This window comes from Callorhinus ursinus, unplaced genomic scaffold, assembly GCF_003265705.2.
Source record: "Callorhinus ursinus isolate GAN/ISIS: 27379988/994484 unplaced genomic scaffold, GSC_fseal_2.0 scaffold2, whole genome shotgun sequence".
Lineage (NCBI taxonomy): Eukaryota > Metazoa > Chordata > Mammalia > Carnivora > Otariidae > Callorhinus > Callorhinus ursinus.
The window spans coordinates 54,308,052-54,380,140 of NW_027397064.1; the positions used below are offsets into that span (position 1 = coordinate 54,308,052).

Sequence of the window (72,089 nt, forward strand, 5' to 3'; positions counted from 1 at the left end):
TGGTAACTTACAACACAAAGTCCTTATTGATACAGGTGGTGTGGCCACTATGGAATGTACTATTGGTTTCCTAACTAACTAGCAGTGTTTCCCTTCTTCTTTCAGGCAGAGCTTGGAAATGCTGATCACTTTCCCAATCTCTCTAGTAATTAAGGCACGTATAGGAATATACTCACTCCTGATGAATAGGACCTGAAGGAAACTCTTCATTTGAGGAGTGGGGGTGCAAGGGAGGTGGTTCTGGAAAAACATCACTCCTTGACAAAAAGAAACACACAAAAAGAAACTTCTTCTTTTGCTATTGGCCACTGTGTGTGAGGATGTGATAGCTGGAGCTAGAGCAGCCATGTTGTAACTATGAAGAAACAAAGTCATACAGAACGGCAGAATGAAAGATAGAGCCTGGGGCCTTGATGACATCAATCAATTGCTGAATTTATTAACTTTGCAATTATCCTACTCCCACCTTCTTTTATTCATTCCAAGTTATTACTGAGATGATAAATTACTTCACTGTTTAGATTGTTTTTGCCTGAATGGAAGAAGTTCAGGAGTTGACAAGGATTTAAAGGCATTAGAATTGATAGAGGCTGAAAGAAGAGTAGGGAGGTTTCTATAACAATACAACAATAGTATCTACAATTTACTGAACATCTACGACATGTGAAAGACTTCCTCATTTATATCCTTAATTTTAATCCTCTAATCTCCATAATAATCCCAAAATAAATGTTATTATGTTAATTTTGCAAAGGAGAAAACGGAGCCTCAGAAAAGTTAAGTGAATGTTCCCAAGCTACCCACCTATTATGTGGCAGCACCCAATTCCCATGCATCTGCACTCACTCTGTCATATTGCTACAGCTATGAATTTTAGGTCCAGCAAGTGCAGTGGGCACACCTTTAGAAGCTGAAACAATATTTTCTATACAGGGATCAAACCTAAACTTATGAAGTAGGTGAACACCCAGTGGAACGAATGTGACATGTCACGTTAATGGGTCACCAAGGAGCGAGAGGATCCGTGCTTTTACTTTCCTGCAAGATTCTGTTTCCTCCTAGCCTCCGCTTTGCCATTTATGTGCTGCCTATGTGAGGAAATCATCAACTGGTTCTGTTCAATCTGGGCCCAAACACAGGAGGGGATGGTAAAGAGCTCTTTTTGGCAGTGCATATCATCCCTTCCCCTTTCTTTTGATGACAGTCCCTTGCTTTTCTTAAGGGAGATTACATACTCTGCCTTCAGCATTGTGCACATTCTGGTGGAACCATTACTCAGGCAAGGGGTCAAGCAACCTTCTGGCCAAGGTGACAAGTGAACCAGATAAGCCATAAAGACTTTCCCTTCTAGGACTCTGCATCTTGAGGGGAGTGATGCTAGGATGAGGAAAATGGTTGGTGCCCATATACTCACTTCAGAGGGGATACTAGCCTAGACCACCAAATGGTTCCTACTGTCTGCACCCGACTGCCTAGACCCCTGCCACAGTCCCTTCCTGAGCCCAGTTTCCATCTTTCTATTGATTACCCAATGTTCTTGGACAAATCATTTTCCTGCTTAAGCTGATTTCATTTAAACATAGAAAGTTAACACTGGATTGTCACCTCTGTGTGGGCAGGAGCCATGTCTTTTTAGGCTCATTGTTACATCCCAAGTATCCAGCAGATAGCGAGCACTGAACAAATATTTCAATTTCTTAATTAATTAATGAGGTCCAGAAATGAATGAGTCGTCCCAGTCTATAACCAAGTAGAAGGTTGAAGCTTAAATTTCAGATTCTCTTCAAGGATTTTTGTATGAGAAATAATCTCCTGCTTGTATTGGCTGAACAAAAGCAGAACCTTTGATATTATGAAGAGTGGGTGACAGCTTAATCAGAGACAAAGAGAAAGTGTTTTCTCCTGTGCCACTAAGTCTAGAATGTGCTGTTCGAAAGACAGGCAGAGGAATATATGCTTCCCTGTGTGAGATATCCTCGGTACCACACATCCCAGAGCTTCTGATTCTTAAAGAGGGTGAGTAGGTGGACAGAGAAGGGATAGAAAAACCAAGAATATCTCCAAAGGAAGCCACAGTGTCCCTCTGCTAAGAATTATAAGGCCAGGAGTGGGTGACTTGGCCTGTAGTCTACTTGCTAGATAAAAAATGGGGATGTGGCTAGGGCAGGAAGGAGTCCTCAGCACACTGCTGGCAGCTCTCCCTCAACTTCTTTCAGTTCTCTTCCAGTCTCTCTGTCTCCTTACACCCCCACCAACACCACACATGCATGCTCACATGTGCACACACATGCACACACACATAGAGGCTGTGAGAACCCAGAAACATACAGACATAAAACAATTGGAACTGAAGGAAATTCAACACCACAACCCCCTGGTAACGATAATGATGAAGAAAAGCTGCTGCCAGATGCATCTTGTGATGACGCCAGTGATCTAATTCTCTTACTATCAAATGATGCCGGTAAAGGCAGCCTTGACAGAAGGCTTTAAAAAATCAAAAGAGCGCAGCATCACTGGAACTGTGTTATCTGATTTATGCCTTTTCAAAGACCAGGCTTGTGTCATATGCTGATAATAGACTCTAGCCATCAAAACGTTATTTTATCTGGTATCTTGATTTTAAAGAATTGTGGAAACTAGCAAATGGAACTGGGTTATTTATATGATGTTTGAACTATAGTAGTCCACTAGGGGAAAACGCAACACACACACACACACACAACAAAATCAAAACCCAGGCTAGATAATAATATAATAAAAAGCAACAGCCATCGGGTGCCCGGGTAGCACAGTCGGTTAAGCGTCCGACTCTTGGGTTTCGGCTCAGGTCATGATCTCAGGGTGATGAGATCAAGCCCTGCATTGCATCGGGCTCCATGCTCGTTGTGGAGTCTGCTCAGTTTCTCTCTCCCTCTCCTTCTGCTCCTCCCCCCAGCTTGCTCTCTCTCTTTCTAAAATAAATAAATCTTAAAAAAAAAAAAAGCAATACCCTTGATGTTATAAACGGTCAACAATTCTGATTCTGATTTCTGAATTAGAACATTTCTCTTTATAATTTCATAATGAAAGTATGAATGAATGCTAAGTTGGTATATGGGTGCCCACTGGATGAGACCCTTACCCATAAGTACTTGAGCACTGCCAGAGTTCAGAGCCATCACTGCCAGCAGATGGAGACTCCTGCTAAAGAAGATCCCACATCAGGAAACAGCCTCGTCTATTAAGTTGCACAGAAATAGAAGGGTCTCCTTGGAACACAAATTAAAAAAAAAAAAAAACAGTTTTAAAAAAAAAGTTTAAGTAATTGAATGTGAAAACTCCCCCAGAAGCATGACCTAATCATTCCACGTTTCAGGCAACTTAAGAGATGACATCCTTTTCCTTGAATGACTAGACATTAATCAGACAGACCTCCACACTTGAGAAGATAAATGCCAAGCAAAGAAAAGGAAGCCTTCTCTATATTTACCTTACCGTTTAAAGCACATTAGAAATGAATGAAATGTTTGACCATTTATCATACAGAGAGACCAATTGTCTTGCAGAAATTTTTATGTCAAACCACACCTGGCCATACATGTTTGTCTCTTGATTCACGAGCCCTAAATATCACTTTGCAACGTTGTTGGTCTTAAGCCAAAAGTAATGTGTTTAAAACTTCTTCCTTGCAGTCTTAAATTAGCTGCAATACTGGAAGAAAGAAAAAAGCTGCCTTGATGATCCAAAACTATGAAAAATCTCAGTGTTATTTATTTAGTGTTTTAAACATATTATTTAATGGGGTTTGGGCTGTATATTGACCTTCCTAATGAGGTTTGACTAAAGCCAATATTAAAATTAATGTGCCCTCCCTGAGCACCCAGTGACAGAGTGTAATAGGAACCAGCTCAGAAGAGTCTATGTGGCAGAGAAAAGCCAGCCTGGCAATAAAAACTGGGCTTGGACAATCTATATGCGGATGATCAAGAACTAACTTCATCACTCTTAGGGATTCCAGGAATCATCTTCTCAGACTAGGCTCAGTGCTCAATGATCAGAATATACTGAATAGGAAATATTGATTATAGTGGTTATAGTTTACGAAAACACAAGAAGAAAATATAAAAGATCCTGAGAGTGGTTTTAAGTAGAAAGACCAGTAGCACATGCATTTGAGCTCCATGAGTTGAAAACTACTGCAGGGTAGTAATAATGCCTGGGACTGGCCAGTCCTACAGCACGTCTACTTTCTCTTCTGGATCCTGTATGTTTTCCAGCCTTGCATGCATTCTTCATTATTATTAGGGTGCTCACTTGCTAACTGACCTCCTCAATAAGTCCTCCTTCTCATCCCTAAGCATCACAGACTCATGCCACCCCTCATCCCTGAGAGCACAACCAGTCCAGCTGATAGCGACAGAGGTGGTAAGTTATTTCCACCTCCCAACTTCTCTGTTTTCTTTCCTTCAATCCCCTTTCCCCACCCTGAATTTCCCCCTGAATCTCCTTGAGGTTGAAATGACTAATAATAGCTTATAGCATGACACCTAGCAGATTCAAGGTAGCTTTCAGAGTATGGCTTTTAGTGAGAATAAGCCTGCTTCCTATTTACATATGCCTACGGTCACCTCACAGCTGGGTGACTCTGGGTGAGTTATTTTACCTTTCTCAGACAGTTTCTCAGTTGAAAAAAATTGGGGATGAGGAATGAAAGTATATTCACAACTGTTTGAATACCAAGAGGCACTTCTTTGTATTAGAAAGGATGTAGATGCAATAGGTTTCTCCTCATTATTCTAAGTCTGGAGACTCAAATACTGTATGTTCATTTCTTTAATACAGTCCATATGGATATTTCAAACTCCAAAGAGAATTTGAGAGGCCAGATTACCCAATTCATCCTCAGAGTAACTACATTTACACTGGCTGCCTATTCCACTGCATCCCAAACAGGATAATTCCCGTCTCAAACCCCTTTTAGTGAAATCCCTTGGCCATGTTCTCCAAGCAGATGATTATAGATGTTCTCCTTCCCTTCGTATTTGAATCCTCAGCCTGAGTGGACAAAGCAAGCAGGTCGGGAAAGGCAGAGAGCAGGCCAGGAAAGGACAGGGACTGATTTTCTGTTGAACTTGCCTAACTTCCATTTCATGTTTAAGGCACCAAAATAGTTCTTCAAATGTGCTTGCAAACAGTGGCACTGCCCTTGAATATGTTCCCCCGGCTCCCATCTGAGTCAGTGTAATGAGTCTGCATTTTATAAGAGCTGAGCCTGGTCCAAATGGAACCGTGTAACTGTTAGAAAGATTAATGGACTGTATCATCCCACAGTCGACTATAAACTTCTAATTGTGTGAAACTCAGTGTGGCGTCTAGAGCTAAATGGGAGCCTGCCTCTTCATTCGCTAATATGCACTGATATTGTTCATGATTTTTCTAATGCCAACCCTAGGTACATCAGGCCTGGGCAGACCCCTGAGGAAAACAACAACTTTTGCTGTAGGTACTTGAGAGCAGTCATTATCACTGTTGCCAATTAATTCATCAATCTGTGTTTACCAAGCTGCCACAGAGAATGGGGACCGGCACCGAGCCCTGCTGAGTGAGGGAAGGACAGAGGAATCTACGAAGACTGAGCCTCTGCTCGAGCAGACGTAAATATGAGCCAAGGGATCTCTTTCTGAGTGGGGACTGCGTGACATCAAGCAACTCCCTTACCCCTCTGAGCCTTAAACGGGGAAGCAGCACACCCACCAGGCCATCTACCTGAAGAACAACAGACACAATGTCTGTGTGAACACGCTTTGGAAAACATGAAGCTCTACACAAATTAAAGTATTCATCATGACCTATAATAGAAAACACAGATCCTGTAGAGCTAAGAAGAAATCAGGTTAACTCGGGTGTATCTGCACCATTCTCCTCCTTACAAATTCTTGCCCCTCTCGGGGCGCCTGGGTGGCTCAGTCATTAGGCGTCTGCCTTCGGCTCAGGTCATGATCCCAGGGTCCTGGGATCGAGCCCTGCATCGGGCTCCCTGCTTGGCAGGAAGCCTGCTTCTCCCTCTCCCACTTCCCCTGCTTGTGTTCCCTCTCTCGCTGTGTCTCTCTCTGTCAAATAAATAAATAAAATAAAATAAATAAAAACCAAAACAAATCCTTGCCCCTCTCTTTTCACATTTCAGAACATTTTGAGTGACTTATCCACATCAGCAAACCCCTACTCTTTTTCAGCTTTGAAATCATGTGTGGAGGCTTCTTTAAGTCATACTTGCTTTGTCCCTGACATAACCACATTCTATTAAAAGGACTGTCAAGTATTGGCCCCTGGTTGGGATCAAGAGAAAGCTAGAGAGAACTTCTTTCCTCTACTCCTACACACCTGTTCCTTCCCCTACTCCCTCTTTTTCTGACTTCCTCTGAATGGGAAGCACAGAGCTCTCAGCCCTGTGATGTTCCTCCATCCCACAGGAAACTGGACCATTAAGCGGAAGCCATGTAACCGCTGGGTCTTTCATCCCAGGCACCCAACTGTGTGAGTTGCATTTCATCACTTTGCAGAAATGTCCCCCTCTCCTTCCTTATAGCTACATTAAGTGAACAGATTCCCTTATGTTTGAAAGAGTCTTTTCTTGTCAAGAAATTAAGGAAAGAGGAACATTAGTTATCTATGTTGCTACGGTGTGTTGTGAGACTTGGGATGGCATAATGCTTATCGGCAAATAGGACTGTAAGTCTCCAAAGTTAATCAAGTTGCTGAGGTTTTCAGGATCCGGATGTTGGCAGAATTTTCTTACACTCCTATGCCATTTTAGATGTTTAAATATCTAGGGAACGGTAAATATAGAACATACAACTACAGCATTAAGAAAGAACTGTAGCTGCACTCCTGTCTAACCAGCATGTCCCCTAATTCCTCAAAACTTCCCTTTTGTCTAGATGGAGAATAATAAGATATATACCCTCCCCAGTCCTAGAAAGGGCTGTGCTGCCACTCTCAAAAGGGTTCAGGCATTTTCCTGCCACCTCATTTATAACAATCTAATTTATGCTCTGTAGATCAGAGAAATGGGCTGATTGGGAACAGATTTGTGTAGATTCAAATCTGCACTTTGAGCGATGCAAAACTAAAGCCCATTGCACTCTAGAGTTTAGAAGTAACTCTGATTCCATCAACAGTCTCAAGTTGTTACAGTGGGGTCTATAAAAGGACTATCCCAAAGAAGCCTGAACATAATGAGATGGCAAAAGGTGCAGTATCAGATTGTACCTGCAATCCCCATGAAGTCCTTTATTGGAATATGGGAAGGTTCTGTGTTGGCCAGGGCACATTTATATATCACTAAAGGCAATGACAGCCAAGTTTAGACCTTCAGACTTATCCCCAAATGTTCTCTGTTGCTTTGCCCAAAGACAAGTAATAGGATGAAACCTGGTCCTGGGGAAGAAAGTATGGGGAGGGGAAGTTAAAGCAGGAAAAGGAGGGTGGGTTAGCCCGGTGATGGGTATTAAGGAGGGCACGTTCTGCATGGAGCACTGGGTGTTATACGCAAACAATGAATCATGGATCACTACATCAAAAACTAATGATGTAATGTATGGTGATTAACAACATAATAATAAAAAAAAGTAAAAAAAATAAAATCCTCAGAAACACACACACACACACACACACACACACACAGACAAAATAACAGAAGGAAAAGAAATCCTGCCATTTGCAAATGTAATTTCCTGTCAAATCCGGACTATGTGAACTTAGGTAAGTAAAACACCCTGGATGCTGCAGGGATAAGGGAGGAAAATGGTTCAAGCCCCAAGAGATGCAGAGGAAAGTGGCCTATGTTAGCTGAAGGAGCTGGTGTTTCTCCTCTCATCTTTAAGAGTATAAATTGTGGAGGATATGAACAAACAAAAAGCCCAATGAGACTATTTACGAGGAGAAGCAATAAAACCCACACAGATAATGTATGACAGGGAGGGGGAAATGAACTTTCCAAAACAGAGTCCTAACACCCTCTTCGTGGGTGCAATGCACAAGATTAACGACGCCACCCTCAGACTCCTTGGTGGCATTTCAGGACCTTGCTTTACAGCTCCCTTTCATTTCACTGGGATGTAAATAATTGATAACCTGAAGGGACCCGAGAAACCCACTGCAACTGAACACAGATATTTTTTTATGACATCAATTATAGGGCTAGTGACTTGATGAGAAAAGGAAAATATTTCAAACCGTCCTTTAATGATCTCCACGAAGAACCCCTAGTGTTCCAAATGAAACGTGGGTCTCTAGGCCTTGTTCTTCCTTTTCCTCCATTTTCCTCCTTGTAGGGAACATAAGTTACCGCTGAACGGAAGAGATGGTTAATTATATCTATACTTTGCAGCGGTGGCTCGCAGGCCTCCTCATTTGAATAGTGAAGGAAAGGCTTGGGAGAGCAGAAGGCTTTGAGGGGAGGTCCCCTGTGTGTGCCCCGTCAGGGCCACAGGTTATATGACAAAGGTGTTGTGGAGTTGGGCTTGGCAACTGGGGCTACAACTGTAGTTGAGATTGTCATTTATGACATTATAACACCAGGGCACATTAAAATGATATGGTAAGCGGCACCATTAAGGCTGTTGAAAGGAAGTCAGAGTTCAAGTATTCGTGCATGAGGCACTTTATGTGGTGGTGACTTCTGAATTTATAGTTGTCAGGACGGGAATAGAAAGGTTGATTTGGCCTGAGAAGGGGTCTGTTCATGCTTGTGTCTGGTCGATTGTGGAGTCCAGTTCATTTTTCCTTTTATCTGATAAAACGCTCGCAAGGCTGCTACCGCTTCATCAGAAAGGGCTAGAACCACGTCTGGAAGGTGATCCACAAACCCCGACTATGGGGTGCAGTGGGAGTGTGCTCAGGACTCAGGCACGTGGGTCCTGAGGGAAGGGGGCTTTGAGGTAGTATTGGTGTGGGAGGCAGAGAAGGCCTGGGTATGTCTCTGAAATGAACGGGGAAAGGGTGGGGAGATGTGTCAAAGCGATTCCAAGAACAATAAAATCCTGTTTTTCTGTGACTCATAACATACATTTGAATCCACCAACAAGTCAAAACACATACCTTGAAATATCATTACAGGGTACAGGAAAAGCCTCCTGGAACCAGCTTATAATAGAGGTTTGGGTGTGTTTCTCCACTACCGGCATCGTCACTTTTGGATTGCAGCATTTCTTTCTTTGGAGAGGCCTGAACCACAGAGGAGAGAACTCCTTTGGTCGGTTAGTTTGGAACTCAAGAGATCTGCCAAACTGCTTGTTCTCAAGTTGAAAAAGATACTGGTTGGCTATTAGGCCAGAATTCTGAAGCCCTCCTACTTGAAAGCAATGTAATTTTAAGCTTCCATGTCTTGTAAAGAGCTGTTCACTGGCTTGGCTCCTAAGCAGGAAGAAAGGGGGGGGTGGTGAATGGTGCAATGAAAACAAGAATTCTTTCTCTTCCTTCCAATTTTTTTGATACAAATACGCCCTTGTTTCTCCAGTTGCATTTCCTCGCCGTTCTTCTATACTTTCCTAAAACTCTGCATCATCTGATGATGTCAAATAAGCTATAGGATGTTAAGATCTGCAAAATGTCAGCAGCAAAGGGCTTCTTGCAGCTTTTTCTTCTGGCTTATCTGTAAATGGCACCAGGAAAAATTAATCTATTTTTATGAGTCTTCCAACCCAACTGGGTCTACTTAAGAAAATTCTCCACATGAAATTTATTGAGATGTTCCTAAAACGCCTTCTATTTACGTATCACAAATGAAACGTTATTCAGAATTTGGAAGTGGTTTCTGGAGTATTTGAGTCTTTTCATTTTGAGCCTGAAGGAATAGTTCATAATGAAAACTTATCAACAGAGGCGATATTTTATCACATCTGTGTTAATTTGGGACTGCTGACTTATCATTAATAAAGCATTTGGCTAGAAAACGATGTCCATATTTGATGGTCTGATAACGTCCCCCCCACCACCATTTTATGCCACAATAACTGCTCAGTCTTATTGTTGCCCATAATGAATGTGTCAGGTTTTATAGCCTAAGTAATGTCAAATGACTCAGTGTCAAGAAGATCTGGAGACAGTTGGGAGAGTTTAGATGGAAAAGGGAGTTGTGTGGTCCATGCCAGCCTTTCTTGTAGTTTTACTGGGTATTGATCCCTTTTTACATACTGATTTAGCATCCTGAATTATGATGCAGTATTAAATTAAATGCCACTCGAAAGCCTATACTTCAAAGGTTGCTCTAAGTCACAACCATTTTTGACCCCACTGGTCTCTGCCTCTCTAGAGTGGGTGTTTTATTAGAACTGTCCATAAAAGACTGCATGGTGGTGAGTTTTGCAGTGGAGAGAACATGCAGTGCTTTGTAAGCATCTGGAGTGCCAGGAAGCAATGAGCGGTTTCATATAACAAAAATATTCACAAAATCATAGTCTTGAAAGGAACTTCCAGAGATCATTCAGTCCAGTCTGTTGTCTCTAGGTAGACCCACACTTAACACATTCACTAATACTTCAGAAAAAAGGATCCCACAGACTTCCTTGATAACAAAGTTCACGTTACAATAAGCCTAATCCTAGAAGAAACTTTCCCTACACCTCCTCAAACCCCTGCAATTCACACTCATTCCTATTTCTCCCAAATTGAGGGGTATTGAAATCCCACACAGTCTACCACAGGAGGAAATGGAGTATAATGTATTGGTCAAACTTTTCAAAAATTAGGAGTCCTTAAATTTTTAATTAGGTATAATGCATTACACTCCGGGTATTATTTATATAGCTTCTATTCACCAAGGCTATTTTTTTTTAGTGCAATATGTCTGAACACCGTACTAGAACTTTTTTTTTTTTTTAGTCAGGCAAGCTGGATTGAGTTTTAGAGTCTCTTTTTTAATGGGTGTCAGTTAGTTGCCCATATTGCAAAACACATGCTATATTCCTATAATATTTAGTGTCCAAATTAGAAAAGAAGGGGACAGGGGCTCCTGGGTGTCTCAGTCGGTTAAGCATCTGACTCTTGATTTCAGCTCAGGTGGTGATCTCCGGGTGGTGAGATCCAGCCCCTGCTTCTCTCCCTCTCCCGCTGCTCCTCCCTCTGCTCTCTCTCTCTCAAATAAATAAAAAAAAATCTTAAAAAAAAATTCTCTCTCTCCCTCTGTGCTTCCCCCCATTTGCACATGTTTGCTCTCTCTGAAAAAAAAAGAAGGGGAGAGAGGGAAGGGGGGAAGGATAGAAAGAGACAGCGAGAGGAAGAGAGAAGGGGAAGAGGGAGGGAGGGAGGAAATTATTTGTCCATTGATTTTAGATCTGCATGGAACCCCTACACTTTTTGAGTCTGATGTGAGGTCATCCTGTTTCTCATTGCTCAGCCCTGAGGCAATGCAGGGAAAGGGGAGGAAGCAAACTGCCAGTGGACCACAGATGGCTTTGTGTTCCCTGTAGGACCATGGATAGTTTTGTGTTCCATTGCTGGGTCTAGATTCCAGGAGAGTACGGAAGAACACAGAGAAGATAATTCAAGAACAGAAGGTAATTTATTTATGGCAATCTAAGATGATTCCTTTCTTGCTCCCTTTCCTTCCAATACCTTAAGCAAATCTACTAATTCTTCCCTTACAGTGGTAAAAGAACAAGACCAAAATAAGGTTAAGGTGTAGATTTTCTCTCCTGCAATATGAAAATATATCAGTTTCAGAAATGAAATAGTTTAATTATATCTGGAATCCCCATTAATTGATGGTATTTATTAAAATGCAATACTTCATTGGGTTTTACAAAGAATTAAACTATGGACTTCTAGGGGCTCAGTCATTAAGCGTCTGCTCAGGTCATGATCTTGGGGTCCTGGGATCGAGCCCCACATCGGGCTCCCTGCTCAGCTGGGACCCTACTTCTCCCTCTCCCACTCCCCCTGCTCGTGTTCCCTCTCTCACTATATCTCTCTCTGTCAAATAAATAAATAAAATCTTTAAAAAACAATTAAACTATGGACCTCTAACATATTAAGTATAACTTTTTATTTCAGTCAAATGGCTAGCTCATTTTCACTGTACCATATGTTTTACACAATTATCACACTTATTCACCCAATGGAGTAGGCAGTTGTTCTCAAAGTTTGGTTCCTGGACCAGCAGCATTACTCAGGAACTTGTTAGAAATGTAAATTCACAGGCTTCACCTCAGACCTATTGGATCAGAAACTCTAGGGTTAGGACTAGCCATCCATGTTTTAACAAGCCTTCTGGGTGATTCTGACACACACACACGCTACAGTTGAGAATCACTGGGTTAGGGAGTATTCCCATTCTAGAGTTATGAAAATTAAGTCACAGAGAGTTTAAGCAATTTCCCAGAGACAACACAGCTAGAAGGTAGTCAAGGCTACATGACTCCCAAACCCCTGCTCTCGACTATGAGGTTTTGCTGTATGATGGACTCAGTTTACTTGAGAAACCAGTGTCAAGAATATAGACAAATGATAAATAATACTCCAGAGGAAGAATTTAGATTTTTTTAAAATCAACAACATATGGCTTAAAACATATCTTGCTTGGCTGAATTTCTATCTATAAAACTCTTGAACTGAAAAAGTTATGATTCAAAGTGCTCAAGTCAAACACCAGGTAGGTGATGGGAAAGAATGCCTGGACTCAGATGGCCCAGTAAGCAGACAGCTCCTGTCCGATGTGACAAGGCAGCAGCTGGATTCAGTGCCATGAGAATGATGCTACATCAAAATAATCTTTGAAGAAAAATCAGGAATCCAAATTTGTGAGGGAAACCTTGCAACTTTAAGACATTAACTACTAATTCATGAATTTTGAAAGAATGATGCAGATTAAAAAAAAATCATAGATTTTACTTACAGGATGCCATTTTGCAACCTCTCACTAAGACATCCCCATAACATTTATTGAACACAGATCAAAAGACTGAGAGGATATAAGGTTTATGGAAAATATGTGTGGGGAGAAGTGTGGGAAATTGAACTTCTGGAACTGTGCTGATTACATTATCAAAAGTGGGCCTAAACCTTACGGCTATGTCATAGTGGTCCATTTTATTAATTCACAACTTGGAACCATGTTTCATAATACCACCATATTTGTACAATCTTCACTGAGATCGTGTGACTACAGACCCTGATTTCACAAGCAACTGTTTGAGTGAATGTTGGAAAATAAGCTTTTGAGGCATATGTCAAGTGTTTCTGTGGGTACCATTTTAAATTCTCATTGAGAAAGCCACTCTATGGACTGAAAACATTCAGAGGAAGCAGGTTTGGAAAGGTTACTGCAAAATCCATCTCAACTGCAAACAGAAGTGATTTTAATGCCTGTTATTTTGGAAGCAGTTCAAAGTTGTTTTTTCCATTGTAAATAGCATTAAAGTGCTCTGTGGAGGCAAGTATTACTTTTTTCTTGGCCCACTGCACTTCAGTAATGGCTCTTATACACTGAAGGCACAACAATAAGACTCAGGAAGTCATGCACAGTATATCAGGGACAGCAGAGGAGAAGTGGGAGGGGAGAGGAGGTCATATGGTAAGTATAGAAAAGAAAAATTGGGGGGTGGAGATGCTGTGCATGTGAATACCAGCCAAGACAGGGAACATCTGGAAAACCTGCTCTGTATTATGTGGTCATTCCACAAACTTTTCCAAGGAATCACATAAGGAGAATATTACATTTTAATTAGAGTTGGGATTGATCCAGAGAAAAGGGGGGAAAAGGATGGTTTGGTGAACGAGCTGCATTTTAGTTTGGCTGGGTCCATGAAATACAATTAACCACTTAGTTCCCTCCAGAGGTGCTCAGCCTATTCCAATGGCTCAATAACTTAATGAAACATCACATTGTACTCTTGCCTAGCCCTAACCTGTAAAAGGAGAGCAGAAAAAATGGGTAAGTGTCGATTGAAGAAAAGAGATCAAACCTGGGATCTTTTTGTGGGGATGGCCCCAGAAGACCAATGGGATATCCTTGTCACCCCCTTCCTTTCTTATTTATGTCACATAGCAAGTTTATCAGTTGCTCTCTGAAGGTAAAACGTAATGGGGAAAGAGGAGATATATGAATGTGATGAAGTATATAATTTATTTAAGGTAATATTCTATTTCATTTTATGAGAACATACAAGTACTGTGCCAAGAGATAAAATATTCCACATGTCTGGAATCCTCCTTCATAGAAATTAAATTCATTTTAAATACTAATAATTTATTAATTTTTTAGTTAAGCATCTGAAAATTTAAATTTAATACATCTAATATTATTAGACAGGAGTGAAATAAATATTTCTTAGAACTTTGTTACTGTTGTGTACAAATTTATCATTGTACATTTATTGAGCTCAAACTATATAGTGCGAACTGTCCTAGAGGAACCAATCCCTCCACTCAAGGGACTAATAGTCAAGTAAGACAGACAAGGCAGAGAACCTTGAAATGTTAATAACAATATAAGACAATGATATATATAATGGCAGTCAGTAAGTTGCCAAGCTAACCGTTCGGAAAGAAGTACCATGGACTCTGTGGGGGTAGAGAAGGTAGGGGTGGCTTCCTGAGGGAAGTAGCGTTTGTCTGGTCCTTGAAGGCTTAGTAGAATCTGGATAAGTCGAGAGGAGACAGAAGATCAAGCAGTGAGTGGTCTATGCCCTAAGGAAATGCTCAGGAAAGCATTAGGAGTGTTCAAAAGCAGACCCCAGTGGCTGAGAACAGGCTCCTGGAGACACAGGGAGGGTGATATTTTAAAGAACCAGTGGCCAGAGCGTATAAGGCATTGACAAGTGCCCTAGATAAGGAATTATATAGGGATTGTAGAAGACTCTGTTTGAGGAAGGATCCCTGGTGTAAGGAAGAAAGGCTTATAATTGAAAAGGGCTCAAAATGAGTAACCAGAGATTTCAGGAGTACACATACTAAACATATACCAGAAATCCACAAAAGTGGGATACCTCCAAAAGATTAGGGATGTTTTTTCTTCAATGGTTATCTCTGTGGCACATTACAGTTTGGACATGATGATATTTCCCCTCCTTTATATACCAGGCCCCAAATTATTATGCCATCTGAAATAGTCTAAATTCCTGACCCCTTGCATTATTGACCCCATGCCAATAACATGTCAACTCCTTTTCTTCCCTCTTTAAGCATATCTTATCCAGACAGTATTTGGTCCTTGTACTTGAGCTTCAGACTTTCCAAAAGTTGGAGAAATCTTGCAAAGAAGGAACATGGCATTTGATTCTTGGAATTATTCTCCCTCGATCCTCTTCCAGCTGCTGTGCATATACATACTGCTTGATTTTATTTAATAAGAAAGCTCAAAATGTTTCCCAATTCAGAACATAACCCTGAATGTTGTTCCCTCTAGTCTAACCAGAAATCCCATTCTCCTCCTCCTCTAACTTAATAAACCAAATCTAATTGGAGAATAATTATAAAATACACTGATGTGCAATTTGTTTCACTAACCCAATAATTAATTAATATGCTACTTATGGTTCGGAAGAGCTCTTAAGACACAGCACAAATTCTGCTAGATGAAAGAGAATACCAAAGACATAAACCAGGAGCAGCATCTTTACATAAGACAGGCCAGGAGAAAAAGACAAGATCTACTTGGCCTTTTTGAAACTATGGTGAGATTTGCTTCACCCCATCGAGGATTCTCCTTTTGCCCTTTTTACATGTGAACTAGATTGTGTGTTTTGCAGATGAATTGGTAGCTGAATCCAGCTGGTGAATGGACTTTCTTGTTTAAATTTTCCAACCACCAGATGCTTTCAGGTGAGAGAATAGTCCTAATCAATGGAACCCATCTCCTGGGACGCCTGGGTGATTTGAGTACACAAGCTATGCTCATCCCAGTAATACAAAACTCCCAGTTGCTTTGGCCTTCACACAATTGAAACTTGCAGCAGGAAATGCCTTGGATTTTCCTTTTCATTATTTAAAATGTGCAGTATGCATAAATTACTCTGGAGATTTCATTTTAAATGATTATAAACCTACCTTCTATTTGCCTTTGGAGAGGGAAGAGTTGAAGCTAAATAAAAGTCTTTGTAATTACAGCAATGAACAATTATTAAATGATCACCAAATCTTTTAAAAATTTTTTTTCTTTTTAGACAAATGAACATATTCCTCAGAGCTGGGTGCAAGATTCTGAGTGACACCAGGCAATGGCCCACCAATGCACCTTCATAACCTGAAGGATGTTTTATTTTAATCCTTTCAACTCTGTCTAATAAAATCGGCTTTTATCTCTAGAAGTGTCATGAACTCTTCTTTAGAGTACCCGCCACCTGGGAAGCTACAGTGTTTCTCATCTAAAGGTAAAAGAGCCTGAGATGATCCAGAATGCTTCACCTTTATATCCTCTTCTTCACAAGGCTCCTGGAAGCCTTTCTTTTAATCAGCTTCATTTCCTTTACAAGGCACACTTAAAGCATTTCCCTGGCTCAGTGTGGGTGTGCCTGTGTCAGAACCCTGTTTTCCTGGAGACCTCATGTTTGTGCAGCAACACAGTTCACTTTGGCAGGCCAGCACCATACATGACGAATGAGGACTCAAAACCTACAAGTTCAGCTGATTTCCAATCTAAGGCCCATACGAAGGAAGTAGTAAATCCGCCGCAATGTGGTTCTCTGCCAGGGTCTGCATATGAGTACCGCTTTGTATTTTTATTGCTTTTAACATGAGGTTTGAAATTCAGCTGAGACTTGACTCATTTTATAAAAAAAAAAAAAACAACTGATCAATTGCCTACCTATTGTCTGCAACAAAGGATGTACTACACTAAGTCATTATCTTTTTAATCCACATTTCTTTTACATGGGATGTTATGTGGAAATGGGAGAGGCTTTCTGCTCACACACAGCAGTTAACTATTCAAATCCCTTCCCTTCAGTGTGTCACCTGATTCTTTTTATCGTGCATAGAAATCTCCTGAACCTGGCAAAAAGAGCAATATTTATGTAAGCTTACTTTTTAGGAACATGGACCTATTTCGAGAAATTCTTTTTATCTTTCAAAACAAAAATACCAGTTCATTTTATAGCCATGGGATGTTCCTTAACAGAGAATTAGTCAAGCCAAATACTTTGGACTCGTCCCGTGTCGATTCATGAAAGGAATGCTGGTTAGGAAATTCCATTTATTATATGAAGCCATATTGGACAAAGATAAGACAAACTTGCTTAAATGAATTACTATTTGGAGGAATTTCCAAACTATAGAAAACTGAAAGGAACAACTCCCTTCCTCTCTAACTCTTCAAATCCTGCACTGTCCATCCTCAATGGTACTATCATAGTTCAGACTTTAACTGTCTAGAGTCTATAGGAAAATATTTTTACCTGTTTTTCTCATCCTATAGAAACCTCATCATGGCATAATATGTGCATGGATTTTTTAAAATAAAGATGATTGTGACAGTAAGGCAAAGAGATAGATGCATTCAACGCTGGAAAGCATCAAACAACCTGATAAAGTAGATTAAAATAGATTACAGACTTCTTACAGATCATTTTAATAGAGGCTAAAATATGCAATGAACATAGTGGTTGCTTAATAAATGTTTACTGATGTGATGATAATGTTCACATAATACAGTGCTTCTCAAACTTTTTTGCACAAGAGAATCACCTGGGGTTGTATTAAAGGTGTGGATTCCCGAGCCTGTCCCCAGAAATTCTGATTTGGTAGTTGTGGAGTGGGTCCCAGGAATCTGCAGTTTTGACCAATACCCCAGGTAATCCAGGTGAAGATGGCCCATGGGCCACACTTTGAAAAAATACTGCCATGGGGCATGAATTGTAAAGAAAGCAAGATTTATTTCCCGCAAGTACAGAGCACTTCACAAAGCAATAGGGTGACAAATGCTCTCCGAAGAGCAGAAGGAACATTGCCAACCTGGAAAGATAGGAAATTCTGTTCATTTGTTCATTTACTCATTCCTTCACTCCTCAAATTCCACTGAGCACCTACGACAATGCATTTATTGGCATGTCAGGCCCTGTGGCTTCTCTGTGAAACCTAGGCATAGTCAGGGATGAGCCCACAGAGAAGCCCGTTGTCAGATGAAGAATCATCATGCAGAAGAGCCGCCTTTTTAAAAAATATTTTATTTATTTATTTGACAAAAAGAGGGACAGAGAGAGAGGGAATACAAGCAGGGGGAGCGGAAGAGGGAGAAGCAGGCTTCCTGCGGAGCTGGGAGCCCGATGCAGGGCTCAGTCCCAGGACCCTGGGATCATGACCTGACCCAAAGGCAGAGTCTTAATGACTGAGCCACCCAGGTGCCCCAGCATTCTTTTTCCTACCCAAATTTTCCTTTCTTTGAGGGCACTAGTCATTATTCCACAAATACATTGTCCTTGCTTCCAGAGAGGTCCCACATGAACACCTGCATTCTGCTTCCTCCTTTCAGTGCTCAGAGCACTCTTTGACTCCGGAGGTTGAAGCGGTTGGCTCTGAGCTTGAACTCATATCACTTGACATCAGGCTGGACTATCTGGTTTTGTTTTGTTGGATTCTTTTATTGAGATATAATTGACATGTAACATTGTATTAGTTTCAGGTATACAACATAATTTGATACATGCATATTGTGAAATGACCACCACAAAAAGTCTAGTTAATATTCATCATCACATAGTTTTATCCTTGTGATGAGAACTTTTAAGATCTACTCTCTTAGAATCTTAAAATACATAATACAGTATTGTTAACTATAGTCACCATGTTGTACATTATATCCTTAGCTCAGTTCAGTTTTTGTTTCGTTGTTTTAGATTCCACATATACATGAGATCATATAATATCTGTCTTTCTCTGAATTTTTGTTTTGATGACAGAGGTAGAGCATGGAAGTCAGTTTAACACCGGCTCAGGCAAAGTGGGAAAATTTTGTATTGAGGAAGTTGATATTATTTTTTTCAACGAAGAGTTAGTTTTCTACTGAGGATAAGTTAATGATGTCATATAACTCACTTTCAACATATATTGCTTTTTCCCTTCAATCTAAAGGCCAGGCCAATTAAATTTAGCCTTTAAAATAGACCACATTCCAAATTCCTTAGAACTGTATGAAAATAAATCACATTTAATACCACCATATGTACTACCTGGTATATAGCTCAGATAAATAGTATTCTCAAGAAAGCTCTGATACAGGATATTATTCACATTAAATGGTAGAACATACATTGCCAATCAGTATAGGAGAAGCCAAAAGTGGTCTTGTTCTAAGCCTTGAAGCCCTGACTTAATGTAGTGTCTTGAGGTAGGAATTGTTAACTATCAGATGCCAGAAACTTTCAATTCAGTTTTATATCTAGAAAAGTTCTATTTCCAGAAATGGTAGGATAGGTTTTTTTCAGACCAGATTTCCTACAGAAAACAACCAAAAATATTAATATAAAAAGACTCATAAATGTATCAATAAGCTGATAAGGCCGTAAGGAAATACCAGGCCAAAATCTAAGGGAAAGAAGATACAGAAGACCTGAGCATCACAGATGCTTTTATCCAGAAGGCATTTGCTGAGTTTTGTTGGTCTTACTGAGAGGTAGACAAAAGTCAAGGCTCAGGGTCAATGCAAGAGGGGAGCCTAAGAAAAATCTTTCCCCATATTAAATGGAGCCCAAGGACACACCCTCAGAGAATATCAACCAGAAGTGAACTAGCCTCCACTGTACTCATTTGTGAAGAAGGGAAGAAAAGTGGGGGGAGAGAGGAGGAGAGAGAAAGCCATCTCTGAGATGTCCCAGCAATAGGCCAGCCCTTGTGTGGATTTGTATTCCCTGGAAATTTCAGAGAACCTCAAACTCTGAATTTGATTTAAAGTGGTAGAGGACTGATAATGCCCACAAGTGCCAGGCAGAAGCAAAACCTCTCTGGAGAATGTGCCTTTGTAAAAAGCCTCAAACACTCCCACCAGTAATTTTTCAAAGACAATGACGAGTACACATACAAACGTTACCAAACATACTAAAACGAGACACCATGAGCAAATTTGTTATCTGCTGGGTATCCCAAAATTTTGCTCCAGAGAACAAGGATCACTAGGAGATAAGAAGATACTAGCTCTACTCCCCCAGAGCAGGGGCTCTTTAATCCACTGAATATTTGATGAAAAGTTTCTTTAGCTAGAAAAGATTAAAATACCTGTTTAGGTATTTAGGGGACTATAAACACTGGATTTTCTTTTTTTTTTAAGATTTTATTTATTTATTTGACAGAGACAGAGATAGCAAGAGCAGGAACATAAGCAGCGGGAGTGGGAGAGGGAGAGCACGCTTCCCGCGGAGCAGGGAGCCCGATGTGGGACTCGATCCCAGGACCCTGGGATCATGACCTGAGCCGAAGGCAGACGCTTAATGCCTGAGCCACCCAGGCACCCTAAACACTGGATTTTCTTAATTACATGACTCAGTGTGGCCATCCTTGACAACTAAGAAACCAAACAGTAAAAATCATCAAATTCCTTCAAGTAAGAAACTTATCTACTTGGAAGGAAACTTTGTTATGTGTGAGGAATTCAAAGAGCACATAATCTTCTTTATAATCTTTAAAAAAACACAAGAGGAAAGATTTAGTATCTTTACCCACTTTCAGAGGCAAAAACTGAGGTATGAAACTGAATCCCAGGTGACAAGGAGGTCAGAGGCAGCACAGAGAAGTGGCCTGTGGTCTCCTCCAGATTCTATATGGCATATCACATTAGTCCAACTGCTATAATCTGAATTCATCAGGCCTTTTGATTTTGTTCATGTGTTTTAGATTCAAAAAGTGTATTTTGCCAGAATTCTTTGACCTTAATTTTTAAAACCATGTGTGTTTTAGGGTCAATTTAATCTGCATGTTTCCTATTTTCTTATAATTAAACCATCAAAATATTGTCCTTTAAAAACTATTTGATGTCCACAAAATCATCTGAGCCCTTTCAATAAGCTTCTTAAAAGGGTTTTTATCCCACTTAAAAACAGAAGTTGCACTGTGTTATGGGTGACCTGATGCAGAAACCAAGAATCCCCTTTAAATTCCAAAATCCTTGAAGTCTGAATAATTTCTGAACTTGGAGAAAATGAGTTCACCCATTGCTAAAGTTTCTGTGTTGCTAAAGAAGACATTTGGAGCAAAGATGAGTTCCATAAAAGAGGGGAAATCAGAGCTGCAAAAGAAATTGAAGGTATGTGAATTTTGCTTAGGCCCCTGAGGAATAGCTGGAAGCCTAACTTGTCACATTGCCATCCACAGAGCAAGAAAAAGCTCAAATGCACATCAAATGTTTGACAGGACTAAAAAGAAATGTGATGTCCATATGAAATAATATTTGCTCATAATGCTAAGAAAACAATGGAATATAAATGTATGGATTTCAGCACATCCAATTTGCTCTCTAGCATAATCCTCTGCTGTTGGCAGCCCATGGAAAAGCCTTAATAATATTTACCAACATTGAATAATTAATTATTCATAAAGGATAAATAAGATTTGTTATTCTAACACTAACTCCTATTACATAGAACTGCAGAACTGTGGTGTCAGGGCCAGTGGATGGAGAAGGTCTTTTGCAGAAGGTTATGGACAGCAAGCCAGGAAAGTGAGCTGGGCTCTGTAGGAAAGTCTCTCCCCTGCTCTGCTGGTCTTGACCAGAGCCCAAAAGCTGAGCAGCAGCTAGCATGCCTGTGAGGGGAGAGCTCTCCAGCCAGGCTCCAGGGTGCGTTCAGGAGGCATTTCCAGGGAACCCATAAATACTTCTGTTCTGAGCAGTTCCCAGCTCTTGGAGAGCACAGGCCTGTTATCACCAAGCATCAAATACTGAACAGACAGGATGCAGGGGCTTCCCCACTAGGGGAGCTGGCACACGAGCTCTAAGGAAAAGGGATCTGAGTCCATTTCCTGCAATTGTTAGAGAAGGATGGTGGCCTGGCCCTTGGGTATTTAGAGTCCTGTGTACATTACTGTTCTCATGTGATCATTAGGATCTCAGCATATCCAGGCCTTAACTGTCTACAGAGAAACTCCCTCTGCTTAGGCACCTGAGAGAATTATTAAAAGTTTGATTTATCTATTATAGCTAATAAAATACAGTTTTATGCATAGTTTCAAAGCTCTAGCACATGCATTAAATAACTCCTTTGTTAATGCTGTTGATTTTAACCACAACAGCAACAATAACAATAGCATTAACAAGCATTACTAGAACAAGTGAGTTTAGCAAAGTTGCAGGATACAAGGTAGATACATAAAAATCAAACGTATTTCTATATACTAGCAACAGACTATTGGAACTTTTAAACAGCTTTGTTGAGGTACAATTCACATATAATGTACTGCCTGTATTTAAAGTATATCGTTTGGAAAAAATAAAGTGTGCAATTTGAGAAGTTTTTACATATACGAGTGCATGTCTATACATGTGTGTGTGTTATATACATGAAACCATCACCACAATCAAGAAAATGAATGTATCCATCACTCTCAAAAATTTTGTCCCTTTGTAATCCCTCCCTCTCATCCTTCCATGCCTTTTCTCCACCCACATCTGTGTTCTGTTAATACAAATTAGTCTGTATTTTCTAGATTTATATATATGGAATCATAGACTATGTAATCTTTCTGGGTTGGCTTCTTTCACTCAGCATTATTTTAAGTTTCATCCATGTTGCTTGGGGTGCTTGGAGCTTCTTGGATTTGTAGGTTTATAATTTTGATCAAATTTGAGAATTTGTTCGATCATTATTTCTTCAAATACTTTTATACTCCCCCTTCTCTCCTTCAAAAAATCTGTAACACATACACTGGGACTCAGATCACTGATGCTCTGGGTTTTTTTTTTTTTTGGAGGTTTTTTTTCAGTCTTTTTAATCTCTGAGTTTCAAGTTTCTATTGCTTCAAATTTACTAATTTTTTTTTCCTCTTCAGGGTTCAATCTGCCATTAATTCCATCCAATAAATTTCTCTACCAGGCACTGTTTTCATCACTAGAAGTTCAATTTAGGTATTTTATTTTATATTGTTCATGTCATTTCTTAATATTTTTCATCATTCCTCTAGTTTCTTGAACATATGAAATAGAGTTATAGAAACTTTTGATGTCCTTATCCACTAATGCTAATGTCCGGGTCAATTCTGGGTCAGCTTCAATTGGATAAATTTTCTCCTAATTTCACATTTTTTTCTTCTCCTTTGTATGTCTGGTAAATTTTTATTGGATTCCAGACACTATGAATTTTACCTTCTTGAGTGCTGGATTTTTTTTTTTTTTTTTTTTGCATTCCCAAATATTCTTTAGTAAAGTTCTGGGATGCACTTACCTTACTTGGAAACATTTTGATCCATTTGGGTCTTGTGGTTAAGCTTTACTAGACAGGACCAAGCATAGCATTTTGACTAGGGTTTATGAATTTTATGAGGCTTTTCTATGCTGCCTGGTAGGAACAAAAACTATTTTTGATACTGTGTGAGTTCTAGGTATGTTGACTCTAAACCTTTTGAGTGACTCTTTCCCTGCTCTCTGATAGTTTCCTCTGCGGCATGCACTGATCAATAGTGGATTTAGAGGGGCTCTCTGCAGACCTCTGGGATACTCTCTCAGTGCTGTTCTGTTCTCTCCAGTACACTGACCTACAAACTCTCACCATCTTGGCTTCCTAAACTCCCACTTCTACTTCCTCAACTCAGGAAGACTGCTGGGCCCTGTATGAATTGCTGTCTCCTCTGCCGTGACCTGGAAACACTCTCCAAGTGATGAGCCAGGCAATCACAGGGCTCACCTTATTATTATTTTTTCCATCAGTCAAAAATCACTGTGTTTCATTGCCTGATGTCCCATGGCTTAAGAACCATTGTTTTATATATTTTGTTCAGCTTTTTAGTTGTTCCAGTTGAGAGGACAGATTCAGTCCCTGTCCATCTTGGCTAGAAACAAAAGTTCACAATTGGAAACTGAAATTTAAAATATACTATTTACAATAGCATCAAAAATATAAAAATGTTAGGGAAAAATTAATACAGTGTGTATAAAATCTATATATTGAAGATTATAAAACATTTATGAGAGAAGCTTAAATTGGACCTAAATAAATGGAGAGATAAACTGTGTTTATCTATCATAAGATGCAGTACTGATAAAATGTTAATTCTCCCCAAATTGGCCTATTGACTCGGTGCAATTTCAACCAAATTGCAGATTTTTAAATAGAAATTGGCAAATGATTTTAAAACTTTATATGGAAATGCAAATGAGGATCGAGGAAGTTGAATTATTCTGAAAAGAAGAACAAATTATGCTACCCAATTTCAAGACTTATAAAATTATAGTAGTAAAGTATAGTAGTAAAGATGGTGTGGTATTGGAATGAATACAGACATACAGATCAATGAAATAGAATCCAGAATCCAGAAATAGATCCTCATATCCACAGCCAATTGATTTTCAACAAAGGTGCCAAGATGCCAATTCAGTGGGATAAAGGATAGTCTTTTTCAGTAAAAAGATCCTGGAAGAATTGATCATATGGGGGAAAAAAATTCTAGAACCTACCTCACACCATATACAAAAATCAACTCAAAACGTATCACTTAACTGTAATATCTAAAATGATAAAACTTCTGGGTGCCTGGGTGGCTCAGCCGGTTAAGCATCTGCCTTTGGCTCAGGTCATAATCCCGGGGTCCTGGGATCAAGTCTCGCATCAGGCTCCTTGCTCTGCAGGGAGCCTGCTTCTCCCTCTCCTCCCTACTTGTGCTCTCTCTCACTATCTCTGTCTCTCTCTCTCAAATAAATAAATAAAATCTAAAAAAAATTAAAAAAATAAAATGATAAAACTTCTAAAAGAAAATATAGGAAACAAATTCAATTTGAATTAGGAAAATGTTTCTTAGATAGGACACACAAAAATAAATGAGCCACAGAAGAAAAACTACACCAAACTGGTCTTCATAAAAAATTAAACTGTAATAAAGTGTCAAGGGGTGCCTGGGTGACTCAATCAATGAAGCGTCCGACTCTTGGTTTCAGCTCAGGTCATGATCTCAAGGTCATGAGATCAAGCCCTGCATTCAACTCTGTGCTGCTGGGCATGGAGCCTACTTAAGATTCTCTCTCTCCCTCTGCCCTTTCCCTCCAGCCACCCCCCCCCATAGCCCGCCACCCCAACCCAACCCACTTGTGTGCATGCTCTATCTCTCTCAAAAAGAAAAATCTGACTCCATTTTGATGTTTGATTTTGACAGCTGACAGCTTTCAAACCCCACCATTCCACCTTCCCCTTCTGCCCCACATATGGGCTAGCTTATAGGAGTCCCTGGGCTCCTATCTGTAGGAGCCCAGGAACTCCCACCTTTGTAGCCAAAAGAAAGTTCAAAACATGCAAACCCTGGCTCTCGTGCACAGGAACCCTCACTCCAGCTCCATTCCCCAAACATAGTACAAACAAAACCAGTCTCTTTTCCCTGTCTCTCTCAAGCCACTTTTTCTCCTGCTTAGGAGCCTGCCATGCTCTCTCCAGAAAGTCTCATTATTGAGTAATCTTCCTTTCATACCTTCCTGGTGTGGTCTCAACACCTAAATCAAATTTGGTGGGGAGGAATCCATCCTGTTTCAATAGGATAACCACCCAAAACTTGTACACTTCAAAAGACTTTGTTAAGAAAATGAAAAGGCAAGCCACAGACCAGGAGAAAATATTTGCAAGCACATTTCTATAAGGGGTGTTTATCTAGAACATATAAAAGAACTCTTAGATCTCAAAAGTAAGAAAATAACCCATTTTAAAAATTGGCAAAAGGTTTAAACAGATTCTTCACTGAAGAAAGTACATAAATGACAAATCATCATATGAAAGATGCCGAACATTATTCATCACTAAGGAAATGTAAATTAAAACAGATATCAAGGGGTGCCTGGGTGGTGCAGTTGGTTGGGTGATGACTCTTGGTTTCAGCTCAGGTCCTGACCTCCAGGTTGTGGGATTGAGCCCCATCGGGCTCTGCACTCACCTCGGAGTCTATTTGGGACTCTCTCTCTCCCTCTGCCTTTCCCCCCTGCCCTCTCTCTCTCTAAAATAAATAAATAAAAATCTAAAAAAAAAAAAGAACAGATATCACTCCACAGCTACTAGATTAACTAAAATTACAAGGACCTACAATACTGAATATTGCTGAGGATATGGAACAACTAGAAATTTCATTCATGAATAGTGGAAATGCAAAATGGTGCAGCCACTTTAGAAAGCAGTGTGCCATTTCTTATCAATTTAAACATACACTTATTATACAACCCAGCAATCCCACTTTTTAGGTATTTACCCAATAAAAATGAAAACATACCCACACAAAGACTTGTACTCAAATGATTATAGTAACTTTCTTCATAATAGCCAGAAACTGGACATAAGCCCAATGCCTACCAACCGGTCAATAGACAAAAAAAATGTTATGTATCCACATAGTGAAATATTACTCAGTAATAAAAAGGAACTACCAATATATACAACATTATGAATGAACATTAAAAGCATTATGCCAAGTGAAAAAAGCCAGACACAAAAAACTACACACTGCATGATCCCATTTACATAAAATTGTACAAAAGATTAAAGCAAGGATTTAATGGGAGGGAAGTGATGTCAACAGGGCACAATAGAATTTGGGCAGTTATGGAAATGTTCTATAACATCACTGTAGTGCCAGACATATGATTATATATATTTGTCAAAACACATCAAATCACACCTTGAAATTGGTACATTTTATTATATGCATATTACACCTAAATGAAAATTTTTTAAATTAATATCTCTCTTTTATTGACTGGTGAAGCACTGTATTAGACTCTTTAGATTGTTCTGTTTCATATACATTATCTTACTTAATCCTTGCACATTTTCAATATGTTTGAGCTATGATTCTATCGACAGGGCTCAGGGAGGCCCAGGGACTTCCCCAAGATCATACTATCTGTAGGCAAATTGCAGAGTTGGAATTTTTTTATTCTAAATTCAGTGTTCTTTCACCTACAAAGCCTCTTCTTCATGGAAATCTAGGTTTTAAATCTTTCGTCGATATTTTCAATATATTGCTTTATACTACCTTAAGTAATCAAGAAAAAAGATACAGACCATTTAAATCAATCTTTAAAAAATTCAATTATTTTTATTTTTAGTTCAATTATTTATAGAGGTCTTTATAATTCTGTATGCGACCATCTTATTTAGTACTTATTTTGTATTTTATAATAATTTTTCACCCTAATAGAGTACTCTCTTAGAAATTAGCATCTTCTCACTTTTACTCAGAAACCTTGGAGGGACTGACCATGAAGTTGATAAAGGAAATGTCCCGTTTCAGATTAGCTACAAAGGAGTAAAAGTTTGGTGTTTAGTCCTGAATAAGCACTGCTTTTGTCACAGTTGACCTGGAAAGAGGGAGAATATGCTGCCTCAGCCTTATATTCTCCTGCTTAGCATGATGGCTTAAGAATATCGCCATGATGGATTTTGCCGTATCTGTGAGCCACTTATGCTATTATCTATTTCATTTGTCTTTAAGCTTCCTATTTTTTGTATCTATTGTAACTCTCAACAATAATGTGTACAACATCACAGGTTTGATAAGTTATATGTGCTTTTGACACAGACATAACAAGGTGCAAAGGGGGACATTTTCTGCCACCTCAGAATTTTGGCTGAAGTTTCAAAGCTTTAAAAAACTGATAAGAAGTACCCCAGGGATCTAAAGCAAGGTGTCAATAGGTGGCCAAGCTGATTTTCTAGGACTATCAATCAAAACAAGGTTGAAGATTCATCAACAGGAGATACCTTACTGGAGCAGACAGTACTATGGGGGTCTTCCTTTCTTTCTTCAACGCTCTTCTCCCTCCCTTAAGCAAAGAAATAGGGCCTCAAGAAAAGCATAGTGACTGATGATACTTGTCACACATAGAAGCTGGCCTCTGATCCCTAGCTGGATGCCAGCTTTGGGCGGTTACAAAGCATTAGTGAATTCTCAGGAGAACCCCAAATTGTGTTCTTTGGAACTCGCAGGAACTAAAGAACTCAGAGGGCAAGAGGCTAGTTGGTGTTGCCCCAAGCAGCAGCACCAGGAGAGAGGGTCAAACAGAGCAAGCTGCACTTCTATAAATGACAGACAGAGCAAGGTATGTGAGCACCTGTGAGCCACGTGTATGTTGCCCCAGCAAGTACTTGGGTTGGAGCTATCTTGAAAAGAAGCTGCCCAAGATCTACCTGAGATGAGAGAACCCCAGTGGGAAAAGGTCAATTGGGATAAAATGCCAAAAGATAGGAGCCAAAGGAGTGTCATACAAAGTTGGAGAGATAGTCCATCAGCTTCAGGGAATGGTCTTTAGTAGGGTGGCGGGAGCAACTCCAAAGGTTGCATAAAAATATGCCCGTGGGAGCCAGTTTGGGCCTCTGTCATAGGAAAGGCAATGATCACAAGCTTACAACAGCTCCAGGCAAGCCAGTCTTTCTATTTTCCTCTAACCCTCCTCCTCTTCCTGGCCTTGACTCTGAAAGGCCAGAGCAACATTGTGAACTGGAATCTATGAATCAAGAACAAAATAAAGCATCATTCCTTTTTCCTACTACTGGTCTTCAGGATCAAGGGTCAGATGGTGGAGCATAAAAACTCTGAATTGGAAGAGATTGAAATTTGGATTTTCATGTGATTGGAATTTTTAATACGTGAATGTGAGACTGTTTTCTCCATGAAAAAACTAATCACCTGAAAGTAATTTAAAAAGTTATGAAACTGGTCTAGAATATCATCCAACAGCAGGACAAAGATTGGACAGAACAAGCGCGAAGGCACTAAGGGAATTAAAACAATGCTATTTCCTAATTGTATATTATGGTGTTCAGCCCAATAAATTCAATAAAGTTATTCAGCTCAATGAATTCCATTTATCATTTTTTTTTTAAGAGAGAGAGAGAGTGTGAGCGGAGGGGCCTGGAGCGGGGGTTTGAGGGAAGGGCAGAGGGAGAGGAAGAGAGATAATCTTAAGCAGGCTCCACATCCAGCACGAGCGCTTGACACCGGCTCAATCTTGTGATCCTGAGATCATGACCTGAGCCAAATCAAGAGTGAGAGTTTTATTTTTTTTTAATTTTTTTAAAGATTTTATTTATTTATTTGAGCGAGAGAGAATGAGAGATAGAGAGCACGAGAGGGAAGAGGGTCAGAGGGAGAAGCAGACTCCCTGCTGAGCAGGGAGCCCGATGTGGGACTCGATCCCGGGACTCCAGGATCATGACCTGAGCCGAAGGCAGTCGCTTAACCAACTGAGCCACCCAGGCACCCAAGAGTGAGAGTTTTAACTGACTAAGCCACCCAGGTGCCCCTCAATTAACAACTGTTAAAATTAATAATATTCATTCATGCACCCCTAAAATCATGTTACACACCCCCAGTGGTCCTTATTCCATATTCCACACTTAGGAAAAGATTGAGTCACATCGCATTAGAATAAGGAGACCATGACAGCATTTCGGTCCCTGACCATCGCTTAATCATCAAACAGAATCATTTGGCGATAAGGACAGGATCTCAGAGATAGCAAATGACTTGCTCCAAATCACACAGCTACTTACTTTACTTAACCAGACTCAAGTATTCCAAATCCTAGATCAGAGTGCTTTCCTGAACACTACATTGCATCCCTGGTTTACCATTGGTAAATTGTAATATTGTGTTGAAAATTTAATTATTGAATATATATAATTTGTCTGCTTGATTGTTTTATAACAACAATAACAACAATTCTGAATTTCTACAATTTAATTAATCCAATATTGAAACTCTGGGAAAATAAATTGTCTTCAGATTTCTACTCTATCTCCTGTATGTCTGCCAGGCCACCCATTTACCTCAGAGGCTGGGCTTAAAAAACTTTGGGTAGGAATTTTTTGTAGAGTTTTCACGAATTCAACAAATTTTTATTAAACTCCTCATGTGCCAGGCCTTGTGCCAGGCACTGGGCGCTTAACAAAAAATTTAGGGTTCTTGACCTCCAGTTGTTCAGCTCAACAGATGAGAAAACAGGTAAATACAGTAAAGCATGATGAGTGCTCTGATGGTGGGGTACTGACTGGGCGATATGAGAACAAAGAGACCAGTCTCAGGAGGCCCAGGGGGTTTAGGAGAGGCTTTGCCTAAAGACACAAATATAAATTTATAAATGCATATATATATATTTGGTTCACATCAGAGGTCATGACTAAAGTGGCATGGAGATTTCCACTGGTTTGCATGATTGGATGGACAGGAAAAGATCTCCTGACAGACCCCATGCCTCACCTGGTGAGGCTCTAAGTGTAAGCTCCTCTCCCTCCCCTTACATGATTTGAAAGAAACATTGCACTCTGAGCAAACAGAATAGGAGAAATGGGTCTCCTGCTGGGGAAGAAATTGCATCTCTTCCCGTGATTTTACAAATGAAGAGGTCAGAATGCACACATAAACTGGTCAGAAACTGTGGTAGGCAGAAAAATGGCCCCCCCAAGGATATTCACATCCTAAACCCCAGAACCTGTGAATATGGAACCTCCCATGGCAAAAGGGACTTTGCAGATATGATTAAGGTTAAGGACCTTGAGATGGGGAAAGTATCCTAGATTATCCAGGTGGGCCCAGTCTCCTTAAAAGTAAAAGAGGAAATCAGAGAGTCAGAGGCAGATGTGATTAGGGAAGAGAAGTCAGAGAGAATCAGCCTTTCTGTCTTCAAAGAAGGAGAAAGAGGAGGATGAGCCAAGAATCGTTGGTAACCAATAAAAGCTGGAAAAGGCAAGGATGCTCCCCTAACCCTACTGTCACTTTGATTTTAGCACAGTGAGACTTGCTTTGGACCTACAAAATTGTAAGGGAATAAATCTGTGTTGTTTAAGCTGCTAAATTTGTGGTAATTTGTTATAGCAATGATAGAAAACTGATATAGAGTCCACAGCTCTTCACTAGAGTGAGCCGAAAGTATGGTGAAGAAATGGTTTCCGGAAGAGTTAATGACACACAAATAAGCAAATGTCAAAGATAAACATCCAAACTGATTGTGTGTGTGTGTGTGTGTGTGTGTGTGTGTGTGTGTGTGTGTGTGTGTGTGTGTGTGTTTAAAGCTAGATATAGTGGGCTCTTTTAGTTATTAAAGAAATACATTTTCATTGAGGGGTGGTAAGTGTTCCTTGAGGAAGATGTATAATTTTCTGCAGATGAGGGTAGATGACCTCAAAAGTCTAATGAGAAGTTCACTGTGAATACCATGTACATCTTCTCCCAGTGGTAAAACAAAGGTGCTGATCATCAGTGGACCATTGGCCATAAGAAGCCATAGGGAGGAATGGCCCGGATGCAGGCCTGCACACTAGAACACAGTAAGCTTTTATTCTCTTTCCAGTACTCTGTGCTGCTGAAAACATACCTAAGGAGACAAATGGATTATTGGGGCAATAAAAGCCAGAGATCTGTGGTGTGAGACTCATTACTTGTTTTTACTGTCCAAATAATCAGAAAGAGTAATCTGTAAGTATTCTTTCATAGTGATATTGGAAAGGAATTCTTCTTCCCCCTTCTCAGCCATAAAAGGGTACCCATGAGGATACATGGATTGCATCATGAATTTTTCCTTTGTCCTCAGCAGGATCCTGCTTTTGTGTTTGCTTAAAGTGGGATTTATGTGAAATAGACTCTTATTCTCTCTAAAAGTTCATCTACAGGTACAGATCAAACAATAACGGTGGGGTGATAAAGTACCTCTCCCCTCATGATGCAATGAAACTGCCCCAAATGAAAATGCTTCAAAGTTCTTTTCCATTTTTGCTTTCCATGAAATACAAATCATTTGCTGTTTTTATTTTCCTGCAGCCTTGCTCTTTTTGCCCCTTCTTTATTCGTGTTCCTGGTAATGAGGTGTTGGTTTTGAGGAGCTTTATACAATATTGCAAATTCCCAGAATTGGCAAGGGCTTCAAGAGTTCATCTAATCCTCCTCTTTGTTCATCTAATCTGGGGCTTTGCCCAAGCCAGCCAAAGAATACCATGTTCTCCATACTCCCCAAGATCCCCCAGTGTGGAGACTGTTAAGGGCTGAACTGTGTTCCCCCAAATTCATATGCTAAAGTCCCAACCCCAGTATCTAGAATGTAACTGTATTTGGAGATAAGATCTTTAAAAAGGCAATTAAGTTAGGGGTGAGCCCTAATCTAATCTCATCTGACTAGTGTTCTTACAAGAAAGGGAGATTAGAATAGTCACAAAGAAAGGGAAGACCAGGTGAAGATAGAGTCAGAAGACAGACATCTACAAGCCAAGGAGAGAGGTGTCAGAAGAAACCCATCCCACTAATACCTTGATCTTAGACTCCTAGCCTCCAGAATTATGAGAAAATAAATTTCTATTGTTTAAACCACCCAGTCTATGGTATTTTGTTATGCAGCTCTAGCAAATTAATACAGAGAGCAAACCCATTAGTCCACTTACTGTTAGAAGAAATCTCCTCATGTCCAGTGTTCAAAATAGTGGCCTTTTTATTCTGTCTTTCATGCAAAGGGTAGGAAGTTCTTTCAAATTACCCTGAATATATTAGGGGAAGCTAGAGTGCTAGATGTAGAAGGAGTGTGGAGATTATTATTTCAACCACTTTTTACAGATGAGGAAACCAAAACCCAAAGAGGTTGAGTGAGTCTTCCAAAGTCACACTGCAAGGGGCCAGTCAAGCCCAGGAGATGGGCACAGGGCCTGGACCCCTGGCCCACTGCTTCCTAACTCATGCCAGAAAAGCTAGAAATTTTTTTAGAGAAACAATGTTGGAAGACATAATATGAATCAAGTGAATTAGGAGCAGAGGATGGGAGCACAGATCACCTGTATATGGCACTTATTTCCCGGGATAATAAAAATTATTTCCCAGGATAATAAAAATTTTGCAGCATTTTAAATGGTTACAAAACAAACAGTTCTGGACTCATACTTCATAATCAACTCAGGGGATCCCCTGTATATTTGACAATCGTATTACATTATCTGCTATGACAATTTTCTTCTTTTGGGAGTTGGAGGGCATTACCATGACCTCCCCTGCCCTGGTTAACCTCACAAGAGGACACACCATGTTGAGGAAACCCGGGCATGCTTTCTTGCCTCTTATGGTTCATCCGCAACTCTTCTGCCCTCCATCTCTCTCAATCTCTCTCTCTCTCTTTTTTTAACCCAGGACATTTTATCACACATCCATCTTTTTCTAGAAGCTCTTTGAAGGACAGAAAGCTCTATATAAATCATAAAATAAGGAAAGATACAATTACATTATCTTACCCTTCTTTCTCTCTTTTTTTCTCACCAATCCTTCAACTTCTCCCCGGTAGTGGCAGGCATCACACATAAAACTCAAAACACTAAATTTCTTCCCTTTGGGTCCAGTTCTCTCCCCTGGAGCACAGTGAATCTGTCGAGTTCCCTGCACACTGCTGAGCACCAATGCCGCTGGCAGCCAAGGCAGGGCCTGCATCAGCGGATGGTGTCGATGCCTAGGGTCGCTGCCCTGCAGAAGCTAGGAAGCAGCAAGCGCAGGCAAAACCTGCCAGTCTGGGGTGAGATTAAGACCATTTAATAGAGAACAGAAGCAGGGGTCAGAGCTGAGCTGGATTATGATTTGTCTGGCTATCAACCAAGAAGATTTGCCCTCTGTGAACCTTCTGACTCTTTAGGTTGGGGTTCTCAAAATGAAGTCTGTAGACCACCTGGGTCAGAATCACCTAAGGCCATGTTAAAAACTCAGATTGCTGAGCCTCACTCTAGACTTAACAATTTTAGCAGCTTGCCAAAATCAGGAGTGATTGCCTTTAGGACACCAGCTTGCTGTGTTTGTCTTTAAAAAGCAATAGGATGGACATTCTAGAATATCCAAGCTGTTTTAGTTCAGGGGATTACTTTTACTTTTGACAAGTGTTAAAAACATTTATGAAATCAGAATCTCAGGGCTGTGGCCTTGGGGTTTTACATGTTCATTAAGTTCCCCAGTGATTCTTTGGCTCACTGAAATTGGAAAACTCTTTCCTGTAGTTTTCTTTCATAATCCTTTCAGTTGATCATTTGGGGAGAATAAAAAAAAGGAAGGAAGAAGGGAGGGAGGGAGGGAGAAAGGAAAAAACCTCTGTCATCATTTTGGTCTGCCCTTTTCAATTTGGTCTGTACTTGCCCTCTTGGGCAGGTGTACTATTACTCCATATTGCTCTATCCAGAATCCAACCTTCTCTCTTGTGTGGGACAAACCATGCCCTGTGTATTGTATTAACGGGACACAGGGCCTGCATCTTGAGGGCAGCTCAAGCATAGAAAGCTCTTCTGGCCCCACCCCAGTAGCCAGGCTTGAGCACGTGACCACACTTCACCATGTGATACTTCCCCCACTGGGATGAGGGAGGAAGGTGAGCAATGGGTTTGTAGCGGCAGCAACAGCATCCTTGCAGGAGCAATGATATCTTGGCCAGATCCCGTTGCCCAAATATCATCCATTTGATAATGGTAGTTGATAGTTAGGCAATTGAAAATGACAGAGAGCACTAAGCAAGTCACTGCAAAATTCTATACTAACCCTGGTTACACTCCTGGTGAGCTGCCTGACTTCAGGCAAGTCTTCTTCCTTTGAGGCCTCATCTGTATCACTTATAACAAGGAAAATCATTGTCCCTAAGCTGCTTAGTAGAATTGCAGTAAAACCCAAATTTTAAGTATGTGTGTGCTTTGTAAACTGCAAAATACAATGGAAATTATTAGTGGAAAGTGAATTTTTAATAATTTATACCTGTTCTCACAGAAGAAAAAGAATTTCCACTCAGCAAGAAGTATTTTTAGAAAAGATTCTTGGTTTTCATGTGTGACTTTTAAATTTAACATCCAACTTGCTGATTTTTAACATCATGAATTTTTATATTTTGCTAAATCCCTGTTGTTTCATCTGCTATCAGGCAGGCAAATTCCCCAAAGGAATGAAAGCATTAAATAAAATGCTATACACACTACAGTAAAAACTTCCATCCATTTCCCAACAGCTGTTGCTTTTTAGAGAAACCAAATATTTTTGGAAAGGGCCACAAACATTCTGGATTCAAACCATTTATTAGCTTTGGAAACATAACATGCAGTCATCTTGCCAGTCTTAATCTTGCAGTTCCATTAAACACACCACAACTGCATCATAAAACAGAAAAGGGAAGAATTTATAAACAAATAAAGCAGTTAATTGGGGCAATAAAATAGCAGTTCCCTCCCAAGTGTGGAATTGCTGTGTTTCAACCTACAGAACCCTGAAATCTGCTTGTCAGGAGTCTAGTGACTAGCAGAGCCAAACATGGATCAAAGATTTCAGGACTGCTCCTGGGTCGGCAATGCTTACCTCTGCCACCATACCCTCAGTACCTCCTTGTCCCTCACCTGGCATTACTGCAAGTCTTTCCAAGGAGCGGAGCAACTCCAAGCACAGTACTCTCCCAATCTCTGTTCCATAGCTCGGGTTCCAGTTGAAGAAGGAATCACTGGGAGATCCACAGCTATGGCTGCATCTGCAACACAACACTCAGGTGGAGGGATGGAGACATCTTCTCAGATGTGCTTCTGTTTCCTGGGCAGTGCAGTGACCTAATTGTGCTGTCTCTCTTGTGCACTGCCAAGACAAAAGCAAGCTTTGGAGCCATATGAACTGGGCCAGAATCCTACCATTGCCTCTTGCCTACCTTATGGCCATGAGCAAAAGCAAGATTTTTAACCTGAGTTTCATTCATTTATTCATTCAACACAGATTTACTGAGCACCTACTACATACCATGCTCTGATCTTTAGATTTTTTAGCAGTTACATGGCAATGCTAAATCCTTACTTCAGAGAGTTGTTGTAAGAATCAAATGAGAAAAAAATATATGTATGTGCATATATATATATATATATATATATATATATGAGATATGTATGTATATACCCTTGCAGATAGTATGTGCTCACAAATATTCACTCCATCCAAGTAGCATATGAGAATTATATTGTGTGCGCAATTAAAATTATATCTTGCATAGTATTGCTTTTATTCAAGAAAGAGACAGAAAAGAGTTAGGGTCCCCGCCCCCCTCCATACATGAGGCCTGGCTTCACTCATGTGAACTGCAGAATAGTCAGAGGGATCGCAGCTCCCACTCGGAGAGGCCCTCTGCGGCAGTGGGATGGAGCAGAGCCAAGTGGTCCATGTGGGGAGTGCACTCATGACCTCTGCCTTGTTAACACCCAGGACCTGCACTCTTTCCCACCCCTGGAAATGTTTACAGTCCATTTATGTAATCAGATGCGTGCACACACACACACAAACACACACAATCTAGCAGGAAATTATGCCTCTTTGTAGAGGTCTGGCTTTTAGCATGTTTTGTTTAAACTCTCTAGAGATAAACTGCCCTTTACTGTTGTTTAATAGCCCCCATAATGCATAGGCGAAAGCTATGCCCAAAAGATGCTCTATTAATGACTTATAATGCTTATGAACGGTTATTTTCCTGACTTAAAAAGAATGAGATTAGTATATGGTACTCTTATAAACTCTTTCCCAGGTCCTAAGTCAGCCTAAGAGAAGGGAAATACATGGCAGTCAAAATCTGTGTGAAACCTATGTAAATGCTTGCTACTGCTTGAAATCTTTCTTAGACACAGCAACTGCATGTGGGCCTGCATTAGAAAAGGTCACCTAGGACACTATCGATTGGAGTTAGAACCCAATATTAGCCCTAAAAAGGAGGCAGGGGGCCGGGGGGGCAGGGGGGATGGGGGAAAGGAAAAGGACTTAATCTCTTCTCCAGGTTAGTATCTTAAATACTTGTAATTCAAAGATTTCCAGGCTGTGCAGGCAACATGTTGGGTTAACTGGTTTCCAAATATACTGGGATTGCTCAAACCTAAATGAACCTTTTATTTTTGGAATCATATGTGGCTGAAGAGATTGAACCCATGTGTCTCATTCATTTGTACACTGGCTGTAAAAACATCTTTAAGTAATACTCTGGAAAAGATCCGTAAGCCTTAAGCAAGCATACCATCTCCTTCCCCTTCAGACCTACCGAGGCACTGTGTGGGTGACAGTGCCTTCTTGTTTCTAAGCTTTGCCTGCTCCTCCTGTCTCCTCCTACATGTAAACAAAACTCCAGGGAACCGGGAGTCATTTGGAAGGCAGTCGGAGTGCTGTCCTTTCATCAGCTCACCTGGTGCTCTAATAAAACATCCAAGAAGCCCACATCTGGTAGGTAATAAAATCCAGAGCAGAATGAAGATGCCTGGCTGCTAACGTGCTCTAGCCACCAGACAAAGCCCTCGCGACATTTTTTTTCAACCAGTGCTGATGCCAGTATTTTAATGGGGCAAAGCTGAGGGCCCTCTATGTATTTTTCCTGCATTGGGTTCACTGGCTATGCTGCTCCCATGCCACTAAGGGTTTCCTCCACAGCACCATCAAACCGGCTCACAGCCCAAACAAGGAAAATGTGTCTTACCATGACCGAATCAAACACAATAACACTTATCTCATACTCCCATTTCCCCGGGGTGGTGGCACTAAAGGGTGGATCTTCTTTTTTCTCCACCTCTTTTTAGTCTCCCAAATAAAAATGAGTGTTAGATCTCTTTGCAGGAAAAGACAGCTATGCCAACCACAGAGGACATGTTCTGACTGTCAACAGTGATGGATGAGATTCTGTACATTTAATAAATATAAATGTCATAATCCAACCATCAAATTTAATAAACAAAAATACCACAAACCATCTTTCCTCTCTGCTGCATGTGCTCCTTTAAAGCTGATAACATTAGAACACATTTTGCCCAAGCTATAACCTCACCATCTGCCTGGCTCAACTTCTGAGGACTTGGTACGGGCTAGAAAGAAAAGCAAATGACTTCACACTGAGAAAAAAACGAGGGACGGGGGCCTGGATGGTTTTTTTCACTCCTCCTTTTCCTTCTGACCTATTTGTTAACTATAGAACCAGATGTAACTATCTGAGCATAAGTTCAACCCTCAAGAATTATTAGAGAGGCAGATCGTGGAGAACATTTTTTTGCATGAGTTACACGAACAAAACTCAAAAGGCTGCTTCCCCAGCAAGCTGCGTTGTGCGTTTCAGGGCTTTGATTTGAAAATGTGGAGATGAGATGCAGACTGACTCATTAAGGATGCACTTTCTTTTGATGGCAAATTAATAATAATCATAACCACAACAATAAACACATACCAAAAAAACAGTTTCATTCCTTGGCCAGATTCAAAGCTGTAACTGGAAGGGGTTCTTTATGTTGAGCTCAGGAGACCTCACTGGCTCAGAGAGTGATGTAAAGGGGGAAACCAAGTCCAAAGAACCTTAGAAAATGTCTAACATGAAGAGAGAGAGAAAGATATACCAGATCTAATTTTTTTCAATTCCCTTTATTGAGAGCCTGCTATGTCTTAAGAACTTTAGATATGTTTTTACAACTTAATCTCATTGAGTCCTTTCAAGAACACACACCAAAAGGTACTATTAACCCTATGTAGTGGCCGGCGTGCATAGAGGCTCTATAACGTGCTCAAGTTTACAACAATAGAATGGGGAGAGCTGGTTTGACCTACTCTGGAACTGCTACTTCTTCCTCTCTGGGGTACCTCAGTTTTTCTTTGGGGAGCTGCTCCTCCCTCCCTCATGTAGTTTGACCCCACCTCCCAGTTGCAGGATTCACATTTATCACATCTGGCTCCAAGCCCACATTCACAACCACTATGCCCTGGTGCCTGGGAAGTAGATTCAGATGCTCCAGCAACACTGGTAGTTGGGGTCGTTGTCTGCCATAGAAAGCACATTTCTTCATTCCTAAAAATCCCCAAGGTATTCAAGCTAAATGCAAAGGGACCGTGGGTTTCAGGACGTGTCTATTGGTTGTTGCTACTCTCATGCCTTCAGAGATGTCCAGGCAGCATCTTGTGCAAATATCTGCACAAGAGAAATCATCTGACTGCTTCAGAGAATGGTGTAGTTTTCTTCTCTTTAGTAACCAGCCCACACCCTTCAGTTCTTCAAGCCTCACATCGTACACAGCATGTTTCCTAATGAAGCCAGGGAAGCTGAGTGGCCGTCTTGCCCCCTGCTGATTCCATGTGTCCAAAAGTAGGCTTGGGTTGTCCAGGGCCTAGCACATGTCTTGGTGACTAGCAGAGTAACTAGTTCTGCCCTAAGACAGAACTAACCCAGCAGGGAGGAGGAAGAGAGGGGCAGTCTGCGCACATTTATCCATCTAGGCAACCTCGCTGGAAACCCTGAGCTCCTGGGTTCTTTAATATATAAAACCCAGAAACCTGCAGTACTGGGCAAGACAAGAGGCAAGAGGATGGAGCCTGAGCAGAGGAGTTCTTTTGCTTGAGTTGAAATTTCTCTACATTCCCTTGGTAGACAATGGGAAAAAAATGCAATGGAAAAATCTCGAGATTTTGCTACCAAATTACTACTGGGACATCACATTGCAATTGAAAAATTTTATTTGGAGCTGGGTAGGATCTCAGATTGTAAAGGGTCTCTTTCCCTTCTTAGTTTTGATTATAAGGCAAGTCATTTTAGCTAGTGTCACAAAAATGCAATTAACTTCAGTGTAACAATTATTGTTTTTCCTCTTGACAGAACTCTCAGGCAGTGGGAAGCAGCAGTACTTGGAACAAATATTGCTGCTTACCAGAGATGATGACAAGGGTGGGCAAAACTCTGCAAGAAACGTCCCTGCCCTGAAAGCAAGGAATCGAATTTACACAAAGGCCATGGTCAATGCTGTAGTTTGGAGACTTCTACAAATTTCACAGCATGATTTCATACCTTGAAGGCCAACGTTTACTATTGCAAATTTCTGCCTTCCAGAGTCTTCTATGATTAAAAGAAGAAGAAGAGGAAGAGGAAGAGGAGGAGGAGGAGGAGGAAGAGCTGGGGGAGGAAGCTCAGAAACCAAATTTTCCATCCCTAGTGCTCTCCTCCCCAAAATGCATAAAACATTTGCAGAAGTTGGAAAGTAAGGAGGGAAAAAGATAGAATGCCTCCCTTCTGTTCAGATCTGTCCTTTCTTACTTGCCAATACCTTTAAAAAGAAGTAAGAGATGCAAGGGATCCTGTGGTCTGCTGGAGGAAGGCTACCTCTCCTCGGGGCCATATTCCTGTTAGCACCTAAGTCAACAGAAGAATCTGGCATCTGTTCTTAATTATCCTTTTTAATTCAGAATACTAAACAATGAGTTCAATACTCTGCCTTCTTAATTGAACCTTAAAATACCCATGTTGTTTTAACTGTCTTCCTTGGGCTGTGGAATCCAGAAAAGTCAAGTGTGCTCCCCAAAGATGCATAGCAAGGGCTTAGAAATTAATCCTGGACATCTGATTTGTTTCTAACTCTACATGAGTTAACAATGGCTGACTAATAGCAAACTTGTTTTGAAAATGCTTGCTAGCTATTTTTCCATCACTAGATATTACCTGGTAGTTTGCCTCATAAATATTGTATCATTATGATTCCTAATATCTCTGTCAGAGTTCTTAACTTTTATGATAATAGGCAACTTGGAAACACTTTGCCAGACATTAGGCCATAATGTACAAAATAAGTGACTTACAAATGGGTTGTAGCTATCTAAAGCATGTCTGGTAAACAAATAACTGATACTGGACAACAGTGAAAATCAAAGCTTAAGTGCTGTCTTTGTGAAATGAAATCAGGACTGCTTTCTGGTTCTCTGTCTCACCATGAACTGCTAGAGCAGCTGCTCTCCTTTTCATTAAAAACAACCCCTTGAACAATAAACCAAGGAGGAAGCTATGGGAGGCAAAAATACAAATATGGCCATTCTCTAACAACACCCACTACCCTATCTGCTGAGTGGCTCTGCTAGTGTAAATAGAATATCAAAGTCCCTAAATTTTAATATCTTTAAATTCCAAAAGCAAAGTACTCCCATGAAGAATTAAGGCCATTCATTGAGGGTGGAGACCCAGGAATAAATTACTGTTTGGGACACTACCACCCAAGTTCCAATTGAGAACAGTTTTACACAGATGAAACCAGATTAAAATAAATCTCAAGCATAACTTTGAAGAGAAAAGGACGTAAAATTTTAAACATTCAAATGGTGGAAAAATTGCAAGTAGAAGGATGAAAGGGGTTTTGCTTGGATGGTGGTGAGGGATTTAGGCTTTTTTTTTTTTTTTCTTTTAATCCTCTGCCTCATTCTACCAAAGATTGGAGACAGCTTAAAGAAATGGAATAGGAAACTATTCTTAAAACTTGAGGGAACCTAAATAAAATTTTTAGATGAGAAAATACTAACTCCAAGAGTGATATTAGCAGAGAGGAATGTACACCATATGTTAATATAGAGTTGCTCCCAAGCTTCCTCGGAGCCAAAATAAAGAGGGAAACAGAGTCATTTATAAGATTCAGCATGTCAACAAGACAAAAACAAACCAAATGTTCAGGAGAATCACATTTCCTGAAACTGAGACCTGGAAGCATTTTTCCTGTGGCATCTCCTGAAGAGGATGCAGACTGATGCCCAACAGCATGGCTGCAGCAGATGCAACCAGAGTTGCTGCAGGGAGGTTCATCCGGCACTGTTTGCTATGGCATCGGGCCAAGGTCTGACTGAGCGAGCACAACTCTAAGGAAGGTGGGGTACTGTGTTTCAGAACAATATAACAAAGTGAGCTCCAACCCCGGCTATGCCTCAGAATCTTAACTGGGGAGTTTGTGGGGAGCCACATCCTAGGTCAATTAAATCAGAATCTCTGGGGATGGGTTCCAGGAGTCCGTATTTTTTAAAAAACAGTTTCCCAAGTGATTCCAGTATGCAGCCACGGTCAAGGGGCCTTTGCGATGGATGCTCTCCCGTCGTTCTCCCACAGGGACCTCCCCATTCTACTCCCCCACTGTGAGGCCGAGGGCAGTATACAAGACTCACTGCAGCTCAGAGCTTTCATGTCACTCCTGCCTTTGTAAACAGTGGTTTTGACTGTAGCCATCTTCCTGGAAGGACCCCCTCCCAACTATCTGTGCCTTGGCTATGACAGCTTCTGCTGTCAATCTTCATTGACATCATTTAATTCAAACATGACACCAACTGTAAGCTTTGGGTAGGCATTTGTCTCTTTAGTCATAGTCACATATTGACACAAATGATTTTTCTTTTTTTCTTTTTCCAAATAATGTAGGACAAGTCATGCATTTTGACAGGTGCTATAGAATGGCTCACTCAGTACCCACTCCATCCCTTCACCTCTCCCTCAATTTCCCCTGCCCTCTGCTAGAAGGGCTGGAAAATTAACATATCTACTCAGCTTCCCATATAACCAGGGTTCATGGTTCTGATCACAGATACAAGGAAGATCCTTTGGAAAGACTCCTATTCCTAAGTAAAAAGACAAAGCTTCATGAAGAGAGGGTTTGCTTGACTCACTTCTTCCTGCCTAGAAGCAGCCAACTTTAAATCATATAGATGAAAGGAGCACACGAAGGCTAGGAAGAGAGAACACGAGTGATGACAGGGAGCAATGGCACCAGCCCTAAACTGCCTATCCTGGGAATTTTTAATACATAAAGAACATAAACCCCTGTTTGGTATTAAGCCACTGTAGTCAAGTTTCTGCTGCATACAATCACATGCAAACCCAGGCAACACAGGTATGGTACCACTGAAGAAGGTGAACTAGAAGAGTGTTTGTCAAACAGCAAGTTAGAGTTCAAAACTGGATCAACCTAAGATAGATATGGAGATGTAGACATGGAGGTAGATGGTAGACAGATAGATGGATGGGTAGATAGATACATACAGATAGATTTATTTCAGTAGAAATGAAGAGTGTCACTAATCTACCCAATCTCTCCTCATCCACTACGAGTTAAGATGGTTGTGTCTTTCTCTGCTGTAAAAATTAAGAAAAAATAGGGAGGCTTTTCTTGTCTAAGGATCATAGAGAAGATGAGGAAGGGGAAGGACCCCAAGCGTTAGAGGAGGTTGATGTGCCCCACTCCCGCAGGGAGACCAAGTAGTGGACAGATGGTAAGGACCATGACCTACGGTGCCCCATGGCTGGACTGAGGTGCCCCTGGGGCAGCCAGGGTGCCCCATGGCTGGACTGAGGTGGGTGAGGGAAAGCTGTGAGGGCAGCTCTGTGGGCTGCCTTGACCAGTACTGCCTGACAATGGTGAATAGCACCCCATTTAGCAGAAGGCTCACTGGAAAGATTAAGGCCACCGTGAGCCAGGACCATGGTGTTTCAAGGTTTCCTGGCACCACTTAAATTCTTAGATGCTTGTTAATTCATTAGAGGTGGAGGGAGTCCTCCAAAATAATGGATGCCGGACTCATTTTGATAAGAGAGGAAGAATTAATTTGACTGGAAGAACAAAGAGTTGTGAGAGCTGATGGTTCTTGGATCTTCACATTGGAGAATTCATTCTTATTGCCCAGCCCATTATTTAAAGAGGTATTCATTCTGCAGTATAATCTTTGGGAGCAGTCCAGTCATTGAGGATTATATTTATCAGAAGATAATTAAACCTCGGAGAAAAAGTTCATATTTATTTTCGACCAAACTAGAGAAAAGGAGTGAGGAAGCCAGTTGCCCCTTCTGGTAAGGCTTTAGTATCACGCAACTGGGGAGTAGAAGGGACTCTAAAGACCATCTGGTCCCACTACTCACGTGATGCGAAAATCTCCTCCCCAGCATCCCGGCATTGCACCTGCAACTCTGACCTGAGCATGCCTTCAGCACACAAGACACTGTGGGCACAGTGGCACAAACAATAAGGGCACAGACTTTGCCCTCCAGACACTCAAAATGAAAAAGTGAGAAATGAGTGCATAAAGATTTGTAACAACACTTGGTTTTGGTGGGAAGTGGGGTTGAGATGGGGCAAAGTCTGGACAAGGGTGTGCAGTGAGGGTCTGTTGGGGGTGGGAGTCAACGAGAAACTGTTCAAAGGAAACTCAGGGAAAATCTTAGTACAGTGGGGACAGACTCCACCAGTTGTACAACTTTGCTGTGAACTCAAATGGAGGGAAGGTAATAGGGAGGTCTAACTCAGGTAAGAACAGGGAAAGGAAAAAGAGGTGTATATATTACATATATATGAATGTATGAAATACTCTGAGGAATGCTCTATTCACAATTAAAATCCTACTTCCTACTCTGCTCTGTGATATTCATTTTCCCCAGGAAGATTACTGCATTTCATCTGGAGTTTTGAAGTCATTAAGAATGCACTCAAGTTCTTCCACCACCTTTGTCCAGCAATAAACATTACTGAGCCCAGCAGCAGTCAGCTCTTCTAGCAGTATGTGAGGGACTATTGGGGGAATTTGAAAATTTTATGGTCTGAAAAGTGGGCCTTAGCACTTTAGCTTTTATTCTCTCAGAGAGCTTATAAATCCCTCTTCATTTTGCAGTTTTCATGAAAGTGACAGCTTTTGTTAGTCAGGCTAAAGAGAGATTAGAAATAAAAATTTTAACCATTAATCCCCTCTGATTAAAGTGAGACCAGAAATCAAATTGTTACCAACTGTGTGCTAATTTCAGCTTAATTCTTTGGCAAGAGGCGTTGGAAATTTTCAACTCACTACACTAATTCACAATGCCTTACTACTGATGGCAGAAAGTCAAGGTCTCCTTTCCTCCTGGGTCCAGGGTGTGAACAATGACTATTTCAAAATCAGTCCAATAAAATATAAACATTAAATTCTTAGCTATGTTGTTTCTCAGCCATCACTTTCCACACCACTCTCTCCTCCTACTCACCACCAGCCTTCCCCCACTCCACCAACAGCCATGAAAAAATATCTCCCCAGAGACTAGAGAATCACAGCTGAATGGCTGGCCTTTCCGCATCAAACAGAGTGTCTGCAGCATCAAAGCAGGTGTCACCCCCACACAAGCCGTTTCTATTACATACAGTGCTGGGAGGGAAGGAAAATCTTCATGCCAATAAGCCACATCAATTCATCAATCAAAATGAATTCATGCACTAATTAAACTAGCAAAAATTTAAAAAGGCATTTGTGTTACAGACGGGAGAGTAGAGTGGGGAGGGAGATGGGAGTTAAAATTCCAGGGAAGTGAAAACTTGACAGACACAGCACCAAATCGAAAAGGCAGTAAATACATGACTGGAATTAATAGCAAACCTCTCCTTAACTTAAAAATAATAAAGAAAGAAAGAAAGAAAGGAAGGAAGGAAGGAAGGAAGGAAGGAAGGAAGGAAGGAAGGAAGGAAGGAGGGAAGAAAGAAAGAAAGAAAGAAAGAAAGAAAGAAAGAAAGAAAGAAAGAAAGAAAGAAAGGAAGGAAGGAAGGAAGAAAGAAAGAAAGAAAGAAAGAAAGAGAAAGAAAGAAAGAAAGAAAGAAAGAAAGAAAGAAAGAAAGAAAGAAAGAAGAAAGAAAGAAATGGCACTCACACATGCCAAAAAAAGGTGGGGGGAGGGGCAAATATTTTCCTGGCTGGGCCAAAATTGACAGTAACAGGAGTGCCCTCTGTACTGTGCACATTCATTGGGGAAGCCGGTGAGTAAAGTAAAACTCTATCCCTTTCTTCATATCCACTTGTCCCTTAACACTTAACATTTCTCCTACTCCCTTTGATGACTTTCCAAGGCTACTAAGTACTGTTGCATGGTTAGCACACTGCACAAAAGCTTGGAGCTGAGGGAAGAATGGAGGCTGAAACCTCATCCGTGCTCTGACAACAAAGTCACATGTTCTGGCATGGGGTTGCTATCATTAGGAAGTAGTGCCTTTTTCTTCATAAAAGGTGCCCTCTGCTTGTGCACCCAGAAGGCTGTGACCCCACAGAGGCCAGTGGAGGTCCTGGTCCTTGCTTTTATTTACCTCCCTTGTCTCCTGTTTCTCTGTTTCCTCCCTCTGAACTTTGAACTGAATACTTCTTCAGCTGTTTCAGTATATCATAAATACCTGAACAAAGAGGAAAAAACTCAATTATCCATCCAAGTGTTTCATCTATATGACACCAAGTACCGACAGATAGGGAAATACCTTAATGCTTAGTATTGTGTAGACAAAACATCTGGTTGATCAACTTAGTTCATGTTTCTTTCAGATGCTTCACTACCATAGAAATGCTTTCATACCCACTATCAGGCTGGATTCTCCTGTGTAGAGTGCAAACTAAGTAGTCGTTTTTCTAGGCTCAAAGAGACTAATTCAGTATAGTAGGGGCCTGAGAGATAATAAAGGGACAAGGGGGCTCTTTTCCTCTTAACACTAAATAAAGAGCATGTAGCCCATATGCTAAATATTATGGGGAGAGAACTTTTCATCTTTACTCCAATTGTTCTGATGCTTCATTTGACAAGGTTCTTTCCCTGTCTCTTGTCTGTGTTGTATTTAGAGGAGAAACACTTCAATATTTCCCTCAATAACCCAATTTTATACAGCCTTTCAGGTTCACCTGTTTCTTTGAAAGCTTGCTCTTCAAAAACAGGAGTCCAGTGGAATGAACTTCCTCAAGTTAGTATTAGGGCAAACAAGTGGCCCAATCTCAGCTATCTTTGTTTGAAATGATGGAGGAAAAGGATTATATTAAGCATGTCATCTGAATCTAGCCTTGTGGCCAGGGCACTCTGTAACATCCCCATGGCAAACGTCATTCCCCCCATTTCCCACAAAGAGAAGCAGTTGACTGCAATGCTAGGTCCATGGTCAGACAGTGAGTGAACAGCATAACGTGAACTTTCCAGATCTTCCCAGAATTGGCCCCCCGACTTGGTGCACAAGGGGTGAAAACTAAAACTCCTTTTCTTCTCCCCAAGGCAGACCGTGAAACTGTAAAGATGAGCGGGCATTTTGTTTTATTTTGTGTAATAAACTGTTCTTTTCACAGCAGCTGGCCCTGGGGGAGTTTCAAATAGCACTGCTTGGCTACAGCTGTGGGTGTGGCCCGACTCAATCCCAAGGCAACTTGGAGACCACAGCTGTGTCGGGCAGGACGGATCTTAAACCTTCCATCTGGGCTGCACACTTTCAAGTTCACCCCCAAACAAGTTGAGTCGTTTTCACAAGCCAGAACCCCTCAGATGGTGGTTCTGCTCTTCCTCTGCCGGTGGTTACTTGGGGGCACATCCGCTATCCCGAGACTGACCTCCCCCCGCCCCCCATGTGGCTCAGGACAATGTCTGAACCGTCCCTTTGCTAGCCACGGGAAGACCCCGCACTGGGGTTGATAACAGCGGTCAGCATTTTCATGGAGGCTACTGGGCGGTAGGGTTTTGTGTGTGTTTTGTGTTTTGATTGTTTTCATTGTGGTTTCTTGGGCTCTCAGTCCGCTCTGACAAGCGGAATACGTCCCCCCATCCCGTAGATCCGTACACACTTCCAGAAAAATTTTCAAGGGTTTTCTTTGAGCCCCCCGAGCCCCCGCTTCCAGCTGGAGCAAATAAATGGCGACGTAAGCCTCCATCAGCGGCGCCCAAACCCGAGGACGGAAGTGCGCCCCCTGAACCGCTCCTCACCCTCCGAGTGAGGGGAATCACTTACTCCTTTGTCTCACTGAGGAAAATATGTGGGCTTGTGAACGGCTTCTTTTCTGACTGGATGACAAGGACGTCAAAATGGGCACCGTCCGGGAGGGCCAGAGAGAGAGAGCGCAGCGCCAGACACACGTCTGGGCGGCGGGGTGGCGAGGGCGTTCTCGCGCGGCCGAGGCAGCCCTGAAGGCCGCGCCGCGGCCACCGCGGGAGGAGCCGCCGCTAGGGGGAGCGCCGCGAGCCCGCCGGCCTTTGTTCGCGCGGCGGCTGCCGGAGAGGGCGGGGTGGCGCTCTCGGGCCCTCTACGGTGGGAATAACCCGCGGGAGTCGGCGGGGACTCTCACTGTGTGGGGCCGTGCGCCTCCGTCTCGCCCCGTCCCACACATCCGGCCGTCGGCGCGGTCCAGTTCCCCCCCCCCCAGGCCTGCGGCGCCGCGATGTCCCCCTGCGCGCCCAGGGGCTGGGGACCGGGACGCCCTGGGGGTGCAGGCGGAGCGGGCGGGAGCCGCCAAACAAAGCCTGGGGAGAGCGCGAGCGTGACGGGGAGGTCGCGGGGGTGGGGCTGTGCGCGCGCGCGCGTGCGCGCTTGTAAAAGAGAGGGAGGGGGGCAGAATAGAACCAGAGAGCCAGACGGGAGAGAAGAGGACAGCTCCACCCAAGTCAAAGCTGAACGCCGTCCCCTGGGAGAGGCACTGTCCTTCACAGGGGCCCTGCCTTTGGGTGCTTGCGAACTGGTAGAGAAGAGTGAGCTGCTCATTTCAGTACAAGACAGATGGGTCTGTAGGTATAGCTAACAGGACAAATATGCACGGGTCTGCTCAGGGATCCTCCTTCCTAGAAAAAGGAGTCAGAACTTCCCTCAGAGAGTTGCCATAGCTTTTCTGTGGAGTGTCAGGCTGTCATCCCCAGAAGAGATTCCATGATGGAAGGCTCTGGAAAAGTGGTAAGAACATAAAGGTTTTTTTCGCAGCTAGCAACACTGAACAAGTTCTTGGGACCGTGGCCACTTTCTTCTCTTGTCATGCTTTCTTCCTCTCCATTTCAACCAGACTGCCCGGTATCCCTCTAGAATTGTAAAGCCTCCCTCTTTCTGCAGCCAGGGCCAATTCTGGACAGAGTGACCCATCTGCTGATGACACCAAGAGGGAAAGACTGAATGTGATCCTGGGAATGAAGGTCATTAAGAACATTTTCAGATCGACTTCCCTTAGCCTGGAAGTGGGGGAGAAGCGATAGAAGTGTGGTCACTCAGGTTTAAACACTAGCTTCGAATTTTAAACTCCACTCGGGGTACAACAGGAAATGGAGCAGGTGCTTGGTTAGCTCATTTCATTTACGTTGAGCCCCTTAACTCCTAAAATAAACCATTTCTTTCAGATGAGCACGGGCGAGTCACTTGATCTTCTTTTCCTCATTCGTGAAATTGAAGGATTGGATCAAGGTCTCTTCAGCTCCAAAATTAGAAGAGTTATCTCTGCTCAGGAATTTGCAGAGGAACATTCCTTATTTAAATGTCTGATGCAATCATGGAATGAAGAACCTGGAGTACAAATATTTAAAAGAAGAAAATGCAGTGGCATAGCATTTTCTCCAGCTGAATCTCCCTTTCCAAATTTTTTATGTCTAATGTTGATAATTCATTGTTACATGAGGTCACATCTAAAATGGTTAATGCTCCTTAAGTGAGAAGGCAATGTTACCTCTGAGACCCAGTGCGGAAATCAACCAGGGAGACCTATGGGTGAGATGATTTGCTGTTCAAGAGGAAACCATTTTCCTGCACTCAGGAAAGACCCGTAGACTTTATTTTTTTAAAAAAGATTTATTTATTTTAGAGAGAGAGAGAGCGTGAGTGGAGGGAGGAGCAGAGGGAGAGAGAGAATCCTCATGCAGACTCCCCTCTGAGTGTGGAGCCTGAGTAGGGGGCGGTGCTCAATCCCAGGACCCTGAGATCATAACCTGAGCCAAAATCCAGAGCTGGCCACTTAACCAACTGAGCTACCTAGGTGCCCCAGCCTCCTAGACTTTAGAATCCTTGGGTTCTTAGTACCAAACCCAGCAGGATGTAGCTGATTTTTCAAAGCACCCGATTCTTTTGTTCGTATTTTGTCCTCTTATCACTGTTGTATAAGTTTTGGGGTTTGAGGACAACAGAGAGACACAAACCCAACTTTGTGCCGAGAACATTTCTCAGTGTGCATGTCAAATATTAACAGTTGTGAGAATGTCCCTGATTAAGGCTGTTTCACCTAACATTCGGCTAAGTTGAGGAAGTTCCAACGGTGAAATTTAAAGTCTGTGGCTAGGGCCACCTGGGTGGTTCAGTCGGTTAAGTGGCTGACTTCGGCTCAGGTCATGATCCCAGGATCCTGGGATCGAGCCCCACGTTGGGCTCCCTGCTCAGCGCGAAGCCTGCTTCTCCCTCTCCCACTCCCCCTGCTTGTGTTCCATCTCTCTCTCTCTCTCTCTCTCTGTCAGATAAATAAATAAAATCTTTAAAATAAATAAAGTCTGTGGCTAATGAGGAACACAAGTTTTTTTTAACCTCATGTTTAGAGGGCAGTTCTTTAGCCTCTCTATTGGAACTATGACAATGTGGGTCTGATAAAATTTGACTTGGTCTCAAACTATCAAATAGCATTATAAAAATGTTGGGACTAGATTTAGTTCTCCTAAAGGGTGGCAGATTGATAGAGCATGGATAAAGCAAGTCAGCTTCCAGGAATGATTGCTTCGTGAGAAACGGGGCCCTTCTTTCTCCAGAGTGACATGAACATTCCCAGACAGCCTCTTAACTTGCAGAGTTCTCAAAGCGTGACTCCCAGCTTCCTTCCCTGCTGAGGCCTCTGGCAAGAGTGGAAATTCCTCCAGGAGTTCTGTAATGGAATGGTACCTTGCTGAAACTAGGGGTCACCGGGTCATTGCATTCTAATCAGCCAGAAGCCAGCAAGGCTATCACCATAGCTAAACCCTCCAGAACAAGCCTGTGAAATATGTTCTCTGAGCCCTCTGATCTCCTTGGTCGGCCACCTCCCTAAGTGGTTTCCCTCCCCCTCCCGCCATGTTCTCCCACTGACCACAGCCCCACCCTGCTGGCAGGGCTCCTGGTCCCACTCTTTGTCTCTTCCCCTTTCCTTCTTCATCCCCTTACCTCACTGCTCTTCTAGGTACACTTCACCTCATCTGTGTGACTGGTGCACCTAAGGCTCGTGGCTCTGTAAAGCAGGAATGGATCTGTCATCATTCCATAAGAGCAGCTAATAAAACTGGACAAAGTATTTTGACTGTAAGGGTTGACTGACTCCAAATCATTTAGGTATCGCTTCTTCAAAATACCATAAGTTGCTTTTAACTCAAGACCTTTTATGGTTAAGAAAATGAATAAAGGTTTAGTGGAGACAAATAACCCTGCACTCTGGCAGAAATAATCTGTAGCTCTCTAAATCATCTACGTGGATATGCATGTGTTCATAAATGCATATAAAGCTCCAAATAATACCAGCTAGTTTTCCCCCATGGTTGGTCTCTTAACTACGTCCGTATCTGTTTTGAACCTTAGCACAGACTGGTCAAAGGAAATGTGTCTGCCCCGTTCACCTTCTTCCTCATTAGGGGACAGTTCCCTTCGGCGTTTTATTGCTGATCCGCTAATTACGAGAAGTTCTGTCTGTGCCCACATGTTCAGAGCTCATACTTTACAGAGTGGTCACTCTCTCTTCTCTCCCTGCCACCACCCCCGCCCTTCCCCTCCTGTCTCCCTTCTGTAGTGACGGGATGGATTTTGCCAATTATTTTGGCTTTTTACTAGATAGAATGATTTATGGACTAAGCACCTTGCCCACCCCTCAGAAGTCACTCCCCCATGGTCAGTTCCCGGTTTGACTATTAAATGTTCCTTCTCTCCCTTGCTCCCGTGGTTGCTGCTGTGGTTTCAGCTGTCCAACAGACATCTCACTGGGAAATTGTTGGTTCCTCACGCCACGCTGGTTTCTGAAAAGCTCCTTGAGTATCTTTCCAGAACCGGCCCAAAGTCAGGAGCCCGAATCATCAGCCAGACCGTGTGACCGCCCCTTCAAGATGGCCCCAATCACTTTTCTTTCCACAAGGAAGCAAAACCATCAGCCCCACCATCTGACTGGCCAATAAGTATCCCACATTTGTATAAAAATGAAATCGGCCCACATATATCGACTGCAAGCATTCTTAGCAAAGCACTCTGCTAGGCACTAAGTAACCAGGTACAGGATCAGGTGAGGTTTGCTAAGAACACTGCAGAATTTCTGAAAATAGCTACAGGAAGGGAAGAGAGCTCCCCGAGGCCAGGCTGCGGCGAATCCTCGAAAGCAGCGTGTGACCCCAGAGGGCCAGACGGCCAACCGGCTTCAGCGGAGTGGCGTATTTTTACAGAGTTCATTTAAACCATTACGTCGTGTACGTTCTCTCTCTCTTTTTTTAAATGATACATCACTGCTGACAGTTGGCATGTACTGTTTTCATAGCTTAGCCTTTATAAATATTACGAGCACATATCACAGCAGTATTGTTATAACGAGTTACAATGATGTGTTCTTTGAGAGAGTGCCAATGACTGGTTTATATCCTTGGTGATGTTGCTGCATCATAATAAATGTGGTATAAATCTTTTCCAAAGTTCAGCAGTTCCTTTAAGCCAAGAACACTACATGTGGGTTGTTGGGTTCCCTGTGTCGCCCCCAACCTTTGAAACCCCTGCTTCCTCAATGCTTTGATATATAGTCCCCAGTTTTGAGGATGTTAATATGGTCAGTGATCTAACCACACTCCTTTAATAGAGGGCAGCCTTTATTATAATCTGGAAATAATTTTCATCTCAACATCACCAACAGCCAAACATAATAAAATATGTATAAGTCAAGTAACATTACACAAGGGCCGCCTCGGCTCCAGCACACAGCCGCCACACAGCCGTGGGTCTCAGGGAGGCAGGGAGGGAGGGGACATCTCCGTTTGCTGTCACAGGGGCACTGTCATTGTTGGGGACACATGGGAGAAAGCAGTCACCCTCTACTAAGATGGCTCTGTTACTGCAGAGGAAGGGCAGCGGGTTTCCTCTGTGAATATCAGGAGCCGGAAGAAGGGGTGGAGGCAGTGAAATAAGCAAATATGTCAGATGCAGAAGGCTGACAGCCTTCACCTCTTCTGGCCGCAGCTCACTTGCTTGGTTTGGACAGGTGGTCTTGATGCCCTTCTTTCTACCATATGGGACCAGCGTAAGGACAGAAATACAGACCTTTCAGAATGGCGCCAAGTCCACGCTATTTCAGGGCAATTCTGGGTAGGAGTAACACAGCCACAGCCCTGCCTGCCCTCTTTCCCTGAGTCACTCCCTGTGGGATGACACTAGCTCCGGCCCTCGAGCACCTGATTTGTGTCCACAAAAACAGGTCCCAGACGCAATGATCCCTTCCAAGTAGGGTGCGTTAGAGTGATTAGTTGGGAACTGTAGGTATACTGAAAACCGAACAACTGAATCCTGAGTCATTAAATCTTCATTTTTAACCCTGCTAATTGTATACATAGGCCAAGAGCTGCCTTCAGATAATCACGCTCAACAGAAACTGGCTGTGGAAGTAGAATTGATGTATAGTCAGTGTCCCAAGCTTGAGGTGGTAATTCTTTTGCAAAACATTAATCTATTCTATATCATCAGTGAAACTACACTTGAGTCAGAACGAACGCAGGAGAGGGTTTTGGAGGGATGCATAACAAGGCCAGGGTGAAAACTCCCTGTAAGTTACGTCCTTCGTTCAGGCTCTAAATCACCTCCATTCCTAAGCTGGGGTGACTTCATTACCTTTTCCTGTGAATTATTAATACCAGAAACACTGAGCCTTGAGGCAACTGTTGGAGAAAACTCTACGCATGGAGGAAATGAACCTCACCTATTTTCAAGTGCTTCTCCTTTTCTTTCCCTGGAATTTCCTCAGTCCACCACCACCGCCACCCCCCCCAGCTTCTTAATTGTTTGTGTGTTTGAAATAGCTGGCATTGGGCTCATTAGTGGATCTAGTGCTATTGCTTGAGTTTGCTTATTCTTTTAGAGATACCTTTTTGAAAGGAAAACCTAGTTCCTATAACTTTTTTGCAGCGCATGTCCCAAGTCCCAAGTGACCTGAAGATGTGAGTTCTGAGTAAATTCTCTGCCTGCTTTTTGCTTTGCTGGGAAAATAAACTGGTAGGTGAAAAATGACCTCCACCAATGGACCCTTCCTATTGCCACCATAACCTGTAATCTTAAAAGACAGATGCTCAGATTTGGGGTGCCAGGTCTCCCGCTCTCACTGCACAGCTCTCAGGTTTGATCCCTGATGCGGTCCTTCCCCACCCTTGGTGCCCCCAGCACTCTTCTTTTGGACTCCTCCTCTCTCTGTCTCCGATCCCCTGGAGCACACTTGGTCTCAGGACTTCTCACTTGGCCTCTTGTCCTCACACCTGTTCTCTAGCCACAAACACCCTCCCTTGACTGTCCAGACATAGTGAAAGCATCTTGCTCAAATTTAATTTTATTATACTCCACATTCCCCTGGCCCTGTCTCAGCTCTCAACCTACAGGAGAAACTAAATAAAATCCAAAAGACTAAGTCAAAAGAAAATCTTGCATGCGTGTGCAGTTCTTAATGCCCTAAATACATAGACCAAAGAAAACTTGGAAAATTGGAGACTGGAAGAAAACTGTGGACGTTTTTTAGACCATAATTTCCGAAGTAGACCTATTTCAGAAGAAAACTGACAATTAAGTCACTGACCCTTGGTTCGAAGTGGGCTTCTAAGCCTGAGAAAGATGTGTTTGACTGAGTAGGGGGAAAAGGTTCGTGAGGCTTCTGGAACCTCAACCGTGTCTCAACCTCTTGAGGAATTAGGGAAAAATGAAATCAGAAACATGTGGAATATATTTCCCTTTAAATACATGTGAGGCTAGAAATTAAGGGGAAAGTGTTCAGCTAAAGTTATTTAGGGTTTGGCTTTCCCCACAACATCTGAAAAATAGTTCAAGATGTCAGATGAACCCAAAGTGCAACCATGTTCACCTTCTACTGAAAATAGAGTGTGTGTAGCAGCTGAGGGTAGACATGTTTAATGTCAAGTTAATAAAAGGAGAAAAAGGTATGTTGGAGCTGAAAGGAGGAGGGAACGTTCAATATGCACAGGAAATAAAATTGTTAAAGCTAGAGGAGATTTGGCTAGAGAGAAGGGGCAGAGGAATCTGGAGCCTTGGTACTATTTCTGAGACATGTACCTCCCTGGAACCTAGGGTTCACTTAGCCAACAATGCTTTCCATGAGACTCTTTGGTCACCTGATTTTCCCTCAAAAGTTTAAGCTATTGCACTTTGATTATAACAGAGGTATCTTATAGGCACAAAAGATAGGCTTGAAATGGGACTGGCATTTAACTAGATGTCTTCAAAGAACCGGTAGCTGTTTATGCCTAAGTGGTTGAACTCTTAGATGCCCAGACACTCAATAAGTCGGGACCACACTGGGCTGCCCTGTAAGAGAGAGAGCCTGAGACTTCTCTAGGACTGCCTATAGCAATGAGAGAGGCTCTTGGTCTACGGGTCTGCTGTTGTCTCTGCTGGGACCCAGAGGATGGTAGAGCCGTCCCTCCGCTGGACACAGAAGGACCGGCTTTCTTTAAAGCCCGCAGTCTACACTTTATGACCATTTATGCTGTGCCCGTGCTGTCTGGATTGATGGAATCCGTGGCCCCAAACTCCCCCAACTCCTCAGGATAAGCTGGCGATCATCCTCTTTCTTTTCACACTGGACCTCAAAACATGAGACAGCAATAAGATTCCCTTGTGCCCTATTAACACTTGTGGAGTCTGGGACTCTCCATATAGGGGACAAACCTGCGTCTTGATCCACCTGTAAAAAAAAAACAGAAAAGAAGCCTTAAATCAGACTAAAACACTTGATAAAACTTAGAGGTGGAAGAACAGGATCAAATGATTATGTCCCGTAGGATGCCCTTGGAACGTGGGGACATGAACTTGGCTAAATCTCTGAACATCTTTTTATTTCCATTTTCCCATCTATGAAATATGGGATAACGGTGTCTGCTCTGCCAGTTTCCTAAAGGGATTTTTATATGAGTAAATGAGATAAAATGTGTATAGGTGCTTTGAAAGACATAAAGGGTCCTCCAGCACTCCACACCTCTCTTCTGAGCTCTGAGTGGTCTATTTGACATTTTTACCTGAATGTTCTACTAGTATCTCACACTTAGCATGTCCAAAACAGATCTCTTGATCTTCTCCTACAAATTTTTACCTACTCCAACTTTCTCATTTCTGCAAATGACTCTACCACCCAACCAGAGGTTTAAGCCAGAAATTTAGGGATTTTCCTCGATACCTCCCTCTGCTTCCTACTGCCAATTCAGTAGGAATTGTCCTATCGATTGTCCTATCCATGCACCATGTCCTATCGATTCAACTCCATTTTTCTGGAATCTGGACACTTCTCTAGCCCAGGTTCTATCCCCCTCATCTGAACTACTGCAAAAGCCAACTATTAGGCTCCCTGCTTCCTCTCCACCCTCACCCTCCTCCTCCTTCCCGCATCTCTCCCTACCCACTACCCCCACCCCCACCCCCACAATGTCCATTCTCTTCACTGCAGCCAGAGAACAGTCTTTCATATTTGATCATGTCACTCTCCTGCTCAAAATGATTCAGGCTTTTCTGCCTCCCAGGAACTTGAAGAAAAATTCAAGAACTTAGGAATTGAAAGAAGGCTCCACTATGTTGGGACTTAGGATGTGTGACTTACCAAGGTCTTGCTGTGAAACACACATGCAGGGCTAATATAACTTCAACCCTTCCCTCTCCACAACAGCTCTGACCGAGACCTGACAACTGGGTCCTCCTCAGCCAGAAATCTTCACTGGACACCCCAACAACAGGTCTCCCCATTAAGAGGATGTATGTGTGTGGGTTTGCATGTGTGTCTGCTTGTTTGTGCAACTTTTGTGCCTACCATCTGTTTACCAGCTGTACTTGCAAGAAGGAAAGAAGGGAGGGAATGAAGTATAAGGAGAGAAATAACAAGATGAGTTCTTTTCTATTTGTATTTTTTATTGATAATAAGTATTTTTAGTGGTCTGAAAATTACCTCTCTAAATTTTGAGTATTTTACTGATGTCCTAAAAATGCTCAATTTGGAAAAGCCTCAAAGTATTTTACTAAGCACCTGAAAAGTCTCTGGAAAACAAATGGGTTTAGAATTTGGAATACAAATAACTCTGTAACATCCATATGCAAAGTCTTGGCTCCGTGGATTATCTAAGACAAATTTTAATTTAAAACTGACTTCCTCAATCACCCATTATTAGTGTTTTGTACTCAGGAAAGATAAACTAATTTTAACATTTTCCAGAATGGAATATATTTAGAAAAGATAAATTCACGGGCGCCTGGGTGGCTCAGTTGGTTAAGCGACTGCCTTCGGCTCAGGTCATGATCCCGGAGTCCCGGGATCGAGTCCCACATCGGGCTCCCTGCTCGGCAGGGAGTCTGCTTCTCCCTCTGACCCTCCCCCCTCTCATGTGCTCTCTCTCTCATTCTCACTCTCTCAAATAAATAAATAAAATCTTTAAAAAAAAAAAGATAAATTCCCTACCTGAAATATTTTGTAAAGTTTTACAAAGCTGAACATAAATGCTTTCTGAGCTATCTGTTGTTTCAAATTATTGGGTCAGAATTTTAATGCTTTTGGCCAAAAGCCATCTCAAAACTTTCCGAGTAAAAAATAAGTATAATGTAATTTTGAGAATAAGTCATATATTATAAAATAGAACAGAGCTAAAAATATTTCTAAAGCATTCAAAGTTTTTATTTGCAATTATCTGCACTTTCATTCGAATCCAGGAACCCAAATGATCAAGTGTTAAGTAACTATATTTAAATTCTTGATGGCACCTTTCCTCAGTGATCTTCAAAAACTTCCCAGACATGACCTGGTGTCGAGTACGATTAATCTCAGATGCAGAGGAGCTGGGTGGTTTGGACAAAGTGGCACAAACATAGCAAAGGGAGAACGGCGTGGGCCTCATGCGTCTTAGAACCTTGTCCTTCCTTTCTGCCTGCCATGCCCCTAACAGTCAGCTGTGTCATCCAATTTCTTAGATGTTCAACTGCCAAGTGAGAATACAAAGGCAGATTGTTTCTCGAAAATGCTTCCCACGTTCCAAAACACCTGATCCATGATTCTACGATTTAACACACCGAATCATCTGTAATGGGGAAAATCTTTAAGTGAGTCCATTTAAAGCAGCAACTAAAAAATACAGAGTAAAGAGTCAGAGCCTGGGTAAGGTTGGAATGAGACTTGACTTTGAAAAACCAAACTAAAAATTATTAAAAGAGGTTAAGTTTATCATATTTTAAACTGGGGGTTATGATTGCATAAATTACTTTTTAGAACCAGGAATGAGACAAATGGGAGATTTTCCTCACATGATTTTTCTACCAAATTTATGATAGTATAATACCGCATTATGATATCCATTACTATGATAAAATTAGTAAAATATTTTGGAACTTCATTATTTTCTCAAGGGCCCTTTGAGAATGAGGTCTTCCCCTGATTTTCAAATATTTCTGAGGAATTACTATTCCATCATCATTCCTCTTGATTTTTTTTCCCTCTTACTTATTGCTAATTTTTATGTTTTTCCCATTCCCATCTGTCAGTAGCTTTGTGTGTGATTCAAACAATTGTCAACATCGCTTTATCAACTTCACAAAATCCCATATCTTTTACAAAATTTGCAACTTCATTTTGCAATAGATTTATATTATTTTGTCAAAGTAATTGGCAAGTCTAGCATGAAGTAGGGGAGACATCTTTAAGTGAGGGCTAATTTTATGAATAAATGAATAACATTAGTGAACATTTTCATGTTATGGCTACTTTTGCCCCTGTGCTCATTTTGTAATGAAAGGGACTTACTCAGATAATAAAGCAGCCTTTTATTTGTGAGTTCTGGAATCGACCTCTCTTTTTGTTTACACAAAGCCAACCTACACAAAAATAAAAGATGTTTTCCTGATTCCTGATCCCTAGGAAAATTCCTATGAGAAAATACTACATTTTAGAAACATAATACTAATATTATTGGAACTCTCCTCATTTGAAAATTAATAAATTAAAGACTTGACAAAATAATGCTGTCTTAACTCTAAAACAATTGTCTGCTATAACAGCTCATAGCAAAATTGTGATAACTGCCTTCACAGGATATTTCACAGTGAGATTTAAAATCTTCTTGGTGGCAGAATCCACAATATCTTTATGAGGAAGGCCGTTTATCAGGTAATAAGGCAGCAGATCACCTTACAAGGTTGAGGTCATTTGTTTCTGAGAAAAGGCGGTCTCAGTGGGGCCTGTGTCCATATTATGGAAAAAAGAAATGGATAGACCTATTGATGCTGGAAGGTACGTTTTAGAATATCTAGCGCAAACAAATCCTGTTACAGATGGTGCTTCAGCAGTCATTCTGATGATTTTGCTTTCTCTGCACTGCTGCTTTTCTTAATTTTGTCTACAGATGTGTCATTTGGCTCCAAGATGGAGCCCTAATGGCCAGATGACTGAATAGTACTAAGCATGAGTTTCTGAGCCAGGATTCCGCATCAACCCTTTACCCCAAACTGCCACTTCCAAGCAGAGGCTAGGACAGTGGGTCGTTTTTGGTTGGAGACACAAACCCAGGAAACAGGAGTGAGACCCTGTAGACAACAAAACAGGAGGGAAACCTGAGGGAAGGGCATGTTGTCTAGCTGGTCAACACCGTGGGTGACTGGAGCTCAACCTCACCAGGACCTTCGGAGAAACTACAAGAATTTACCTAAGAATTGTCCGCCTGGGAACAGAAGGGGAGGCATTTCTCCCCCAGCTCCCATAACCATCCATCAGGAGTTGCCTGTGAGCCCTTACCCTCCTGCACTTCCAGGTTGCATGGGTGAATAAGTTTTCACAGGCATCTCTCTCACCGAGGTTGTCAGAGGGGCCTCGGGGCAGGAAGCAAGATGTCTGTGGTGTAGCTGAGGTGAGGCACTGTCCAATTTGGCCAGCAAGAAGCTGATTCTAGCAGCAGCAGCTAGAGAAAAATATTCATGAGAGGACGAGGCAATGCAGACAAGCGTTGGACACAGAGATACAATCACTGAGGTGAAGACTAACATGTTGCATTCCTGTCAGGGCGCTCAGCAGTCAGTCTACCCCCTGCTGGGGATGCCAAGAAGACGGGGTGGCTTTGTCCTACTTGCATAGGGTGACACCCGAAACACAGGCAAAGGGCCCCCATCTCTTTGCACCATGTTACACATTCTTTCTCAAATGCCATCTTCACCATGTTCGTCGCCTCTGTCTGTTCAGGAGGATGGGGGAGTGCTTGGAAGCTTATTGTTTCAAAACACTCTTAACTGTCTTCCCAGGGTCCCGTAAGTCTCCACTCTAATCTCTGATTCTTCATCTAAGATGCTAGTAGAGGGTATGACTCAGAGTAGGCACCTTATAAATAGTTACTCTTTCTATTTTTGTTCCATAACTTTTTTTAAAGATTTTATTTATTTATTTGACAGAGAGAGACACACAGAGAGAGGGAACACAAGCAGGGGGAGTGGGAGAGGGAGAAGCAGACTCCCCGCCGAGCAGGGAGCCCGATGCGGGGCTCGATCCCAGGACCCTGGGATCATGACCTGAGCCGAAGGCAGACGCTTAACGATTGAGCCACCCAGGCGCCCCTGCTCCATAACTTTTAACCAACGTTTTACTCCTTTTGCCTATACTGCTAATTTTTAGAAACTTATTTGTTTAAACCCTGTCTTACTCCAAAAACTACCTGAAGTGGCAGGTTCTAAAGTTAAACCTCCACTGCTTTTGTCCATGTAGGTCCCTACACAGGAGGAGCCTTCTCTAGGGCTATTGCTTGGAGAATTAGAAGTTCAAAGTCAAACCCAGTTAATGAAGGTACTCACCTATGACACAATATTTACTGGGTACCTCTTACATGCCAAGCACTTGTTTAGAAAGGGGGCGGGGGGACACCATTCTTCCTTCCCTCAATACACTCACAGTGCACTGTGGGGAAGGAAAACAGATCAGTAAAGAAACAGTTGTGATGCAGAGGGATGGAGACAAGCACAGGGAGCTGAGAACATAGCCAACCTAGATTTGGAGGAAGAAGGGGAGTTATGGGGGGCTCACTTGGTTGCACCTTGAAGAAGGGTGGCTCCAGGCACACAGAGGAACCTGTATAAAGCCCCCAGGGCACCTGAGGGATACAAGGCAGGCAGATCATGAAGGCCCTTGTGTAACATGCTGAACGGGGGCATTTGATCTTGAAGGATACAGAGAACCGTGCAAAAGATATCTAGAATCTGCCTACTTCTCACTGTCTGCTCTAAGCCACTATCATCTCTTGCCTGGACCATTGCGGTGGTCTCTTAATTGGTTCTGCTTCCACCTGTGCTCCACTAAAATCTCCTCAACACATCACCTAGAGTGACCTTGCTAGCGGTAATTCAGATCATATCACTCCTCTGCTCACAACCCTCCCCCAGCTGCCCAGACCACTCAAAGTAAAAACCAAAGTAGCCCCAGTGGCCCAAAGACCCTCAGTGATGTCACACCAACACCATTCTGTTACTCCAGGCCCCCATCTCACTGGGCGACCCTATTCTACCCTCCCTGCTGTTTCCCACTTCCTTCCTTCCCAATGTTTCCTCACCTAGAATGCTCTTCTGCATATCCATGGCCTGCCGTCCTCACTTCATTCAAATCCCTGCTCAGATTTTTTTTTATCAGTGAGGGCTTCCCCAACCAGACTGTGTATAAAATAGCAAACTCCCTTTCCCCTGCCCCTCGTTCTTCCTACCTCCCTTACTGTGCTGATTGTTCTCCCTAGCATTTATCACTCTCTGGCATATATATTTTTGTCTTTATTTTATATTCACACACATATATTAACTTCCTTATGTTGTGTAGTGTCTCCCCCCTGCCCCCACTAGAACGTGAGCTCTGTGAGGCAGGAACTTTGCTCTGCTCTCTGCTCATCCTCATTGCCTAGGTCAAAGTAGCATCTCATAAGGATGCGTTAGACAGCTGAATGGATGATTTGGACAGTTTTAAACAGGAGAGTAACAGGAGCAGATTAATGTTCAGATGGCAGAACAGTTGAGAACAGATTAAAGAAAAATAAGACCAAGGCGGCCAGGCAGAGTGAGGACATGAGCTGATGATGGAACGGAGGGGGAGGGAGGAGAGACAGGGGTGAGAGGTGTTGGGAGCTGAATTCTGCAAGTCTTGGGGCTGATTGACAGAGGGGAGTGAGTGGTGGAGTCAGGAGGACCCTTAGCTTGTGGGAGGGTAGCAGAGGGATGTCCTTCGCTGAGATCAGGGGCCCGGGGGACAGGAAGAAGGGCGCAGAGGGAGGGGAAGGGTTAGGGAAATTCCCACCAGACGGCTGCTACTTGCCACGTGAAGTAAAAGAGAACCACCACAAAATGTTTGCTGAGAATGAGGGGAGAGATCACGGTTAGGGAAAATCTGCTGTGAGGGCTATAAGAGAAAGCTCGGAGGGGATGTGTGAGAGACAGACATCAAAGGCAGCCTTGAGTAAGGAAAGAAGTCACATTGGAGCATGAAAGGGGTGCGAATCCAGGCCTGAACTTACCAGCTCACCTTATGAAAGCGATTTAACCTCTTTGAGGTTCAGTTTGCTCATTAGGGAAAGGGATGAGTAGGTTCTATTATGCCCAGCTACGGTGCAGCTTCAGTAGGATTAATGTGATTGCTAAGTGTCACATAGCCAGGGCCTGGTGGGTCCATATTTTGTGGGGACTGGAATTCTTACAGTTGGGAAAACACTCTCTTTAAAGACTAGAATACCAGTGGGGCGCCTGGGTGGCTCAGTCTGTTAAGCGTCTGCCTTCGGCTCAGGTCGTGATCCCAGGGTCCTGGGATCGAGTCCCGCCTCGGGCTCCCTGCTCCGCGGGGAAGCTGCTTCTCCTTGTCCCCTGCCTCTTCCCCCACTCTTGCTCTCTCTCTCTGTCAAATGAATAAATAAAATCTTTAAAATAATAATAATAGTAAAGACTAGAATACCAGTGCTCTGTGTATCCATCCAGAATTTGCCTATGTAAATACAAACATATATGTCTCCTTCTCTTCCTTAGAAACAGCACACCATAAGGGTTTGTTCTGCTCCTTGCATTCTTCACTTAACACTCAAACATGGAAATTGTTCCATGTAGTACCTTTAAGAGCTACCATGTTCTTGGGGCACTTGAGGGTCTCTGTTGGTTAAGCGACTGAATCGTGATTTCAGCTCAGATCAGGGTTATGAGATCAAGCCCCAAGTCAGGCTCCAGGATCAGCTCAGAGTCTGCTTGAGAATCTCTCTCTCCCTCTACCCCTCGGCCTGTTTGCACTCTCTAAATAAATAAATAAATAAATAAAATCTTAAAAAAAAACCTATCATGTTCTTTTTCATGGCTGTATGCAATCCTGTAGTATACATGTGTCATACTTTATTTGGCAAACAAAGGACCATGTCTTTCCCTGCCCACTTCCCTGCACAATGCAAGGAATCAGTAAACATTCGATGCTTGCTCACAAATTAATTACATTCAAGATAAAAATGAATTTGTACATAGAATGAGAAAAGAAATCACAAATTACATATTTTTAACCTGCCAAGGGCCACATGCATCATAAAATCCAGAAAAATAACACAATATTTTTGTTAATTAATTGCCTGGAATGCCTCTGTAATATTTTTCCCATATTGTTTGGCTGCAGTCTTGATCACTTCTTCATATGATAATGATTTTGTATTATAATTTTTATAGAAAGGATAAAAAGACATTTCAGTCATTGTTCTAGCTTGGTTGAACTAAATTTGTTTTTTATTATTGAGAGCTGGGATGCAATAAGCATGACACTGAGTGTATTCCTGACAGAAAAGAGCTTCCACTTTCCTTAGTCATTGATGAAACTAGTTTATGGATTTCCAACCTCTTGTCTCCTTCATCACTCACCTATTTCTGATGCCTTGCCCTGTAAACCATGTTGATACTGTGATATGGCTTCTGGGCTCTGCATCTTTGTGTCCTGATGCTGAGTGAATCAGCACAGTGGGCAGCAGAAGTATTCTGGGACAGCTTCTACACTAGGGTAGTTTGCAATAACTGAACCGAACATGGAAGTGACTGAAGAACACATAAGTATATCTCAGGAAACCCAAACTAGATGTTGTTCCAACCCAATTTCCCTCAACTAGATCTCAAAATCCTGGTGACCATTCCAAACACACTGGCTCCCAACTGGGGAAGTATTAAGGGGAAGGTGGAGTGGACAAAGACAGTGGTCTTAACCAATTGCATTTAAATATCTTACTTTTCCAAACTTTACAAAACATGTGGCTATGTGAACATATGACCTGGGCCCTACCCAGGGTCTTGGAAGGGACTCGTACAAATGAGGGACTCTAAAGCTTAAAGTTCATTAGCCCATCATGGTAAACTTGCATCTAGTTGGAATGATAACAAGTACTCAACAAATTGTTGGTCTAGCTGCATTTGCAAGGTGTGCTCAACCAACACCTGACAAACACTACCCTTTATTTCCCATCCTCACTCACCTTGACTTAGCTCTACTTTGGCTGGGTTTCTATTTGAAGTAGGTCCAATTTTTTAAAACAGAAAATATAGATTTGATATTTGCGATACTCTTATTTGACAGGATTTCTTAAAATCTAGTCTATACTTCCAAGAAAAAAAAGAGCTGGAGGTTGATTTGAAACCCAGATAAATTACATAGGAACAATGCCCTCTTAATAAATTCAACTAACGCTTCCTTTACATCACTATTGTATAGATGGACACAAAGAAATTTATTATGAATCTTGGCCCCGATCCACACTCTTCACTAAATCGTGTTGAGTTTGGATTATTTTGTTCCTCCGCCAAATAAAAAAGAAAAGAATAAAACAAAACAAACAAAAATCCCACCTCCAATAATTTATTATTTTTACTTTTTACACAATTTTTTCCCAAGAGATAAAATATGTTTCCATAGCCTCTTCTATACAGAGAGCAGAAGTAGAAGGCAGTCTTTCCAGAGGCTTGGATACTCCTTGTTCTAAGCAAGATTCTAATAAATGCACACAATTTATAAGTGATACTTGGAGGACTATCTCACAGAATTTAAAGCAATCCAGGATTTAATAGCAATCAACAGAATCAAGGCAAAGTGAAACTATTATGGCTGAACACACTGGAAAAGTGGAGTTTGGATTGATACCGCATATTATTCATTTTGACAAGTGCAAACTCACATTGAAGATAGCAGGAGAAGAGACGGGGACTGCAAGGAAGGGTAATACAAATGTATTATTAACACAGAAACAAATCTGCCTGTAAACCTGGCGTGTCTCCTGGTTAGCAAGAATAATAATAAGGCCTTGAATTCTCATTGTATTTTGCATCGAAAGTAATCAAAGAAGTCCCAAATTTTCATGGGAGATAGGGTGGTCAGCCTACATTCATTATCTCTTAAAAGGAAACCTATTACCAAATTAAATGTCTGCATTTTGGGGATGGATGCAGATAGGGAGCGTCGAAAATGCACTTAGACATGGAAAGTAGAATTGCAGGGCTCTCCCCACAAAGGCCAGCCAGGCAGCTCATCAGAGACTGACCTGCCAAAGGCCACATGCATCGTAAAATCCACTGATTCACATAGTGCAATGAGGCACTGAGGAAGGACACTCACCGTGCAGTGAACTCCAGCAAGGCTCTCAGCTCCTCCTTTGAACTAACTGGGGGAAGTCCTGACAAAACATCTCAAAAAATAGCCTGTGACAGGTGGGGTCCAACGGACTTTCACAGCTACTCCAGTGAGACCAAGAAGAACGCAAAGATGCAATCAGGATTCCAATTGCACATGGCGAACGCCAAGCCCAAGGACATGTGTTGAGCCCACCTACCACATGCATATCCTGTGCATAGGGTACTACATTTGTCTCACTGGCTGTCAGAGAAATCTTATGGGGCAAGTCCTATTATTCTTCGCATTTTACTTGGAAACAGAAGCTAGCACAAAGAGGTTGAGGAATTTGAGAGGGCCAGTCCCATCTAGGGGATGCCAACACATTGGCAGAAAAGAATCTTAGTTTAGCGGGCATGAAATCTGTCTTTAAAAATGTTTGTATCTTCTTTGTTTGCTCACTGGATCCATGGACTTTTCCAAGACTTGCAGGAACGGTCAAGCATTCTGGGTTCTGATTTCCCACAGAGCTCGATCTCTGTCTCTCTTCACTCTGTTCCAGTGACTCCTTAGTAAGACATTTATAAATACTTTATACATTTATAAATACCTTAGGCTAACCTAATGCCCCAAACTAACTAACTAATGCCAAACAAAAAACAGAGAGTATGGTCAGAATGCACCTACCAGAGAAACTGCGCCTGACGGGGAGTCCCTACCATGTCTGGGCTACGCGGGAACATCCGGAGCCCAATAAAGAGTTAAAAGAGCTGTTCGGGAACACCCCGGCCTGTCACAGGTAGCCATTATTCTAATACCACTGCTCCTCCTGAATTAGTGTCAAGTATGTAAACCCAAATTTATATTAGCATAAATATTGAGGAATGTTTAATGCCGTGTTGTATTCTTGATTTATAGGAAAACAAAACAAAACAGATAAATCATTTTCCGTAAGTGCCATGGCAATACATCTTTAAATAACCAGCCCCTCAACTCCAAAGGCGCTGGTTTCTCCTTAAGCTGCATTTGTAATTCTCATTAGCATCCAATGAGAGCTGTACCCACCAGGGAGAAATAAACCTGAATGGATCCTTTGCACTTCAGATTTTCAGAGCAACGTGAATGAAGCAGATCTTTGGACTTAATCATGGTAAAGTAGTCCAGGAAGGCAAGGAATACCAGAAAGTCAGACACCCAGAATTAGACATTCATTAACACTGAGTTACATTAAATTCAGCCAAGGTAGCGATCTCAAGTGGATTAGTTCTATATAGAAATGTTGCAGGTTATGAGGAAAGGAAGAACATTTCATGAAAGCACGTCTTTCTTATCGGCCCTAGAAGTCTGATTTTCAGATCCACGAGGAGCGCATTGTTCTTTAAGAATTAAAAAGGAGAAGTAATTATCAATAATGTAGTCAGCTTGTGTATGTCAGACAGATAAAGTCAAGCCACTTTTAAAAAATCAATGAGATACAGAATATGAATTTGTATCCTAATGGACAGGCACAAATAAAGAAAGGAAAGCATAACCACAGTACTGGACTCAAGGCTTTCAAGTCAGGTCCAGAATTTTCTCTCAAGATGCTTCTTAGCTCCAAAAACAAGAGTGGAAACGATGGAAGAGACCACTATCAAGAGCGGGCTAGCTTCTTACCAGCTAAGAGCCTTTTGTTAAATATTCAGGAATCTCCCAAACTAGACCTTAAACTGTTGGTAGCTTAAAAATGGCTATGGTGGGGGTAGTTACATGTAGGAAAGCTGCAAATGCTATACAGTGGGTCCCCACCCAGCCATCCACCTCCCACCCTCCACCCTTGGCCCAGGAGCCAGCTTACTCGCACACCACTGGGCAACTCCTAGGATGTATCTGACTGTGTCTTTATCCCAGTTCCAAAGGCATAGACTCCTACTCTCACACTTGTTAATACTGAGTCAAAATAGTGCATTAGTTGTCAATTCAGTGACTAGGAAACGTGCCACTTTGTTAAAAATGCATTGGGTAATGAAGATACTGCCGAGTAAAATGTGACTGTGTAAAGAATGATTGTCTGGCAAAAAGTACACTGGCCTGGGAAATTGGTGGGACTCCCAGCTCTACCACTCAGCAGCTGGACGGCCTTAGGCAATTCACTTCACTTTTCTGAGCCTTCCTTCCCTTCCTCATCTGCATAAAGGGCGTAAAAATAACCTCCCTGCCTACTTCACAGGATTGCTGTGAAGACACCCATGAAACCAAGTTCTAAACTGTGAGGTACAGGAAAAAGGTCAGGAAGTCCACAAAATGAACCATGTATTTCCTACACGTTCTATGATTTACTTTCTATCATGGCAGTGACTATTGGCTCGTGCTGTGGGCCTGTACGTATCGAGGCTCCTAACCATCCTGTTAGCTCCATGGGCAGAGACGACAGTATGTGTTTCCTGAAAGCACCACAATGCCCAGCACAGCCTTGCACACACTGCACTGCCCAAAAGGATGACTTCTCTGAAGGCTTCCTACTATAAGTAATGAAAAACCGGGGGCTCTGTGGAATGATGAAGAAATTAAAATTCCACAGAGAAGTTATATTTTATCACTTCAGCCTTGACATCTTTTTTGATTCCTCTGATTACGGCTTCCTCAGATTTGATCTTTGAACCAGCTACAACCTCTGTTTCAAATCACTCCTCTAAACGCACTGTTCCTTAACGTTCCTATGGCCCAAGTGCATGGATTCTTCCCAGCCTACACTGAATTAGATGGGTCTTGTTCTAATACGCAGCAGAATAGCAGATGCCACTGGTCACAAAGTCATCAACCAATCCCTAATGTCCACTAATCCCTATTCACTTTAGTTTCTGACTGTTCTCCTTGGTGGTTTTCTTATTTTTTATTTAGATTTTTACAACCCACAAATGGACCTTCTATTTTCTCACTGTAGAATAGTGAGAAAATAGGAAGAAATAGAGAAGGTCACCTTTCTGACCTTCAGTTTCCTCATCTTTGAAGTGGGGACAATAAATTGAGACAAGGTATGTGAAAGTACCTAACGTGGTGCTGAGCACAAAGCTCCCTTATACTCACCTCCCCTCCCTCTGGAAATGCTTGCAACCCTTACTGCGATCTGCCAGAATACCCTGAGAGAGGCTTAAACACACTTGCCTTTTGCCCTTGGTTGACAAGTAAGAATGAAGCTTTTAATAGGCTGAATCAGTTGTAAACCATTGGCCATTGTTGTTTGGGAATGGTTTAAGAAAGCTGCCTCTGACTGATCAAGGTTGAATTTGATCCTCCCAGCTGCCATTGGTTTTTCTGATTTGAGTTTTCACCCTTCCTTCCTTCTTTTTCTTTTTCCTTTTTTTAATTTTTTTTCTCATTAGGTCAATAAATATTCATTGCATGCTTACAGGGAGGCAGATGAAGGTTGTGTGGGGCTTGAAGTCTAATAGTTGGGAGACCTTGTGATGAAAAAGAATATACAACTGCAAATACAAAGCTAGGTGTAAAAGTGAATCTTTCTTAGAATGCAAATGGAAGGGACCCTGAAGCTTAAGGTTTATTTGCTTTACAGTAAATCTGCCTCCGATGCTTACCACATGTCAGGCATGATGTGAGGTTCTGGGGAAACAGACATGAATGCAGTAGACACGCTCCCACTCACATGGATCCTGCAGCCTAGTAATTTTCAGACAATGCTGAGCCTTTTCTTACCTCCTCAGCGAGCTACATGGTCCAGGCCTTTCTCACAGTTAGAGGTCCTTGAACACCAGCACTCTTTCCTGTTTCTCCTTACTCTGTGCTAGAAATAACCCAGACTCTTCTACACCCAGTGGCTCTCTCAAATTTCCTCCAGCTTGAAAGAGAAGACTGCCTTCCCCGTGCTTGTCAGTGGAGAGATTTCTGGAATTTTCCCAGAACTTGAAACCTCATTTACACATGAAGTCATGGGATCCAAAAAGCGAAGCAATGTTCTTAAGGTAGAAAAGTAGTTATCACCCAGCCCAAGGTAAAGCCCAGTGCCCTGCTTTGGGCTTTAATGGCATTTCTGTTATGCCATATCATGTCCTCCAGACTTGCTCTCCAAATGGAGAATAGGAAAAGGCAAATACACTTTATCCCTCTCCAGAGAGGAATTTTAGCCAGCCAGCCCTCAATGCACATCATGGATAGTTAGTTGTCTTTATTGCCTTCTTGGCACCATAATCAATCAGCCTTTAAAATTCTACAGTTGTCATTGTTGGTTGGGATGGTTGTGTTTATCAGCTTTATCCAAAAAATACACTGAGGTCTAGGAAAGACTTGCATCTTTATAAGTATTAAAGATAAATAAAAATTAGAACATAACTCCTGTGTTCTTTTTATTTTAATGTTTATTTTCTCTTTCTCCCTGAAGAACATGGTAATATATACCTAAAGAGCTGAATTCAATCTTACCAAATTATCATCTTTTTCTGGTCTAGGTATAAGAGTTTGGGTGTGAGTAACTGCTAATTTTTTTTTTTTATCTTAAAGACAAGGATTAGCCACTAGATGCTCCTTGAAATATTCATCAGAGTCTAATGCACATGGAATATTGCTTAACATTCAGGACAATATAATCTTGCCTTTTTTGAATTTCGTCTTTTGATTAAATGACACTGGTATCAGAGAAACAGAAACAATGATCCCTGAAAAGCCACATATATAAGATAGATATTGATTCCATTTTGGAGAAATAGCAAACCACAACACTCTGTGAAATTATCAGATTTGGGTTAGAAATCCTGGGGAATTTAGTGTATGATCAACATATTGCATCTTTGCAATAGCAGAGAAAAAGCATGTAGCAATCGCGGCTGAAAACATCAATGTAAATGTTATTATGCCTTCCCAGTTCTCAGTCATATTGGCTGCCGACATCGCTCAGTGTCGGTTGATTGTCAGTGGCAATCTGTTGTCTGTTGTCTATTGGCTCACCCGCATCATATGATCCCACTGCCTGCACCCACGTAAATCACCGAGTGAACTGTTGTGTGAAATCATTCCTACGCCCTTTGGTACATTTGCAGTGTGACAGCTCACCCCCGAAATAGACCACATTTGCACTTCCGACAATCCATCCTGGAACCTGAGGCTCCCGTGAAGCTCAGGACTCACATCTTATTGTTTCCCATTCACCGGCGAGTTTGCGTGGGCTTTGCTCCCTCACAGGCACACCGCCTGCACCTTTATTTGCTGAGGCTCTCTTTGCGTTTGTGCGACGTCTCTTCACAAGACTCCATGATGAACGTTCTGCAGCCACGCAAACTGCCTTGCCAGTTTTACTTCCCCAAATATGATAAAGTGCTTAGCAGTGCATTTCAGTCTTTGTGTTTGGATAATTTATGTGGTGAACATATAACAAAATCAGAGTTGGAAGGATATTGAGACATCCCAAATCTCAATGTGAACATTTGGCTTCAAAGATTTCTTATTCTCTCAATACGCAGTAATATTTTCACATGCTGATAGTGAGGTTGGAAGCCAGTCGAACATTTTCTGGAGGACAATCGGGAGCTCTCCTTGATGAGTAATCTGAGATGTGTGCAAAAATAGAGATATAAGAATGTTAAACCAGAGGGGTTTATAATCACAAAATAGCTACGTATAATTATATGCATTTATAATTGTTATATATACTTATGTGTTTATAATGATAATTGTAATTATAAACAAATAGATAAAGGATAGATATGAAAATAACCTCAATATCTGTCCAAACATGACTCTGCCATAATTATTAAAATTTTTTGAGATTATGTTTATAATTTTAGAGTACCTTAGCAAGCAAGACATAAAACCCAGAGAACATGAATGATTTTTATTGCCTGCAAATTTGCAAAGAAACACAAAGTCAAATGCTTGCAACACATATTTTGAAAAAAGTACGCAAAGAGCTCTTATGATTTAATTTCGATTTGATCGATTTAAGAAGGAAGAGGAAGAAGAGAATGCTACTAGAACAGGCAAGGAGCATAGATAATTCATAGAAACCCAATGGCTGATAAACAAAAGAAAAGATGCCTGGCTTTACCAATAATCAATGAAAAGCAAACGAATGCCACAATTAGATATTTTTCAGCAATTACACTGGGAAGAAGACCAATAATATTCACTCGTGGCAAAGGAGTGAGGAAACTGGTAGCGAGAGCATAAATTGGTATAACGCTTTTAGAGAACATCTGGAAACACCTAAAATAATACATATGTTATAATCACATAATACAATAATTGCTTGCATTTCATGATTGCTTGGTATGCACTCGGGCTAAGTGCTTGCACAGTTGCAAGTATTAACCATTTACTCCTCACAACTGCTCTGTGAGCAGTCCTGCGCACTCGCAATTCCGGAAGGCACAGTTCACCTAGACTTCCTTGTGAACAGTTACCTCCTAGAGCTGTGTCAGGCAGTCTCCCTGACTGTGAGGTCGTACTTGAATTATCCCCATTTTACACATGAGAAAACTAAGCCCTGGAGAGGTTATGTAACTTTCCTATGGCCATGGTAATGGTGTGATAGTAAACCAGCAATTGAGAGAGAGAGAGAGAGAGAAAGGAAGGAAGGAAAGAAGGAAGGAAAGAAGGAAGGAAAAGAAAGGAAAGGAAAGGAAAGGAAAAGGAAAAGGAAAAGGAAAGGAAGGGAGGGAAGACTAGGAAGGGAGGAAGGGGGGAGG

At 41.9% G+C, this 72,089-nt stretch overlaps 1 protein-coding gene across 1 annotated transcript; it reads right to left on the reverse strand.

Annotated features, from left to right (window-relative positions):
- Positions 1-35,133: 35,133 nt before the first annotated feature.
- On the reverse strand, positions 35,134-59,963 carry LOC112835985 (uncharacterized). The gene is made up of 7 exons (XM_073905552.1): positions 59,909-59,963; positions 59,581-59,743; positions 55,491-55,506; positions 47,610-47,901; positions 45,945-46,028; positions 35,466-35,593; positions 35,134-35,222 (listed from the first exon to the last, which is right to left on the reverse strand). Exons 1-6 carry the CDS (start codon positions 59,961-59,963, stop codon positions 35,472-35,474), a joined length of 732 nt encoding a protein of 243 aa, XP_073761653.1. The 3' UTR covers positions 35,134-35,222; positions 35,466-35,471.
- Positions 59,964-72,089: the final 12,126 nt, after the last annotated feature.

What these genes read in the sequence shown, in the direction of transcription:
- LOC112835985 (XM_073905552.1), bottom strand. Translation starts at nt 59,963, where the DNA reads ATGGTGCAAAGAGATGGGGGCCCTTTGCCTGTGTTTCGGGTGTCACCC. An exon ending in TCGGGTGTCACCCTATGCAA is followed by an intron (nt 59,744 to 59,908) that starts GTAGGACAAAGC and finishes ATTTTTCTCTAG; the next exon opens with CTGCTGCTGCTAGAATCAGC. An exon ending in TTCCTCAGTGAGACAAAGGA is followed by an intron (nt 46,029 to 47,609) that starts GTAAGTGATTCC and finishes CTCTTTGTTCAG; the next exon opens with GTATTTATGATATACTGAAA.